Source organism: Theobroma cacao, chromosome 2 (assembly GCF_053813885.1).
Source record: "Theobroma cacao isolate CCN51 chromosome 2, ASM5381388v1, whole genome shotgun sequence".
In the NCBI taxonomy this organism is placed as follows: Eukaryota; Viridiplantae; Streptophyta; class Magnoliopsida; order Malvales; family Malvaceae; genus Theobroma; species Theobroma cacao.
The window spans coordinates 34,430,074-34,502,162 of NC_142640.1; the positions used below are offsets into that span (position 1 = coordinate 34,430,074).

At 33.2% G+C, this 72,089-nt stretch overlaps 3 protein-coding genes and 1 long non-coding RNA gene across 5 annotated transcripts; 3 read left to right on the top strand and 1 right to left on the bottom strand.

Moving 5' to 3' along the window:
- The first annotated feature begins 15,270 nt into the window (after window positions 1-15,270).
- On the top strand, window positions 15,271-17,068 carry LOC148764194 (chaperone protein dnaJ 15-like). Its single transcript, XM_088803205.1, has 5 exons — window positions 15,271-15,556; window positions 15,655-15,763; window positions 15,857-16,005; window positions 16,093-16,146; window positions 16,450-17,068. Exons 1-5 carry the CDS (start codon window positions 15,299-15,301, stop codon window positions 16,669-16,671), a joined length of 792 nt encoding a protein of 263 aa, XP_088659331.1. The 5' UTR covers window positions 15,271-15,298; the 3' UTR covers window positions 16,672-17,068.
- Window positions 17,069-32,096: 15,028 nt separating this feature from the next.
- LOC18609199 (C2H2 and C2HC zinc fingers superfamily protein) lies at window positions 32,097-33,075 on the top strand. Its single transcript, XM_007044217.3, has one exon. The coding sequence runs from the start codon at window positions 32,211-32,213 to the stop codon at window positions 32,922-32,924; it is 714 nt and encodes a 237-aa protein (XP_007044279.3). The 5' UTR covers window positions 32,097-32,210; the 3' UTR covers window positions 32,925-33,075.
- Window positions 33,076-43,480: 10,405 nt separating this feature from the next.
- On the bottom strand, window positions 43,481-44,264 carry LOC18609200 (cotton fiber protein). Its single transcript, XM_007044218.3, has one exon. It carries the CDS (start codon window positions 44,119-44,121, stop codon window positions 43,600-43,602), a length of 522 nt encoding a protein of 173 aa, XP_007044280.3. The 5' UTR covers window positions 44,122-44,264; the 3' UTR covers window positions 43,481-43,599.
- A 4,393-nt stretch (window positions 44,265-48,657) lies between these two features.
- LOC108660571 (uncharacterized) lies at window positions 48,658-51,045 on the top strand. 2 transcript variants are annotated; one of them, XR_001926333.2, is made up of 3 exons: window positions 48,658-48,860; window positions 48,962-49,154; window positions 50,871-51,045. It is a non-coding gene; the product is annotated as an uncharacterized LOC108660571 (long non-coding RNA). The 2 variants fall into 2 exon arrangements; XR_001926332.2 differs by having other exon boundaries at window positions 48,674-48,860; window positions 48,965-49,154.
- The last annotated feature ends 21,044 nt before the right edge of the window (window positions 51,046-72,089 follow it).

The following is a 72,089-nucleotide window of genomic DNA, read 5'->3' on the forward strand; positions in this document are numbered from 1 at the left end:
TTTGTAACCCTAAATACAACAGTTGTATTTTAATTTAATTAACTCTCTGTGAACTTAATTAATTTTTCACTTTATTTTGGTCTTTTCAATTAAGCCCAACTTAATTAATTATCCTTATTTAATCTTAATCATGTCACTTAATGTGTGTGTCCTATCAGGCTTCTAACATGTTGGTAATAAATATAAATCCTAATCAAAGATCAATTTGATAATTGATTTCTAATTATAGATTATGCGCGACATCTAGCAAAACATCATGACCACCTATATGGTAGAGAGTCGATTAAAAAATTTGACAAAGCTCTTCAATGATAAGCCTCTCAATGCAATACGGTCCTTTCATCAAATATCCCGAATATATCATTAAGCATGGCTCGGTGTCTACTTATGACATTCCATTTTAGTTCTCATAATTCATGACTAACCTTATGAATTTAGGAAACTAACTTTCCTCAAATTCATCATGCTTTTGCCAAAGACTTATACAAGTTAATCAAGAATTGAAAACAAGTGAGATACATCCCCTCATATCACTTGGGGTGATGAATCCTCTCTTGACCACTCATTCACCTTCTCATGCTTCATGGCATACCCAAAAACACCCTGTTTAGGCATTTGGTCGTCTCTAGACCTGTAAAGATGAAATCAAAGTATGTCATTCTCCATACAAGATGACCTAGTGTCTCAAGTCCAAGGACTAGTTGCACGACTATCACATGAGAACATTTTTCATAGACACTTGAGTGAAATACCAAATGGAGTTCTCATAGCAGGTCATGTTCAGTGAACTTGTTCTTTAACAAACGCCTATATGTTATCCTCAAGTATCCCACATACTTCAATATATGAGATCGATTACTTACTTCTCAAGTAAGGAGGCTTAACATGTACTAGTCTTTGAGCATTGTCAATGCCCTGTCTTGACAATGCAATGACCAGGAAAAATTTTAAAAACATGGCTTTGATGCATAGTAATCTCATAATTGTAACAACTTTACAATTCTCTTGCAAGGCCTTTATGTGCCATGGGCTTTATCCAATTAGTACTTGATAACTCTTTATTATTGCACTAACATAAAGGAAAACCTCTATCACATATAGTTATGCGATTAAATATGCATTAAATGACAATATATATTTCTTGACCAATCCAATTAGCTCAAGGGTATATACCAATAGTTATTTATTCAAAAATGAAATCGAGAAGGAAAGGGGAGGTGATTCCTTTGTAACTGAAGGTTTCACAGGTTGGAATAAGAAAGAAAGATTAGATACTCATGTTGGCAATTGCAATAGTGCACATAATAAAGCTTTAAAGAAATGCCAAGGCTTGATGAAGCAAAAACAACATATTGATGTAGCATTTTGTAGGCAAAGGAACAAGCTAAAAGAGGTTATAAAACTCACTTGATTGCATCTATGGATTGCATTAGGTTTCTCTTGCACTAAAGGCTAGCTTTCTGAGGACACAATGAATATGAAAACTTAAAGAATAGAGAAATTTTCTTGAGCTTTTGCAATTTTTAGTTGATCATAATGATGAAGTAAGCAAAGTTGTCTTGGAACATTCTCAAAGGAATCTCAAATTGGTGTCCCCTAAAATTCAAAAAGATATTGTGAACGCAACTTCAAGTGAGACCAAATTATCAATCATTAAAGATCTTGGAAATAAATTGTTTGGGATATTGGTTGATGAGGCTCGAGATGTATCAAGTCAAGAACAAATGGCTATCATCTTACGTTATGTTGATAAAAAAGGCTTGGTAACAGAACGATTTCTTGGTATTGCTCATGTTATGGATACAAGTGTTACATCACTTAAAGTAGCAAATGAAGCAATGTTTTCTAAGCATGGGCTAAGCTTGTCAAAAGTTTCTGGACAAGGCTTTGATGGAGCAAGTAATATGTGAGGTAAATTCAATGGCGTTGAAAACTTTAATTATGAGAGAAAATGAATCAACTTACTATATTGACTACTTTGCTCATCAACTTTAATTAGCACTTGTAATTGTTGCAAAAAAAAAAATGTTGACATTGCTTCACTTTTTAATATGGTTGGTAATTTGACCAATGTTGTTGAAGCTTCTTATAAGCGAAGAAATATTTTGTGAGAGCAACAAGCATCAAAGGTTAAAGAGGCATTAGATACTGGTGAGATTCAAAGCGGGCGAGGTCTAAATCAAGAAACAAGTCTTAAAAAGGCAAGTGATAAACATTGGGATTCTCACAATGGGATATTATTAAACTTGATTGTTATGTTTTTTTTTTTTTTGGCAATTGAAGTGCATGAGATCATTGAAGAAGATGGAAAAGAGACAAAGCAAAGAGCCACGACACATGTTCTTCTAGATTTTCTACATTCATTTGAATTTGTCTTTACACTTGATGAAAAATGTTTTAGGGATTAGTAATGAGCTATCTTTCTCTTTGTAAAGGAAAAATCACGACGTTATAAATGCTATGACACTTGTTAAAGTGTCTAAGCAATGCTTGCAAATGATGAGAAGTGAAAGATGGGAATCTCTATTAAGTGAAGTTTCTTCATTTTGCAATAAACATGACATGATGATTCCAAATATGGACACCACATTTATGCTTCAAGGAAGGTCAAGACAAAAGCTCCAAAAGTATCAAATTTTCATCATTATTATTTTGATATAATGAATGAAGTTCTAGATTAGCAACTTGAGGAGCTTAGTAATTATTTCACTGAATTGAACATGGAGCTACTTCAATGTATTGTGTGCTTACTTCCTAACAATTCATTTTTTGCCTTCAACAAAGAAAGATTGATTCGTATGGCTCAATTGTATCCTTTTGATTTTTCAACAGTGCATTTAGTGGCATTTGAAAATCAACTTGAAAACTATATTGCAGACTTGCGTTTGGATAAGGAATTTGTTGAAGTCAATGGACTTGGTGATCTTGCAAGGAAAATGGTTGAGACAAATAAAACTACTGTGTATCCTATGGTTTATTTGTTGGTAATATTTGCATTGATCTTACCAGTTGCAACAGTATCAGTTAAAAGAGCTTTTTTTACAACAAAAATTATAAAGCACAAGCTACGCAGTTGAATGAGTGATAAGTGGATGGATGATTTCTTGGTAACATATATTGAAAAAGATGTATATGATAGTTTTCTACTAATGCTATCATGCACTGTTCTTAAAATATGAAAAATTATCGTTGATAATTATAGTTATCTTAAATATTTTTACTTTGAAGTATTAAATGAATGTACTGAATTTATATTTTCTTTAAATGTTGAAAGTTATATTTTATGCATTTTAACATATTTATATATTTTTAATTATGACACCACTCAGAAAAATTCATCGGTTCTTTCCTACTCAATCGTCGTCGTGGAAAGGATCATCAACTATAGTTTTTGAAACAAATACCTTCTTGAAGAAGCTTTGACGTATTTTTCTTACTCCACTTCGATGTTGTATTAGTGTCAAACCCTGTTCTATAAAATAATTACGACGTCATTTACATGCTCAATAGAATGTTTGCAGATTTAGAAAGTTTAAGGAATCGTTAAAAGACGATATTGCCCCTAATGGTACCATTGAGTCGATTAAGCCTCGAACTAGTTCAAATAGGAATTTTAAGGTGAAATTGAGAGTTTCACAGTTCATGGATGACTCAAAATGGTAATTTGGAGTTTGAGGATCAATTTGGAGTCAAACTGAAATTTTCACTATCTAGGGGTAAAATGGTCATTTGCCACTTGGGGACAAAATGAAAATTTTTAGAAAAGATTTTTTTTGGTCCATTTGACTTATTGGAGTATGATTTAAGTATTGGAGTATGATTTGAAGTTTAGAAGTGAAAAATTTTAATTCCGGTATAATTTGGAGTATAGGGTGAAATGGTAATTTTGCCACCTTGGGGGCAAATCGATAAATTTTTACCCCCGACACTTGTCAACACCAAGGGATTTATTCATCATGGAAATGGATAAACATGAGAAATGTGTGGTGAAGAATTAAAGAATTAAAAGTCAAATATTTAAAATTTGAGCCAATAAGGAAATGTCATGTGTCATGTTTTTATTATTTTATTATTTCTTTATAAAAAGGCAAAAAATCAGCCCATTTCTCCCATAGTGATCAGCCAAACCAGAAGAGAAGAGAAACCAAGAAAGAACAAACCTTAGGTGGGAAAAATCAAAGAGAAAGTGTTGGAATTCAAGGATTTGATCAAGCAAAGGTAAAATTTCTTTGATTTTGCTAGTGATTTACCTTACCCATGCATTTTTCCTTAATTTCCATGGTTAAATTACATGTTTTCATGATGAAATTATGGCTGGTCAAAATGGGTATGGAGAGAGAAAGATGTTGGAATTGTTTGATTTTGAGTTATGTTGGTGTTTAGAGTTAGTTAAACATGTTTAGAAACAAAACAACAAGAAAAGAATCCCTTTTCCGCATGAACCTTCAATGGCCGAAAGTTCCAAGAAGAAAAGTGAAGATAAATTTGCCTAATTGTGTGTTAATTAGTTGTGCTTGGTGAATTGAGGGATGGAAAAGAAATGGAGAAAGTTGGAGTGAAATTGGACGCATTGGCCAATTTATTGGATGAAAAATCGACTTAGGTCAATACTGGGTCTAGATGGCTACCTGTGCATTTTTCATTTCATATCATGTATATATATCAAGCCTGAAATAGCTTATGACTGTTAGACACAATTTAATTGAAATATGTGCCATGGATTATGGCTAGGTGGTGAGCCATTAGATACAGGTAAAGGACTGTACCCGCGGACTGAAAATAGGAGTATATCGACTCCTAGAACAGTGAGTAAACTTATTATCGTCTTAATTATCTAGAGTAGATTTATTTAATTATGTGATTTTATGGAAAAATGGTTTAATTGGAAAATTATTGTGTTTTATGGGAAAATGAGATTTTATAAAATAATTTTATAAAGTTTTTACAAATTTAATAATGATTTCAAAAATAGAGTAATTGGAGACCTATACTATGATTGTGTTGTTTATCTATGATTTTACATTAAATGGCTTATGATAAATGTGGATATGACTGGTTATTTTTATGATTTTAAGAATATGTGAACTGTGTGTTAAGTGAGCCATGTCATACTATTGTGATTTTATTGGTTGGTGGATTATAAAGTGGGCACTGCAGTGACAGGGGTTTCGTGGGCCAGCCTAATTGAAGGGGCACGGTTCCCAATTATTGAGCTTACCTCGATTAGAGAGGCGCGTAGGATAACTCCTGGGGTAGGATTTGAGTACACTTCACGCTGGCCACCACGTGAAACTGGGACTCAGCCAACGCCGAGGAACGGCTATGTTGTCAGAGGTTAAATGTGTTTGTATGTGTGACAATAAACAGCCTTGGTGATCTCGGTAAGATGCTTCGCGGGGTATCCCCGAGAATGGATTTTTGGCAAGGGCCAAGTTTTTGAAAAGTGCATAAGCCATGTTGAGTAATTGGATGAAATCCAATTATTTATATGGGTTGGGATGAATTATTTTAATTGTCTCCTATTACTCGGCTTTAGATTATTTTGATGATGTTTGTCTACTCACTGGGATTTTATAATCTCACATCTTCTTCCTATCCATTTTTCAGGCTCAGGACAATTTGTTGATAGTTGATTAAGACGAGAATTAATCTCGAAGTTGCATATTAGAAAGTAAGGGTTCATAACCCTACATTTTCTTAATCAGTTGGGGGCCCACGTGTCATTGTAAAAGAAATTTTATTCTTCAGTTATTTAATTTAAAATATGTATGAATATATTTAGCTTTTACACCATGTTTTTGGCGAGTTTCGGTATTTTCGAAGAAAAATGACGAAAATGCCCTGTGAGCCAGAAAGTAATATTATATTGTTTTGATTTGGAAATGACTTATGATTTTTTTTGAAATGTGAGATTTAATAACTGTCGCTCACTGGGGAGATGCAGAAGCTGATGCTAAGCCTTGCGGGGTTTCGATCGACATTCGGGGTAATGAGTGCCTATCAAGACGCCGCGGCGGTTGTCACGGGCTCGATGGGAGTTCCGGGTCGTGACAATTAGCGACTCAAGTTTGTCAACGGCGTCGCACTAGCTAGGGCTAACCTTCATTAACCACATCTTCCTCCCTTACTCAAAACTTGTCCTTGGGCAACTTTTGTTGATTCGGACAATGAATATAAGTATTGAGAAACTCGCACACGTTACCATTAAGCATTGATTTTTCCAATTCATCTAGCATAATGCCACTAGTCTCAAGGACAAGGCAATTTCTCTTTTCTTGTCTTCAAAAATTGAAAATCAAATAAATAAATTTATATCGAATATGATTGATTTTATATTTATGTTTTCTTGCTTAACTAGTTTTCATTTTTTTATTTATGTAATATTCATTTTCTAAAAGAATGACAAAATTGTATATTCTATTGAAAAAGAAAGAATTTGATTAAAAGTAGAGTAATATTTCTCATGTACTTAATTCTTATTAAAATAATCTTGCCATGAATTAATTTATATAATTTTAATTGATTAGTGTTCTCAAAGTTTTTTCATTGTTTCTAAAAAAATCTATCTTGATTTTTTTTTTGAAAAGATGAAGATCTTTCCATATTCTTTTTCCTTCTATTCTGTGTTGTTCAATCAAAAATATGATCAATAATTCTTTCAAATTGGTTCTTTAGTGTAATTGGATTTTGTAATGTTATTATATAAGGTAACAGTGGATTAACACAAAATCTCAAGCAAAAAATAAAAGCAAGGAAGAAAGCAATGTAATCTCTATTTAGCTTGTTTGGATTCCAAGTTTGACATGCTAAATCTAACTTTGTTATTTCTTGATGCAGGAAGGGTAGAATGGAAAAAATTCATGCCATGTCATTAAGTAAATGGAAATTCAAATGGTGGAGTAATGGCAGGATTTATATGTCCGACTACATATATTATTTTGGACGGAGTGTCCATTTTCAATACTAATGGACTTAAAATGATTTAAGGTGAAACCCTAAGTGGGTAAGGGTAATTTATCCTTTCAAGAAATATATGCATTTATGATTAAGTAAATTATTTTTTTATTAGAAAAATAAAAAATATTATATAATATTTGTTTACACCATATTTTTACCTAATTTATTGATAGCTAATACATGGTGGAAAAAACTAATATCTTAAGAATCTTAGTTTTTAAGGGTTTTTAGAAGGAATATCAATTTTGCCAATACACGCATGACATGTGGCGAAAGACATCACCAATCATGAAGAGTCTTGGTTGAATAAGAATTTTGGGTAGGTTTTTTAGCTGATGAAGAGTCTAGGTTATGGAAGGATTCTGATCATTTTCAAATTAAATCAACTCAATCACTAAGCCCTTGGCTTCTCAAACACTTATATTTTCATAACCTTCTACTACTTTTGTTCAAACTCTTAAATTGCAATTTTTGTTTATTTTTGTCTACCTCAGACTTTTGATTATATGATGTAATTATAAGCTCATTCAGCATCTATTACTCAATAAAATCAAGCCTAGCACATTGGTTACTAGAATTGTACAACATTTAACATTTCAAGCTTCATTTATTTTAACAAATCATCCAATTTGATTCTATTTCTGTTTGTTAGATTTATTACCTTGTTTTTCTATCTCACATTGGAATGGTTTTGATGTTTCAAGTTTCATTGTAGATTCATAAAGACCCTTAGGCTAAATCACTTTCCAAGGCTAAAATCATTTGAACTAATCTACATAAAATGCCCTTTAATTAAGCCAATTTTACCAGCCTTCTCACTTTAAAAAGTGAAGGTCAACAGGGTCACACTTTATTATGTTTTTGTATAAAAATATTTGACACACTTGGTAGAAGTCAACGTGACAAAAGAGAAATCAACATTTTTTTTCTCACCTAATGAGACTAGATCGAAAATGCCACCAAAGAAAGAAGCATGAAAGAATCTGCAAGCATCTAAGAAGGAAACATCTTTGACTCACATTTCTTACAACTTTCTTCATTAGAGGCATTGGCCTAGTGATCTTCTTGTAGGTTTTATAGCTACGAGCATGACAAATTAATAGAAAAGATTAATGAAATGGTCTAATTTTTTTGAGAAAGCATGAAGGTCATGGGAGAATATCTGAATGGGAATATTGATATTCTTAAAAACGAGATGGTTATCACCAAAGAAATTCTTGGGAAATCCATTGACAAATTATCCGACAGCCATGCTAGGGGGAAATAGCAACCTCAAGGAAAAATGGATAAGACAAAAGTCAAAAACAACAATCGACTTGTGACCCAAATTAAGCCAAAACACTATTAGCCCATAAGGCTAGAAAGGCACAAAATCAAAGTCTACATTCTACCTTGATATGTCTAAGTTTGTTACAATGAAAACATGAACCACTTTTTCTTCTTCTTGATTTTCTTACCATTAGCATTAATATTGACAGAATGTTTGCTTTTGTTGTTTAAAACCAGCTTGTTTGATGGTTTATCTTCCATCACATGGACCTTTGAAAACTCAAAATTTTTTATGTTACGATTTTTATCTTTCTTATCTTATTGGGCTTTATCCTGGTTGTGATAATCTTCTTTTATTCGAAGATGATTACGAAGGTCCTTGAGAGACATCTCTTTTTTCTTATACTTTAGAGTTTTCTTAGTGTCTCTCTATGTATGGAAAAGTTTGTTAATTATAGAAGACACAACAATAACCTCATCCATGTTAAGATTATATTGCTTAAAGCTATTAAAAATGCATTCAATCTTATAAAATTGATCCATAACAGAATAATCATCTACCATTTTGTAATTATTAAAATGACTAACTAAAAATTTCTTATTGCTTGCATCTTCAGCCATGTATCTTGCCTCCAACTTGTCCCAAAGTTGTTTTGCATTAGCCTCATTTTGGTATGCATTGAACAATGCATCTAATATTCTATTAAGAATGTGATCCATGCAAATGTAATCATCATTATCTCATTTTTGCCTCAAATAAATCTAGTCCATAGATTCTTCTTGATTTTCTTTCAGTCTCAATGTAGTTAGAATATAGGCAACCTTGAAAGTTAAAAGGAGGAAATGCACCTTTTTAAGCTAATGGATAACATTCCCTTTTGTAATGTAGTCTAATTTGACAATGTTGGTAGCCATCTCTTTTAGGGAAACAATTTTTGTCAAATTCCAAGCACATGGAAAGAAGCCTTGAAATTGTTGGAACAATAAGGTGTTAGAATTCAAAGAGAACTGGCAAAATCGACTTCAAGGTGTGCTATAATAGTCACTATTTGTAAGGCTTATTTTACTCTTACCACTTGGTGTGCAAAAAAGAATATGTGAATAGCCTCGAAGATATGATGAAGCCAACATCTAACTATTGGTAATGTCCTTGAGCCAATTGGATTGGTCAAGGAATATATTGTCACGACCCGGTATTCTCCTCGAGCCCGTGACAACCGCTGCGATATCTCGATAGACATTCATTACCCTAAATGCCAATCGAAACCTCGCAAGGCTTAATATCAGTTTTTGCACCTCCCCTGTGAGCAATAATTACTAAATATCATATTTTAAAAGATTATAAGCTATTTTCAAATCAAAACAATAATAAAAAAAATATTTTCTGTCTCATAAGGGCATTTTGGTCATTTTTTCTAAAAATATTGAAACTTGCTGAAAATGTAATATATAGGGGAAAATACACATTTCATAACTAAAAACAAGTTTTTACGTCTAAAACGTTCATTTAGGGTGAAATTGTAGTTATTAGAATAAAATAAAAATATTAAATGAAATATTTCATTTTCTTATAAAACAATATTTATAGAACTCTGCGTAAATAATTTTTGTAGCGTAAAAGTAAAATAAATCCATGCATATAGTAACACAGATAACTAGAGTATGTAATTTAATTTACAATGACGTGTGGGCTCCCAAATGACGAAAGGTAACAAAGGTTGTGGACCTACAATTTCTGAGGAGGCGAGTCCAATAATAACCCTCGGCGTAATCAGCTATTTATGGACTGTCCTGATCCTGAAATGACTGGAAAGGAGGGTGGTGAGTTTATATAAACTCAATGACTAAACAAACATCATCTAAAATATCTAAAGTCGAGTAAATTGAGACAACTTAAAATAATTCATCGTACTATGATTCATAACGTTTCAAACTCATTTCAACTAAATAAAATAATTTCATTTCACTCAAATAATCAACATGGCTTATGAATTTTTTAAAAATTTAGCTCGTGCCAAAACTCATTCTCGGGGATACCTTAGTCAGGGCATCCAACCGAGTCTGCCAAGGCTATTAAAGAAAAGTTCATATACGCGTAAAATACATTTTTACGTTTAAAAGCATAGTTGTTCCTTGGCGTTGGCTGAGTTCACCCTCACGTGGTGGTTTAACGTGTAGTGAACTCTAAAACTTTACCTCAAGAGATACCCTCTACGCCTCTCGTACTGAGGTAAAATATAATCGGGTTATCGTGCCCCTCTCTAATAAGCTGGTCCACGGAAACCCCAACTGCAGTGACTAATCAATATCCCACCAAATCAATAAAAGTTTCGACAGCATGACATGGCAATTATATTACTACCTAGCCTGTAAGGCAAAACAAATAGTTCATACAATTTCAACACAATTTCCAATTCAACCATTTATGCCAATATCACCATAAGCCATTCAATTCAAACCATAAATTTACAATACAATCAAACATTCTCCAATTACTCAATTTCTAAAATCATCATTCAATTTCAAAATGATTTATAAAACTCATTTCATTTAATCACATTTTACTTATAAAACATAAGGATTTACCATTTAAACTCATTTTTCTATAAAATCACAAAAACGAATAAAAACTACTTTAGATAACTAAGACGATAATAAGGTTACTCACAATATTGGGAGTCGAAGTACTCCTAGGCCCGGTCTTCGAGTACAATCTCCTTACCGTTATCGGAAGTTTCACCACCTAAACATAATGCATAACAAGCAATTTATTATATTTGTATTAAACCGTTATAAAACTAATTTAGGTTCTATATAAATGCATGAAATGGGATACGAAATGTTCATATTATTATCTAAATATGGTGTTCTGTGTAGTTTCAATTATGTATCGAAATAAAATGGTATTGGCCTAATTCGATCTATACACCGGTTAATTGGCCAATACATCCAATTCAACTCCAATTAACTTGATTCCACTTCCAACACTCCAAGTCATCAATTACAAGTTAAATAATATGTAATATCACAAAAATCCATCATCAATATCTTCCTTGTAAAATTCGGCCATTGAAGGTTTAGTGTAGAATATGTAATTTTCATGCTTGATTTTTACACCTTACATCATAAAACAACTAAAAGCACCTAAATAGCATGAAATTCATCAAAGTCCATTATCCAATTTCTCTCTTGAAATTTCAGCCAAGGAGTGTGGGTGAAGGGCATGAAATTTCTTGCTTGTTTTTCATGCTAAACATTACCAAACAACTAAAAACACTAAGATACCTTGAAATCTAACCAAATAAATCATCAAATCTTCTCTCCCTAAAATCGGTCAGCCATGAATCCTTCATGAGATCTTGAATTTTAACCATGGTAATTGAAAAAGAATGCATAGGAAAGGTAGATCACAAGCTAGAATTAAGAAATTTTACCTTTACTTGCTTAATTCCTTGAAATCCAATAAATTTTCTCTTGATTTTCTTCTCTAGGGTTTGTTCTATGCTTTTTCCCTTTTGTTCTTAGCTTGGCCGGCCAAGAGAAATGAGATGGGAGAGTTTTAATTGTGTTTATAAAGGAAAATATAATAATGTTAAAGCTTGACGCTTGTCACCATGTGATTGGTCCATACATAAAACTTAATTATTAAGCATTTCTTCCCCACCACATTAAATCCCTCAATTATCCAAAGTATAAAATGAATTTCATGGGTTTGACAAGTGTCAAGGTGGTGTAAAATTCAAAAAATTCTAATTACGTCCTTGTGGACACGTGAAATGACCTTTTTACCTTTATGTTCGAAAAATTATCGAAATTAAAATTTTTCACTTCTCAAGCTCAAATTATGTTCCAAATAGTCAAACTTGATCAAAATTTCATCCACCATCCCAAATTTGCCCTGGGGTGAAAAAATGACCATTTTACCCCTACGTTATGAAAATTCTAATTTAACTCCAAATCAATTTTTGAACTCCAAATCACTATATTAAGTCATTCTAAGATTCAATAACTCTCAATTGCATCTTAAAATCTTTATTTGAACTAGTTCGAGGCTTAAATCAACTTAGTTGTACCACTAGGTACATTACTGACTTTTGACGATTTTTTCGAGGGATTCAAGTATGCAAGCATGTTGTCAAATATATGAATGACATGGCAAGTATATTATAGAGTAGGGCTTGACATATATATTACCATTTAATGCATACTTAATCGCATAACTATATGTGATAGAGGTTTTTCTTCATGTTAGTGCAATAATAAGGAGTTATTAAGTACCAATTGGATGAAGCCCATGGAACATAAAAGCTTTGTAAGAGAATTATAAAGTTGTTACAATTATGAGATCACTGTACATCAAAGCCATGTTCCTAAAATTTCTCTTAATCATTGTATTGTCAAAACAAGGCATTGACAATACTCAAAGACTAGTACATGTTAAGCCTCCTTACTTAGGAAGTAAGCAATAGATCTCATAGTTTGAAGTATATATACCTAAAGATAACATATGGGTGCTTGTTAAAAAACAAATTCACTGAATATGACCTGTTATGAGAACTCCATTAGGTATTTCACTAAAGTGTCTACGGAATATGTTCCCATGTGATTGTTGTGCAACCAGTCCTCAGACTTTAGACATCAGGTCATCTTGTATAGGGAATGACATACTTTGATTTCACCTTTAAGGGTCTGGAGGTGGCCAGATGCCTAAATAAGGTGTTTTTGGGTATGCCATGAAACATACGAAGGTGAATGAGTGGTCAAGAGAGGATTCATAACCCCAAGTGATATAAGGGGATATATCTCACTTGTTTTCAACTCTTGATTAACTTGTATAAAGTCTTTGGCCAAAGGATGACACTGAGCCATGCTTTATGACGTATTTGGGATATTTGATGAAAAGACCATATTGCATTGAGAGGCTTATCATTGAAGGGTTTTATCAAATTCTTTAATTGACTATCTAACATTTGGATGGTTATGATGTATTGCTAGATACCGCTCATGATCTATAAATATAAATCAATTATCAAATTGATATTTAATTAGATTTTATATTTCTTACCAACATGTTAGAAGCCTAATAGGTCACACACATTAAGTGACATGATTAAAATTAAATAAGGATAATTAATTAAGTTAGACTTAATTGAAATAGACCAAAATAAAGTGAAAAATTAATTAAGTTCACAAGGACTTAATTGAATTAAAATATAACTATTGTATTTAGGGTTACAATTTAGTTTAGCTATATAAACATGTTATGTTAGCAAACTAAAACTCTAAGCCTCCAGCCACTTCTCAGCCGTTTCATAAAATAACAAAAGAAAAATAGTTTTCTTTGTCTAACAAAAAAAAGATTCAACAAGAATTTTTGGCTTTTTTGTTTTAGAAACAAATCTTGCTAGCACAAGTAAAATCTTACCTTTGAGATGGTCTTGTTTAGTCATTGTGTGGATTATTGTTAGAAGCCAAATACTTGGGTGGCTAAAGATTTGACAAATCCTAAAGGTGAAGAAGCTAAGATTTTGGTTGCAGGATTTTAAACCATCTTATGCTCTTTTCGAGGTTTCTTGCTTCATCACAAGTATTTTTTATTTAATTGGCTCTTGATTATGATATCTAGAGCAAGGTATGTAACTCTTAAACTTATGAATGTTTATAATTAATTTAAAAATTACATGAAAAACACAAACATTGATATTGCAGGATTTGGCTGTTTCTCTAATTAAATACTAATTTATTATTCCATTGCGTTATATTTTTAATTTCTTGATTATTTTCATGTTTAAGCATGAGGTCAAATCCCAGTACTAACTTTATCTTATACTTATAAAATTAGACTGTTAGACACAGTTAGAGTATTGCAGAGTTGTCATGGTTTTACAATCTACCTTCTACAGCAAGTAGATTATAAAGAATTTGGATATTTTAGTAAACAACAAGAACTTAAAGTGCTTATATGCCTTTATTTGAATTTTTCATTCATTTCATTTCATGTCTCAAATTGGTTGTTAGTAAGTCCTTATATAGACTTGCAAGTGTCTCTTTGTCTTTAGGCACAACCTTTCAATTGAAGTGCCTCTTTGTCTTTAGACGCAACCATTGATCTTATAAGACATAACTTTTGGATTAGAGGTGTTTTTCCAATAGTTACATTATTAAGTGACACAATCTTTCATTTTGAAAATACACGAACGAGGTAAGAGTTGTTGCTACTTTGAAGGATTAGTTACTGATTTGTAGGAAGAAAAGCCTTCTAGCACCAAAATTCAAGCTATTAATTGATACAAAAGAGGAACTTACCATTAGCAAAATTGCCTATAAAATAAAAGAAGGTGCCATTCATTTCAAAATAGAGGCACAACACACAATTCAACAACACAAACCTTAGCTTAAATGAGCTCAATCACTATGTACTTGGCTTTTCGAGCACTCATAGTTTCATAGCATTTTTAACTTCTTTTATTTAAGCTCTTAGAGAGCAAGTCTTGTCCATTTCTATTTGCCTCAGGCTTTTGAAAATAAGAACTGTGGATGCTGTACTGGGCCTTTTGAAAATAAGTACAATTAAAGTAGCATACTCTGGATTGGAATGAGTGCATTCAGAGTTAATTTTTAGAGTCACTGTCTTTGTATGTGTATTTCTATTATGTCTGTGTATATGATGTTGGTGATGTTTTGTATTTGCTTGTATGCCATTCTTTCTCTCTATTCCAATGATTCACAATTTTAGATGTGAAAATTTATCTGACCAGCTGGTATCCTTGGCTGCTATATGGTACAAGTCATGCACAGCATACACCAAGATAAATCATGTAAAAAGAAAACACCTGCACACAACTATGTTATGGTGTGCGTGCACCTTTAATACTTAAAAACAGCAAGTCATTTCTGCAGTGACAAAAAACAGTTTTTTTTTTTTTTTTCAAGTACTTGAGATTTTTATTTTCCCTTTGGTACTTTCTGTAAGCTATTTTGTCTTTGTTCCTGACATGGTTCATTTAATGTTGTACTAGTGCTCTAGTCTTTCTTCAATGAAAGCTTGTGTTGATGTTATATTAGTGCTTCAATGTTCAATGAAAGCTCTTGTGGTCATCGCTATGATGCAATTTTCCTTTTTCTGTCATTGTCTTGGAAGTTCAAGGATATTGTTACTTTCAGTTGTGTTTCTGAAGTAATGAGCCATTTATTCATACATTTATTACTTTCTATTTATGATTTCATTGTCTGTGTACAGGAAGACAGCGAGAAGACAGGCAAAGTGACATCTGTTGGCATGTATTTCTTACATTTTCAAGTATACAGAATGGATTCCACTGTAAATGCGGTATGTAAGTTGTCATTTATACTTTATATTTTTTTTTCTGCTGGATGTTTGGCTTCTTGTTGTGGTAAGAAATGATGATTTATTCATGTGTTATGCAGTTAGCAATAGCTAAAGACCCTGAATCTGCCTTCTTTAAAAGGTTGGAAGGTCTTCAACCTTGTGAGGTTTCAGAACTAAAAGCTGGCACACATATATTCGCTGTTTATGGTTGGAGCAGTTTGTTTTGTCTGATAGTTTAGTTAAAAGTATGTTTTGGAGTATTTGTGTTATTGGCTGACTGGTTTGGCTGATTTTTCTCAGGAGATAATTTTTTCAAGACTGCTACTTACACAATTGAGGCACTTTGTGCTAAGTCATATGAGGATACCACCGAGAAGCTCAAGGATATTGAAGCTCAGATTTTAAGAAAGAGAAATGAGTTGCGGCAATTTGAAACAGAATACAGAAAAGTATAAGTCCAGCCATGTTCTATTTGGGGCTTGTTATAACTGAGTTGTACACATTTGATCTCATATTTCTGGTGGGATATTTTGTAGGCTTTGGCACGCTTTCAAGAAGTGACCAACCGGTACAGCCAAGAAAAGCAATCCGTATGTTTTGAAATCCCGGCTCTCTATAAATGTTTTTCATCTTGCAGTCATACTGTCTTTTCTACATTTATGCAAGTGACTGCATGTAGAAATGCATAAGGATATGTTTTTCTGTATATATGCACATGTCACGTAGTTACGCAGTCTAATAATTTCATAAATGGCTATAGAAAATGCTCCTTAGCTTCTTGATATTGCTAAAAGAGTAATTGCTCATTTGGATTTAGCTCATTTTTGAAGTGTAGTAAGAGTCATATAAATAAATTGCTGGTTTGACTTCAATTTTTGGCATCTAAAACACAGGTAGACGAGCTGCTGAAACAGCGTGATAGTATCCATGCTACATTCAGTGTAACAAGGACGCCCAACAGTATGAATGTTAACGTAAGTAATGGAAGTACAAGCAAAGTTCCTGGTGAGGCTGAGAGTCCACCGGAAGATGGAAACTCAGATGGGAAGGATAAATCAGGGAAAAAGAAATGGTTCAATTTGAATCTGAAGGGATCTGACAAAAAGCTTGGATGAAATGGTATTTAGATAGGGTTCATGAGAGGTTTAAATGCCCACCATGGTTTGAAATATTTGCCAGCACTCTGCTGCCTGCCAAAGCTTGCCTTGTATTATTTATTCAATTCTTTTCTCCACCAAGGTTGTCCAGTATGTCATGTTACAGTAATGGTCCTGTATGATGAGTTAATTTGGAAAGCAAGTGGATGCAAGTCTTTTGTATTCTTATTTGATCAAGTGAGCTCCCTCTTTTTAGCAGTCTCAAAGTTCCTAGTTGTCTGTGTAATAAGAAATTCATTTCTGTCTCTCTTGGCGTAACTATTCAATTGAGGCCTTCAACTGATGGATGGACGAGTAGATTTGCTCGGATATTATTGCTCAAAGCACATATTGGCCATGTGTGTTGTCTTTTTAATGATGGGTGATCGCAATTTCAACCATCTCTTTCTTGGATATTTTAATAATGCACCTACTCCAAAATTATTATCATTTCCTAAGCAACAATCTGTAGATTATGATTTATCAGCTGCATTTATTATCATTTCCAGTGCACAATTTACTTGTGTGACAAATATTTTGGGTACTACTATTAATCATTTACTTTTGATTATCTTTCAACTATTGTTGACTACTTGGCGAAACAAAAACCCAATGTTCTCTTTTTGTAAATCCCTTTTTTTAAAAAAAAAAAAAAAAAAAAAACCTAGAAACATTCTGGACATGAATTACAATATATCTTATCCAAAATAGAAATATAATAATCAAGGAGTAAGATTGAGTGTGCAGTAGTAGTCCTATTTTACACAAATATTTACTCCGCTCATACCAAATTTACCATACTATTTACTAATTGAACCATAGATGAGCATAAGAACTAATTAATAGGTGGTTATCAAAAAAATAAAAGAATTTATTTTTAATTATTTTTAGAGAAAGAAATACAAATATGATTTTTTAAGAAGGTTGTATTGTCTCTTTCTTTTAGGGCATGTTTGGTTGGGGAGAATAAAATAGTCATTCCTTTCCTATTCTCATTCTTGATATAAAACTGCATTTGGTTAAATAGAATGACTATTTTTCAAAATAACCATTCCAAGAGAAGCCTGAATAGCTGTTACCAAGACCCCTCTTGATAATAGCTATTCCAAATTGTTGGAAATAAGAAAAGAAGTTGATTAGGCAAATATACCCTTTTACAATTTAAAAAATTACCTTATAAAAAATACTAAACCTATTTTTTCTCTCTCTCTTCCTCACTCCTTTTATCTTTAATTTTAATAAAGAGTATTTATTTCTCATCATAGTTTTTTTGTTTTTTAATTAAAAAATCTTTAAATTTTAATAAAGGGTATTTTTATCATTTATCCATTATTCCTTAACCATTCTTAAAATTATTCCTGCCAACCAAATAATAGAATAAGTAATAATAGTAATTTCTATTCTATTCTATTCCCATGAACCAATCTACATAATAGCTATTCTTCCTCTATTTTATTCCCTTAGAATGATTATTCTATTCCCATTCTATTCTTTCCAATGAACCAAGCATGCTATTAAGGTTTCATCTTAATTCATTTTGGATCTATTAATATTCTGAATTGACTTTTCGCCTCGTAATTTCAAATGTTGTTAATGAGTGTTAAAAATAACTAAAATGCCCATAAAATTAAAAAAAAACAAAAAAAATGTGGAAAACCAGGCACTGTCAATCTCTTACAACCATGTCCCACCTTTTCCCCTTCCGAAAGCCTCGATCGCATGGGTGGACCTACATTAATAAAAGTAGTGTCACATGACACCATTTATTCAATGAAATGTCAATAATTTCTACATATTATACTATTTATGATAGACTGTTTATTTAGTTAATGATACTAATGAACTAACTAATATTTTTGAAATTTTGTAGGGAGTGGGGTCTAATATTATAAGTCAAAGTAGATTTATCAAAAAGTAATTTATATACTAGTATTTAAATACTATATGGAAAGACAAAAATTTCTTTCTATAATTTAAGATTTTATTAAAAAAGTTAAAACCTAAACTACTCTCCTTCCACTGCAAAAATTCAAGTCCTATTCTTGAGACCAGTAGTGACACTTCCTCTTCTCTGTCCCTAGCTGTGTTTTTCACTCTCTTAAAACAAACTCACCGAGGCTTCAATTATAAGTAATTTTCAACCTAAATTAAGTTTTTAAATACTTCATGTCTAAATATTTTTTGATTAATTTGATAGTTTAGGTTCATAATTATAATCTAGCTTAAAAAAAGTACTATTGCATGTCAAATAATATCTTGAAATTATGAGTTTTTCTTTTTTTATTTATTTTATAGATATATTGTTTGATTATGTGAATAGCCTCGAAGATATGATGAAGCCAACATCTAACTGTTGGTAATGTCCTTGAGCCAATTGGATTGGTCAAAGAATATATTGTCACGACCAGGTATTCTCCTCGAGCCCTTGACAATCGCCGCGATATCTCGATAGACATTCATTACCCTGAATACCAATCAAAACCTCGCAAGGCTTAATATCAGTTTTTGCACCTTCCCTGTGAGCAATAATTACTAAATATCATATTTTAAAAGATTATAAGCTATTTCCAAATCAAAACAATAATAAAAAAAATATTTTTCTGTCTCACGAGGGCATTTTGGTCATTTTTTCCAAAAATTTTGAAACCTGCTGAAAATATAATATATAGGGGAAAATACACATTTCATAACTAAAAACAAGTTTTTACTTCTAAAACGTTCATTTAGGGTGAAATTGTAGTTAATAGAATAAAATAAAAATATTAAATGAAATATTCTATTTTCTTATAAAATAATATTTATAGAATTTTGCGTAAATAATTTTTATAGCGTAAAAGCAAAATAAATCCATGCATATAGTAACACAGATAACTAGAGTATGTAATTTAATTTACAATAACGTGTGGGCTCCCAAATGACGAAAGGTAACAAAGGCTGTGGACCTACAATTTCTGAAGAGGCGAGTCCAATAATAACCCTCGAAGTAATAAGCTATTTATGGACTGTCCTGATCCTGGAATGACTGGAAACGAGGGTGGTGAGTTTATATAAACTCAGTGACTAAACAAACATCATCTAAAATATCTAAAGTCGAGTAAATGGAGACAACTTAAAATAATTCATCGTACTATGATTCATAACGTTTCAAACTCATTTCAACTAAATAAAATAATTTCATTTCACTCAAATAATCAACATGGCTTATGAATTTTTTAAAAATTTAGTTCGTGCCAAAACTCATTCTCGGGGATACCTTGGTCGGGGCATCCAACCGAGTCCGCCAAGGCTATTAAAGAAAAGTTCATATACGCATAAAATACATTTTTACGTTTAAAAGCATAACCGTTCATTGGCGTTGGCTGAGTTCACCCTCACGTGGTGGTTTAGCGTGTAGTGAATTCTAAAGCTTTACCTCAAGAGATACCCTCCGCGCCTCTCGTACTGAGGTAAAATATAATCGAGTTATCGTGCCCCTCTCTAATAGGCTGGTCCACGAAAACCCCAACTGCAGTGACTAATCAATATCCCACCAAATCAATAAAAGTTTCGACAGCATGACATGACAATTATATTACTACCTAGCCTGTTAAGGCAAAACAAATAGTTCATACAATTTCAACACAATTTCCAATTCAGCCATTTATACCAATATCACCATAAGCCATTCAATTCAAATCATAAATTTACAATACAATCAAACATTCTCCAATTACTCAATTTCTAAAATCATCATTCAATTTCAAAATGATTTATAAAACTCATTTCATTTAATCACATTTTACTTATAAAACATAAGGATTTACCATTTAAACTCATTTTTCTATAAAATCACAAAAACGAATAAAAACTACTTTAGATAACTAAGACGATAATAAGGTTACTCACAATATCGGGATTCGAAATACTCCTAGGCCCGATCTTTGGGTACAATCTCCTTACCCTTATCGAAAGTTTCACCACCTAAACATAATGCACAACAAGCAATTTATTATATTTGTATTAAACCGTTATAAAACTAATTTAGGCTCTATATAAATGCATGAAATGGGATGCGAAATGTTCATATTATTATCTAAATATGGTGTTCTATGTAGTTTCAATTATGTATCTAAATAAAATGGTATTGGCCTAATTCGATCTATACATCGGTTAATTGGCCAATACATCCAATTCAACTCCAATTAACTTGATTCCACTTCCAACACTCCAAGTCATCAATTACAAGTTAAATAATATGTAATATCACAAAAATCCATCATCAATATCTTCCTTGTAAAATTCGGCCATTGAAGGTTTAGTGTAGAACATGTAATTTTCATGTTTGATTTTTACACCTTACATCGTAAAACAACTAAAAGCACTTAAATAGCATGAAATTCATCAAAGTCCATTATCCAATCTCTCTCTTGAAAATTTCAGCCAAGGAGTGTGGGTGAAGGGCATGAAATTTCTTGCTTGTTTTTCATGCTAAACATTACCAAACAACTAAAAACACTAAGATACCTTGAAATCTAACCAAATAAATCATCAAATCTTCTCTCCCTAAAATTGGTCAGCCATGAATCCTTCATGAGATCTTGAATTTTAACCATGGTAATTGAAAAAGAATGCATAGGAAAGGTAAATCACAAGCTAGAATTAAGAAATTTTACCTTTACTTGCTTAATTCCTTGAAATCCAATAAATTTTCTCTTGATTTTCTTTTCTAGGGTTTGTTCTATCCTTTTTCCCTTTTGTTCTTAGCTTGGCTGGCCAAGAGAAATGAGATGGGAGAGTTTTAATTGTGTTTATAAAGGAAAATATAATAATGTTAAAGCTTGACGCTTGTCACCATGTGATTGGTCCATACATAAAACTTAATAATTAAGCATTTCTTCCCCACCACATTAAATCCCTCAATTATCCAAAGTATAAAATGAATTTCATGGGTTTGACAAGTGTCAAGGTGGTGTAAAATTCAAAAAATTCTAATTACGTCCTTGTGGACACGTGAAATGACCTTTTTGCCCTTATGTTCGAAAATTTATCGAAATTAAAATTTTTCACTTCTCAAGCTCAAATTATATTCCAAATAGTCAAACTTGATCAAAATTTCATCCACCATCCCAAATTTGCCTTGGGGTGAAAAAATGACCATTTTACCCCTACGTTATGAAAATTCCAATTTAACTCCAAATCAATTTCTGAACTCCGAATCATCATATTAAGTCATTCTAAGATTCAATAACTCTCAATTGCATCTTAAAATCTTTATTTGAACTAATTCGAGGCTTAAATCAACTTAGTTGTACCACTAGGTACATTACCGACTTTTGATGATTTTTTCGAGGGATTCAAGTATGCAAGCATGTTGTCAAATATATGAATGACATGGCAAGTATATTATAGGGTAGGGCTTGACATATATATTGCCATTTAATGCATACTTAATCGCATAACTATATGTGATAGAGGTTTTTCTTCATATTAGTGCAATAATAAGGAGTTATTAAGTACCAATTGGATGAAGCCCATGGAACATAAAAGCTTTGCAAGAGAATTATAAAGTTGTTACAATTATGAGATCATTGTACATCAAAGCCATGTTTCTAAAATTTCTCTTAATCATTGTATTGTCAAAACAAGGCATTGATAATACTCAAAGACTAATACATGTTAAGCCTCCTTATTTAAGAAGTAAGCAATAGATCTCATAGTTTGAAGTATATAGAATACCTAAAGATAACATATGGGTGCTTGTTAAAGAACAAATTCACTGAATATGACCTGTTATGAGAACTCTATTAGGTATTTCACTAAAGTGTCTATGGAATATGTTCTCATGTGATTGTTGTGTAACCAGTCCTCAGACTTTAGACATCAAGTCATCTTGTATAGGGAATGACATACTTTGATTTCACCTTTAAGGGTCTGGAGGTGGCCAGATGCCTAAATAAGGTGTTTTTGGGTATGCCATGAAACATGCGAAGGTGAATGAGTGGTCAAGAGAGGATTCATCACCCCAAGTGATATGAGGGAATATATCTCACTTGATTTCAACTCTTGATTAACTTGTATAAAGTATTTGGCCAAAGGATGACACTAAGCCATGCTTTATGACATATCTGGGATATTTGATGAAAAGATCATATTGCATTGAGAGGCTTATCATTGAAGGGTTTGTCAAATTCTTTAATTGACTATCTAACATTTGGATGGTCATGATGTATTGCTAGATACCGGTCATGATATATAAATATAAATCAATTATCAAATTGATATTTAATTAGATTTTATATTTCTTACCAACATGTTAGAAGCCTAATAAGTCACACACATTAAGTGACATGATTAAAATTAAATAAGGATAATTAATTAAGTTAGACTTAATTGAAATAGACCAAAATAAAGTGAAAAATTAATTAAGTTCACAAGGACTTAATTGAATTAAAATATAACTATTTTATTTAAGGTTACAATTTAGTTTAGCTATATAAACATGTTATGTTAGCAAATTAAAACTCTAAGCCTCCAGCCACTTCTCAGCCGTTTCATAAAATAACAAAAGAAAAATAGTTTTCTTTGTTTAAAAAAAATAAGATTCAACAAGAATTTTTGGCTTTTTTGTTTTAGAAATAAATCTTGCTAGCACAAGTAAAATCTTACCTTTGAGATGGTCTTGTTCAGTCATTGTGTGGATTATTGTTAGAAGCCAAATACTTGGGTGGCTAAAGATTTGACAAATCTTAAAGGTGAAGAAGCTAAGATTTTGGTTGCAGGATTTTAAACCATCTTATGCTCTTTTCAGGGTTTCTTGCTTCATCACAAGTGTTTTTTATTTAATTGGCTCTTGATTATGATATCTAGAGTAAGGTATGTAACTCTTAAACTTATGAATGTTCATAATTAATTTAAAAATTACATGAAAAACACAAACATTGATATTGTAGGATTTGGCTATTTCTCTAATTAAATACTAATTTATTATTTCGCTGCGTTATATTTTTAATTTCTTGATTATTTTCATGTTTAAGCATGAGGTCGAATCCCAGCACTAACTTTATCTTATACTTATAAAATTAGACTATTAGACACGGTTAGAGTATTGCAGAGTTGTCATGGTTTTACAATCTACCTTCTACAGCAAGTAGATTATAAGGAATTTGGATGTTTTTAGTAAACAACAAGAACTTTAATTGCTTATATGCCTTTATTTGAATTTTTCATTCATTTCATTTCATGTCTCAAATTGGTTGTTAGTAAGTCCTTATATAGACTTGCAAGTGTCTCTTCGTCTTTAGGCACAACCTTTCAATTGAAGTGCCTCTTTGTCTTTAGACGCAACCATTGATCTTATAAGACATAACTTTTGGATTAAAGGTGTTTTTCCAATAGTTACATTATTAAGTGACACAATCTTTCATTTTGAAAATACACCAACGAGGTGAGAGTTGTTGCTACTTTGAAGGATTAGTTACTGATTTGTAGGAAGAAAAGCCTTCTAGCACCAAAATTCAAGCTATTAATTGATACAAAAGAGGAACTTACCATTAGCAAAATTGCCTATAAAATAAAAGAAAGTGCCATTCATTTCAAAATAGAGGCACAACACACAAGTCAACAACACAAACCTTAGCTTAAATGAGCTCAATCACTATGTACTTGGCTTTTCGAGCACTCATAGTTTCATAGCATTTTTAACTTCTTTTATTTAAGCTCTTAGAGAGCAAGTCTTGTCCATTTCTATTTGCCTCAGGCTTTTGATTAATTATTTGATGTATTTGTAAGTTCCTTGAGTATTTGGTTACTTAATACAATTGTAGATACTTAATTTTGGTTAAGACATATTCTCTAAAGAATTATTTTATGGCATAATATAGAATAAAGAATAATGAGAACAACCATTAAGAGTGAAGTACCACTTTAAGCAAAACAACTAAAATAAGTGAAGCACAACTTTACACGAAACAATTAGAATAAGTGGAGTGCTATTCCATATGAAACAACTAATACAAGTAGAACAACTATTTCATATAGAATAACCAATTCACATGAATGGTAGTGAAAGCAACTTGAAATAAGTGGCAAGGTTCACGGGTTATTTTCATGTTAGGATGTTTTAAAGAGTTTGGCTTGATGGTTTAAATATATGAAGGTAGTTAAAAAGTTTTCTTCTTAAAGTACAAATGTTTCCCCCTCTTACCTTATTCTCATGTATTTGTTCACATACACCTTCTTTTCTTGTACTTGTTCATGTATAACTTCTTCTCTTATACCTATTCACATACAACTTCTGCTCTTATATCTTTTCACGTATATCTCTTCCCTATTACCTTATACTCAAACAAGTTTTATTACACTTAATTACTTCAACGGTCGTATAATGGTTTCTAGCTATTACTCGACATTAACTTTCAATAATAGTTACCCAACATTAAAACTCTTCTTAATAGTGTCATTCATTACATACATTAAAACCTTTTCTTGTAACTTCCAATTTTGATAAAAATATATATAAAGCCTTAACAATTCATTCGAGAGCTCTCTTCCTCCCGAAGCTAACACATTCTCCTCTAGAGCTTCTCTCTCTAAATTCTCTCTCTAATTCTCTTCTATTTCATAATTCTCTTTTTATTGTCTTCCATTTGCTACGACACTCAGTACTTCAAGAACTGTTCCGATCTTCCTCTCTGCCGCTTCTGACACATCTTTTACTTGTTTGCAACGCTTCTTTTTTCTATCACAAGAACCCCTTTTTCAACAATCAAGCACAGCATAATGGCTTTCAAAATCATGCAACATTCAACTTTTCAAGTCTCATTTATTTGAGCAATTCATCTGTTTTGGTTTTATTTTCATTTGTCAAAATTTATTACTTTAATTTTTTTTATCTAGTATTATGGTGTATTTTGATTATTTTGAAATTATAAACTTCATTTCAGCTTCAAAAATAGTCTAGACGGAATCATCCTCTTAAGGTCGAAATCACCTGATTAAATTCTACCATAGGTGTCTTTTAATCAAGTCACTTGTGGAGATTACCAAGATAATACTTCACTATTTTCTGTCAAAAAATAACTAGCAAGTCTAACAGAATTAATGGTGACAAAAGAGAAATCAACATTAGCAAAATATCGAAGACAGATAAACAGGGAATTGCCCTACCTAAATCCTACGGCTGTCAATGGTATAATAATACATTAACAAATGAGAGAAATTCTGGAACCGAGTTGAGCATAATAATAATAATACATTTTTGGCTTTCTTCCCAATTCCTCATCATGACTCAGTCTTGGAGGTGGAGATCCGAAGCCTAGTGATCTACCTATCTCTCCTCTTTTTAAGAGATTGAATACTTAAACAGCCATGCCAAAAGCCCTACAGTAAACTCATGGGTTCACTCACAATTGGAAAACATGTAAAAGTAACCGTATGAATATTTTTGAATGAATAATTGGAGACTTATCCTACTTAGTAGCGATGGCTAGCTTACGGTAAATAAATAGATTAACTTGTAATAATTGGTTTTTTGAGTAGACCAGAAAAGCACCATCTTAGGTTATCTGTCTGGAAGACTAAATAGTTTAAGCTGGAACAGACAAAGAAACCTCAAGTAGCCTATATTTAAAATTGAGGGATGACTTGTTGCACACTCGCAACTTACTTGAACTGTACTTGTTTAAATTTAAAATAGTGTGTCTTGATCTATGGTTGAATCCAAAACCCACTTGTAAGACCCTAATTTGCATCCATCTGCTTGGATTTTCCCTAGACAAATTCTTCCAGAACTCAAGGTCGCCTGTTTGTTTAAGGTTGTTTAAAATAATCACATTAGTTATATATGTAGATAGAAGAGGGGAATGCTGGAAATCCTTTCCTTAGACCAAGTCTCACATGCATAAATAATTAGCTAAATGGGGTTTACATTAGTATATTGCATTGAAGTAGATTCCACTCTTCAGTCAAGAATAGTTGCAAAAAAGAAACTATTGACAATGTTTGTTCACGTTGCACTGGCCACTGCACAATTGCTGCATGTGATGAGTTATTGTGTACAACAGCAAAAAGTGGACCATGTCTTTCACACACTATATATATCTTTAGATTGTTTCTTTGTCTTTAATTGTTAGATACGGCATTGTCAGTAAAGTCGACTATTGTGGTTGAAAATAAGTAAGTGCTTAGACAGAAAAGGTGAAATTAAAGAAGTAAGAAACAAAAACAAACGCATGTGACAAGGAAGAAAAGAAAAAGGATAAAAGGAAATAAATTCCCCTATGTGAGGCAGAAAACTTGGCATATACTATTGCATTTCTTTTGATTCAGAGAAGAGAAGATTTGAATTTAGTTTTTTTAAATATGAAATACAAACATTTATTATTCAAATAAATGTTCCTGTGCAAATTACTGCGATTTATGATTTATAATCAAATTGACAACATGTGCATATATATAGGCTGACTAGGAACCATGTGAATTTATTGTTGTGACAAACTCATAATCAATTAACATCCAAGCAAATAGAAGCATAATCATACACAACAAGAGACAAGAATTTAACATGGTTTAACACTTCACCAATGAGAGGAAAGCGTCACTAGTTGTAGAGAATTACAATCATATCAACACCAAACAAATAAATGTACTCCAAAACCGAACACTCAATCAGAAAACAATCCATAAATAGCCTCGCTCGATCTCACCAAACACAAACAGTCACAAATATGTACAAACTCACATGAGCATTCTTGCTCAGTTTTAGGTATCTACACACCCAACCCTGCAAACCCTACAACTATCCTACTTCTCTCATATCTCACGCTATTGAGACTACACCTATTTATAAGCTAGCCCACTAAGAATCCTGATCAACTCTTAGAATTCTTTCCAAACAAGTCGTTTTTTGTCTGTCAAGAAAACTTGACCATGCAGATATTTTTAACCAATAAAAGGATCTATCCAAATCTTTGTAGATTTGAATTACAATTTCTAGCAATTAAGTGAACATGAAGAACAGAGTGCTATTCTAAAATCCGAAGAAAAGATTTTTCCTTTACCAAAAAAAAAAAGAAAAAGAAAAAAGAATTAATTTTCAATTTATGTATTTGTCATGTCATGTGCACATGTCCCTTCCCAACTCTCATGTCTGCAGGTTAGATGTTATGTGGGTTGTGCTTGTGTAGCCGTCCAAGTGTCTCACTTTATTAGCAACCAAAGCACATTTATTTTGTCTCATTGATTGACCCAAAGTCCCCCCCAATGCCCTCACTCCCAAAACTCGTTTCACGGGAGACTTTAAATTGTGTTAGTATTTAAACTGAAAAAGATTGATGCAATTTGGCCATGCTTTTCTTGCTTTATATGTAGACAGTCTAGACTGTAATCTAGGCTTAGCTCCATGTTAGATTATTATTTTCTTTTAACACATAATAATGTGATTAATTAAGTCAATTATAGAGAGAGGGTCACTTCATCACATGACTTAAAGCTAACTCCACCCAACCTCCCACCTTTATATTTTAAAAGAGAAGTAGGTAGTGTCACTTAGAATACATGGAGGGGTTTTATTTTTGAGTCACACCCACATTGTTTGGGATTTGCTTAAAAGTGCTTTGAACATATCCATAAAAGGGATTTCAACTTCAAAACTAAGTCACATTTGGGGGTCATCTTTCTATCCTTTTTGGATCCTTCCAAAAGTAATGGTTGCAAAAGGAAACAAAAGATGATTAGAAAGTTAATGGAGTTTGTAATATGATAGGATGGTGCCTCAAATAATCTTTTGTTTTTTAATATTGTTTCAATTGGTTAATTTTCCTTGATAAGCACAAACTAAGTGGGCCACACTTGTTGATTCGGGCGATCTTAAATGATAATATCGGCATCCCTTCAATCAACAACAAAGAAAAGCATGATTAAGCCTTGTTAAAAAGTGTTTTTTATATGAGGATGGTGGAAGCCATTACAACAATGACAAACACCATACCATTGTTAAGAAGACAGTTGTTTATTAATCAACGGGATTGTGCATGTTTGATTGGACAATTCTTTCACCACCCTTAATTAATTCTCCCCCCTCCCAAGTATCAGATGTGGGCTCCATGCCACAAACACTTGCCCATGTGGTCCCAACATGCCCCAACGTGCGCGGGTCCTACCACGGTTTCCACCAATTGGATGCAACCTCACATGGTTTATCCCTCCATTAGTGGAGAAAACCTTGTGCCTATGTCTTGTCTACCTTCCTTGTTACGAATAAATGTCTAACTATATTGGCATACACCTCCCAAATTAAAGGCATTTCCCTCTCTTCTCATCTTCTACACATCATGTGTTTCGACTTGTATATATCTACAGCACTTCCTTTGTTAGAGTTTGGGTAATGGGTCCTATTCTGTTAGGTAATGTTGGAGAAACAGGGAACTTTCAATTAGGGCTCGCTCATATACGGTTCCTACTCTCATTTGACATATATCTTTGCTCAAAATTATGAACAAGTCCTCAAGAAAATCAACATATATACTGTTTGGGAGTGCAATTCATTGAAAGCCCCAATGCCACTCTCTCAACACCATGTGTCCATTGGGAAAAAATGCCTTGAATGAAAGACAATTCAAATATCAAGTGAAGCCAAGAACTAGTACAAACTTTACTTGGGCAACACTGGTCCCAACAACCCTATGTGAACTCTTTAACCTTTATGAGTATGACTACTCACATTTGTTTGTGGTCACTTCGCAGCACAATATTTACTTTTTAAGTGAGACCAACTTCCTTGAGCCCCATAGTGGGTGATGGTGGCCCAACCTTGGGTCTTTTTTATTTATATATATATTTTTCCCCCTAACCTCCCAAGGAGTGAGAAGGAAAGACCCAAAGGGAAAAATCATTGGATCCACGTAATAAAGCAAAAAGGTGGTTAGGTTTAATAAAGGCATGTTTTTAATGGAGATCCCAATCTAAGTCCTAAATCTATGTGCATGAATAATTTCAGGTCTCCTATATATAACTCGACGTTATAAATGGGGGACTTAAAATAAGTTTAGGTCCCCACATAAGTTAATGCATGAATGGGTCATTACAACCATCCCATCCTTCACCTGCTTATACGAATCCACAAGAAAATTGTCGTTCCTAAGGGAAGAAAAGAATCTAAGGACATCCTCTTATGCAACAAGCCAGTCTTGATATAGGTATAGGATGATGGTTTTTTTTTCTTCTTTTCTATCAATTTTTTTAATTTAAAGAAAGTAATTCAAACTCTATTTTTTTTATGTAAAAGCTATACGTATCTATTATTAAATAAAATGTTTAGATGTGTATAAATTTATATGCAAATAAATTATGGAGACAAGCATAAAAAGAATGGGCACATGTTGACCCTAGTAGTAATCATGATTAGTTATTAGATCAAACGGCTGGAAAAGAAGATGAGCTTTGGAGCTAAAGGTGATGATGAGATGATGGGGGGGTTGATAAGAATATTTAATTGTATGAAAAAATGGACAAAAGTGAGAGAGGCGTTTGAATGGAACACACATGAGAAAGAGGAGACAAGGTGGGTCATATTTGGAGTTGTGACCAAGACTTGGTAAGAGCTTTTGAATAATAATACACATATTAATTATGCTCTTTTTTAAGTGGGGAAGAGAATAGAAGGAAACCCAAAGCACACACACACACACACTCTCTCTCTCTCTCCCTCTATTCCCCTCTCGTAGTTAGTAAGATTCGGAGAGATCTGAGGCAAAGAAAGAAAAGTATATAGAAATATAGGTTTCAACGTCAATCACGCAAACATCCTAAACAATTATTCATCATCTACACGTAAACATGGGGGCCCTTCCATAGTTGTAAACACCTGAACAATCGGCCGTTATCATCCATCCATCCACACTTACATAGACTTAGACACCCCGAAACCCAATACATATATGCCCTTTCAAACAAGCTAACTAGACCTGAGCTTGCCATGTTGACTTTATTCACTGAACTGCCAATGCAACTCACCAAAGGAGGAAGAAAAAGAAAACACAGTTTTATCGGATGTGAAACATGCGTATCCCTTGCAAGATATGCACGATGAAGGCGATGTGGACACTTGGCCTAAGCCCCTAAATCTGTTCCAACTCGTGATCATTTTCGATATATTGTCTTCATTTCTTAGTCTTAATAATTACCTTAATCATTCAAACTGCAAATCAAAGAATCTTAAATAGCATTAGCCATATCTAAAACATAGGTTTTTTTTTTTTTTTTTTGCGGTAATTTTAGGATATATACTAGTACTAAGGACTGTCATGCATGCATGGATACACATGCTTTGACTTTTTATAGAGAGAGAGAGAGAGAAATGGGGGGTGGAGGGGGCAAGAGTGGTGGTGGTTGGCGGTGTCGGCTCCTGAGATTGAGCTGAACATAAGTGTGGGATAGAGAGAGACAGAAGCGAGGGCTAAAAATGGAAAGAAAAATAAAACAAAAGAAGAACAAGTGGTGAGAGGGAAATGGGAATTGGGCATTTTTTGGCAGAGATATGTCAGGGAACACAGAGATGGGCATCACGGCGTCACATTGGAGATCGTTCCACTACCGTTTCCCTACAAAAAAAAGAAAGTCCCCCAGTTTTCCAACATGTGTCATCATGTCAAATGGAATTCTTATTATTACAGTCAAATGTGATTTTGTTTGTTGCTTTGTTTGTTTGTTAGTAGTACCATTTTGTTAATTAAACACCATGCCATGCCACCACTCACAGGCGCCATCGACCTAGTTAAGCCTAGCTGAACATCAGTCATTAGATTACCAGCTCGCTCGCTCTAGGGTATTGCACGTGTCGAGTAAGCGTTGTTTGGGACCTGCCATTAACCCAACGTTGTTCAATCAACTTTGTTAGCTTCTGATTTGCCATTTTCACTTAAAAACTTTCATCTACAGGAATTCAAAGCAAGTGGTCCAGATCAGTACCCCTCCTGTCTGTTTTCTAACCTAATTGCATTATGTTCTCAAGAAAAAACGAAAGAAAGAAAACCTGCCCTCTGTCAATTGAACTTTTTGGTACCAATTTTGTCAAATGCTCCTCATTTCCCTGAAACCCATATATATCAAACAATATGGACCAACTCAATCATTTTATTCTTATACTAGCTAAACGACCCAAAAGAAAAAGGAAAATGAAAATCATATTCTAGAATTTTATATATGTCCAATCATGAATTATTTTATGGTAGCAGAGAAAAAGAGAATTTAGCTATAACCCGAGACAAAGTGCAATCCCCTTGGGTCCCCAAGAGCTATTGGGTCGTGTTCCCATGTACTCTCTCTCTCTCTCTCTTTCCCCTTGGGATATCCGAAATCTTTCTTTCCCCCTCTCTCTCTCTCTCTCTCTCTCATTTACTGTACACATTTTGGTAACCCTTTTTATTCTATATATATACCCCCACACATGCAACTCTGCTCTTACATTACATTACATACGCTTCTTCATTTCTCTTTCCTCATTTCTCTCTCTCTCTCTCTCTTTCTCTTTCCTTTCTTCTAATATGGCAGAGCTAGAGTACCAAGCTAATACTAAAACCAACAGCGCCACTGCACGATTAAAGCTCTTCGGCTTCAGCGTCTCAGAAGACGACGATGTTTCAGATTCAAGCACCACCACCAAAGCTCCATCTTCCGGGTCACCAGAGCCAGGTGGATTCCCTGCTCCTGGTGATCGCAAATACGAGTGTCAGTATTGTTGCCGTGAGTTTGCCAACTCTCAAGCCTTAGGTGGTCACCAGAACGCTCATAAAAAGGAAAGGCAACAACTAAAGCGTGCTCAGCTTCAAGCCACTCGAAGCGCGGCCGTTTCATTTTCTAGAAATCCTATGATCTCTGCTTTCGCTCCTCCGCCGCATCTCTTAGCGTCAACTACACCCGTTGTGCTGCCAGCTGCGGCGGGGCCATCGTGGGTTTACTTGCCACGAGGAGGGCCACCACCTTTCCACGTCTCACATGGGTGTGTGATTCCGACTGGAGGCGGCGGCGGCGGCGGCGGTGTAGTGGGGAGGGGGCCAGGGGCCTTACCTTATGGCGGGGGGGTTGTGGGGGATTCGGGCTTAGTCGTTGGCCCGCAAGTGATGCAAAGTAGGGCCCACCATGGACGGGACGTCGATGGGCCCTCGTTGAGTAGGTTCTCAAAGGGAGACGGTGGGCCCAGTTTTGACGATGCATTGGGCTTGGATTTGCATCTTAGTCTTGCTCCAGCCGGGCCATGACTTGGGCTTTGGGTGTTGGGGGATCTTCTTTGTACATTTTCAACTAATTTATTTATTTATTTATTTTTCTACAAGGAAATTATTTGTTTCACTTGCACATACTTTTTCCTTTATTTTCTTAACTTATAATTCAGTTAATTTTGCTCACCAATTCTCAATTTTTGTATTAATATCTAAATTTAGAATCAAAGGTTTAGTGTATGGAATTTTTTTTTTGGCACTATGACTTTTCTTTATGTATTAGCAAATTGAAAGTCGAAACTCCACAAGCGAGAAACGAGATCCTAGGCGAAAGGGGAGGGAACAAGTGATGGAGATTTGACAACCCTATGGAAAAACTGGGACCTTTCAGTACAATATGAAGTGAAATGTGATTTCATCTAATGAAACACACTCGACTGCCTTGTTACTTGCCTGGTGGCTGTGGAAAGGTAGGATTCTTACACGCTTATATCTCTTCATTTCTCATTACATGTCAAAACCTTCGAGCGAAACTGAGGTTCAAATATGCCTGAAAGCCATTCGATAGAGGTGGGGGAAAAGGGTACCCAAATATTGGACAGTTTATTACCAGGCAGCTGTTTCTGGTATTATTGGTCTGTTACCTTTCAGAAACCTTAATTTTCACCATCAGGAATGTCCCCGAAAACAAAATTAATTAGCCAGAATTCCTCCCCAATGTTCTGACCAGCTGGCTTGATGCTGGAGATTTAGACAATTGATGAAGCAAGCAGTCGGAGGTTTTTTTGGAAAGACTAGTTTAATGCTTTGTTTTCCCTCTTGTTCCCATAATTATGACCCTGTTGGTAAGCTATTGACGGATTGAAATGCAGAACCAATCAGCATAAAAATCTTCTTTTGGATTTAGATCAATCATGTAAAAAAAAAAAAAAACTCTGATAGGCTGTAACACAATGGTTTGCCAATAAGAAATAGAAATTGAGGTGGAGTCGAAGTTTGGATAATCAAATGTGCTCTTTGCTTTTTATTTATTCAGAAACAGAAGGGGTCATTAGCTTCGGGATTCTCTTTTTATGTAGAATTACGTAGCATATATCCAATAAATTAAGTGGGGTCGGAGACAATTCAAGCTGGATTGCAACTTGAAGCCAATTAGTATCTTTTCAAACGTTTCAAGTCGAAATCTGATAGGCGATTTGTGCCCATGTCTTAAATCATCTCTAACATGAAATCATTAACAGTAAGTTGTCAGTGTTAGTACAAACAAGACATGTCAAAGTGAAGAGAAAGTCTTAAAACCCAAAATTAGTCTTATCATGTTTAAAAAAGAGAAGGCATTGCTGTGATAACAGTGCATCCATCTGTATACACATGAATCATACAGCCAGTTTCTGCTATTCAAGCTGTTGCTTTTATTCTTTCTGAACTCCCCCTTTTTCCCTTTTCCAAAAGAGCAGTGTTTGTTTCTATCCAGTTAATTGCCATCTTTAACATTTAGTTTTGACATTAGGGCATCATTATTACTCTTTACTTTTCCTCCATACAATATTTTTACCAGATCCAGATTGGCTAGAGAAGAAGATTTTTCTAATTTCTTGAAGCAAGGACAAAGTAATCTTGTGGTTTTTTTTCTCTCGGAGGGTGAGATATTATTGCTGGAATTGTTGTGCTCTTCTGGTCCCAATAACTCCAACTAACCGTTTGATAGTTTGTTGGTGTTTCCCATCTTGTCACCCTCCAAGTTGACTAGACGATGATGGAAAATGTGGTCTGGGACCCAATACATGCAATCCTCCCCATGTTTTGAAATCAGCAGCTTTGATTGGATGATCTGCTGCAACCCTAGTTTGGAGTCAAAGAACACACTCTCTCATTGCCAGCAGGAATCATTAAGAAATTAATCTTAATGTCTCAAGATCTCGTGGGTTGGTTGCTGTCCAACTCTTAATCGTGAAATATGAATCACTAGATCAGCTTGAGACAGGAATAATGCATTTGGTTGAGAAAAAAATATGGGCTTGTTAATGGCTGCCAGAAATATTGTGGTTCTCACAAATCAGCAACTAGAAGCTTTGTGGGGAAAAAGAAGCTTACGTGTAGGCACTTAAACAAGATAATGTAGGGGAAAGCACCTAAATGCATCAGTCTAGGGTTTGTCCACTAACTTAAAACAGAATAAAATGGTCAAAAGGGAAGTTGGCAGTGGCAACCCCCAAAATCTTACATTTTTCGGTGCAAAGTGAAGCTCAGAATCTTAAAGCGTTCAACATATATAGCTAGCCATAAGGTCGATGTCAGGCCTTTCCTCATATTTTAATTGTAACTTCCACAAGGAAGATTTAGCCAAGTGCGAACACACACTAAATTTTCTGTCTTGAAGTGGATTCTCATAATAGGTTTTGGCCTTATATCCATGTATTATTTGGAGTTAGTTTTCTTGGATTTAGTGTTGAAATGACTAGATGAGCGCCGATAATTGGTTTGAAGAAGTTGATGGTAATGTGAATGGTAAAGGTATCGCAAGAGGGAAGCAGGGCTAGAAATCAGATTCCGCGAGAAGAACAGAATTCTAATATCAGATTGGATCGTAAGCTTTTGGTTTACCTTCCATCTTTCATCAGCTCAAGTTAAAGCTTTTGGTGGTATTTGGTTTGGGGAGAGAGAGAAGAAAGGTGGAAGAGCACAATCATAGGTTTGAAAACTGGTGCACTTGAAAAAGTTTCTTCTTCTCGTAAGAGCTTTTTGACATATGAGTACTACAAAATACGGTTCCTAGTGGTTGGTGAGGCGGAAACTGATGAGAAAATCAAACCTGTTCCCACATCCTAGCCTTGAACACAAAACCAGCTGCGGATTGGGCCCCAATATTTTGCTTCATCAATGCCATTGAAACCGATGTCAACACCCACGTCAGTCACCCTTTTTCCCTTTGTAATTGGTTTCTAGTGGGAGAGTCACCCTCCAATTAAGTTCAATCTGACTACTTAAATTAATTAAATCCAAAGTGAGGGATTAAATGTCTATCAATTCTTAGTCACCATGATCCAATCAAATTCACTAGTCACCATGATCCAATCAAATTTGATCACTAAAGTACTTCGCGTGTTCAAAATTATTGAGCATGATAACAAGCTCTCCCGGGGATAAGTTGGGACCAGGGAGTTTTGCTGTCAATGAGGCAGTCATTTCTGCTAAATGTTGTGCTTCTGCCAACTGGTTGGATCTTGATAGAGAAGATTACAAGATAAGCAATCAATTCAATTTTGTACAGTTTGCTTTAATATTTTCAAACCACATTCCGAGAGTAACCTCAAGATTGGGTGATCAAATTCATACTTTTTCACAGAAAACGACTTGAGACATTATGGTGGGCACATCATGATCTTTTTTTTTTTTTTTTTCACACAAATCAAATTTCTTCTTGGTGGGTGTGGCTAGTTGCTCCATTGCAAGGAAGTCTAATTATTTATTATTGATGCTTATATTGATTTCTTTCCCTTTTCCTACAATAACCAGAAATTTGTGTAATCCAACATGCAAAGATACTGTATGCCTAAGAAATAATTCTATCAAAAGAAATTCAGGTAGTTCACCAAAAATTAATGACATATCGGCGGTAATTAATATCTTTACAAGCTAACACGTAAATTATAAAGATGCCTTGGAAAGGTTGAGATACCAGGATATGCAGCCTCTCTACCTAGTTAAGTGAGCATACTTCATTGGATCAGCTTAATTTAACTTCATTTGCTTCATTTTCAACTCCTGAGAAAGCTAATAAATAAGCCTTTTAGCTCGACATATGTCACAATATCTTATTTTTTAATGTATATATGTCTGTGTGTGTGCACAAATGTGCATATATGCATGTGTGTTTGTGAGCTATCAAATTTGTTATAATTAACATGCATACTAGGAATACTTATTTAAGATTTTAAATTTGTAGACAGTTATTATTAGTTTTTTTCTTTACACATGTTATTAGTGGCTTTAGTTGTTAGTTTTAATTCCTTATTCAATTATGGTTTTTCTTTCTTGTACTTGAGCTTTAAGAAGCCAAGATATCCTAAATGAAGATACAACTCTATTAGCCTCTATTTTGCTAATATTCTTATCCTAAGCCTTTTCTCGAATTTTATCCTTTTCTTTCTTAATTTGTTTACACCATCAAAGCTCCCAAAGATCTCAAAGAATCTGTGAAAGTTCTTTTGCTTTTCCTTTGACCTTCAAAACAAAGAAAAAAACCAAGCTTGAACCTCTAAAACCCAAGACCATCAAGAAAAACTCAATGGCCTCCTCCAGCTTCAATTCACCTTCAACACCTGTTTTTCACAGGTAAAAACTTTCCTATATGGAGTGTTAAAAATGAAAGCTTACTTAAGAACTTTTGATTTGTGAGAAGTTGTAGAAACTAGGAGTGAGCTGCCAAAGTTAAGAAAAGATCCCATTGTTGCACAAATCAAGCAACATAGTGAGGAAATTACTAAAAGATACAAGGCATTATCTCGTATATACTTGGCAATTTCAGATTCTATCTTTATTCACATAATGGCCTGTGAGATAGCTAAGGAGGCATGGGACAAGTTTAAAGAGCAATACTAGGGAAGTCCTCGTACACAACAGATGAAATGCTTAATTTATGGAAGGAGTTTGAAGTATTAAGGATGAAAGAAAAGGAATCAATAATGGATTACAATGATAAGGTTATGAAGACGGTTAATCAGCCAAGGCTTTTTAGTGAAGAGTTGAATAAGATGAGAATAGTCAACAAAATATTAGTAAGTCTGTCTAAAAAATTTAAGTTCAAGATCTCATCATTGGAGGACTCCAAAGATCTTTCAACTCTCACCATGACCAAGCTTGTCAACGCTCTCCAAGGCTAAGAACATAGAAAAGCCATGAGAATTGATGACAAGAGTGAAAATACTTTACTAATAAAACACAAAAAAGGTGCTAATAGTGACAGCAAGAAGAAAAAAATGGAGAAAAGAAAACCAAATGGAAGATACTTTCCATGCCAACACTGCAAAAAATGAAATTGTCTTGAGAAATATTGATGTTTTAGGCCAAATGTGAAATGCATAACCTACAATCAGCTTGGCCATGTTGAGATGGTTTGCAAAACCAAGGTAAACAACTAAGATGAAAAAGCAATGGTGGTTAAACACAAAGAAGAGACAGAAGAAGTTTTATTCATGGCCAAGAAATATGAAGTTTAAAGAATGATGAAATATGGTTCATTAACAGTGCATGTTCGAATCACATCACTGGCAATGACAATATTTTTGCTAACCTAGAAAAAGATTTCACATCTCAAGTTGAAATTGGTAATGGGGACTATCTTATGTTTTGTGGAAAAGATACAGTTGAAGTGGAAACTCCTAAAAGTATGAAGAAAGTTCCTAATCTTTTCATTCACCGAAAGTAAGTTATAACTTGCTTTGTGTTGGGCAGTTACTTAAAGAATATTATTCACTTATGTTTGAGGACAAGTTGTGCAATGTATTTGATCCCAGCAATAAGAAGTTTTTCTCTATTGGCATGAAGAATAAGTGTTTTCCTTTAGATTGGAAGGAAACACATCATCAAGCTTACAATGCATTGATCAAACTAAATAATGGCATAAAAAGCTTGGTCATGTGAACCATGATTCTTTGAAGCACGTGGCATCAGCAAATCTGGTTGAAAGTCTCCCAAGCATGATCAAGACAGGACAATTGTGTGACATACGTAAGTATGGGAAACAAACCAAAGAAGCTTTTCGAAAACAGAGCACATGGAGAGTTGCTGTCAAGTTGGCGTAAGTGCACTCATATGTAGAAGGCCCTATCTTTGAACAATCATTCAACGATAATAAGCACTATCTTACCTTCACTGATGATAAATTTAGATTCAACTAGGTTTATTTTCTTAAGCAAAAGTCTAATGTGTTTAATTGCTTTATTAAGTTCAGAGTGTTTGTTGAAAATCAAGCTAGAAAATCAATTAAGGCACTTAAAACAGACAACAGAGGCAAATATGTCTCTAATGAGTTTGAAAGATACTTGGTTAAGTGTGGCATAAAGCACCAGCTCACAATTCCCTACAATCCATAACAAAATGGAATTGCTAAGAGAAAAAATAAAACTTTGCTTGAGATGGCTAGATGCTTAGTTTTTAAAAATAAAACTACCAAAAACATTATGGGCTGAGACAGTTAACACTACCAATGATTTGTTAAATATCATTTGCACCAAAGCTCTTGCAAATGAGACTCCACATGAGTCATGGTATGATGTTAAACCATCAGTGAATAGTTGCAAGGTATTTGGATGTATAACTTTTGCACAAATTCCAAAATGTAAAAGATCAAAGCTTAATGAAAAGTTCAAAGTCACCATCCATCTCAGACTTAGTGAATTAAGTAAGGGCTATTGACTTTTTGATGTAATGATAGGAAAAGTTTTTACTTGCAAAAATATGGATTCATTTGGATGATCCACGCGAATTTTTCACTTTTGCCTTTTTATAATGATACACGCGAATATTTCATGAGGCAAATCCAAAATAGTGAATTTTTATAGTGAATCCAAATCCAAAATAGTGGATACATGCGAATTTTTCACGTCTGACAGGGTGAGGGAGGTGCCTGGCAGGGTGCGACCGCACCCTGCCAGTCGTACCTTTCTCAACTCTTTTTTCATTTCTTCTTTATTTTATTATATTTTTTTTAATTCATTTTTTTTGTTTATGATTTTAGTGTCTACAGATATTCCACTAGTTGATTTGGCACTGGGTGTGATTTGCTTCTCCGCTGATTGGGCACCATGCGTGATTTGTTGATGTCTAGAGGAGAACCACTCTATGATATGATATGATAACTACGTAGCGACATGCCTTAGGTTTTGAAATGTGAATTATGTTGTATGATGTCATGATATGATGATTAATGCAAAGCTTGAGGTAAGGGCCATATGTAATTGATATATGATTATGATATGTTGCATGCTTGTGGAGCTATTATTTAGCGTCAAGGTGAGCTCTTTAAGGCATGTATGCTAAGCCATGTATGTAAATGACCATATGGTGAGTCGATTCATACGATAGATTATATTGATAAATGGTTATGTTGGTAATAATGTTGAACGGGTAAGGTGAGGATGATTATTCCACCTTAATATGTTAATAGCCAAAAATATTTAGCGTAGTACGACTGCCATGATATGACAAACTATGTTTGACAAGTGACGATGGACTTGTTTTATATGTATATGCCTTATGATGTATAAGATGCATGCATAATTAGAGGATATGTGTAGCACCTATCCCTGCACATTTACAACTATTTTATGCTCCCATTCACTGAGTACTAATGTGACTCACCCATTTCAGTTGTATTGTACAGATAAATAAACACCGAGAATTGGGTGACTTAACATTGTCGACGTTAGACATGCAATTTTGACAAGTGGAATGTTATCCGCTGACAATGAATCTCCACTACGTCACAATCTGAGTCATGGTTTGTGTACGCTTCCGCTATGTATATAAAGTATGTCATAAAGGAAACATGACGGCACAAAGTTGCCTTATGTTATGTAACGAGATGTTTAATGACTTAGTAAATTGACCAATGTATGACTATGTGTGTGCTATGTTTAAGTCCTGAACGTTATTACAAGCCGAGGGGCTAATGTTGAATGCCAAAAGATTTAAGTTTAATGAATTGATGTTGGCTATAAGGTCTTATGATTACGATCTATGTTTATCAAGACTTAACTATGAAGGCTTCCTTGAGTTTCTCGAGCTTACCTGATAGGCTTGTGCATGCCGGTCATGGATGCCCAGATTTGGGTTGTGAAACTAATTTAGGTGTCACCAAATTAAATCTCAAAGAGGTATGTTAGAATTAACATGCATATTAAGAATACTTATTTAGGATTTTAAATTTGTAGATAGTTATTGTTGGTTTTCTTTCTTTACCCATGTTATTAGTGGCATTAGTTGTTAATTTTAATTCTCTGTTCAATTATGATTTTTCTCTCTTATACTTGAGCTTTAAGAAGCGGAGATATCCTTAATAAAAAATACAACTTTATTAGTCTCTATTTTGTTGTTCTTTTCCTAAGCCTTTTCGACAGATCAAAAGAGAAAGAAGAAAAAGGCTAGCAAGAAAAACACTGTTTGAGTACAAATAGAAGTAAGGAAACAGTGTTTGACACAAATTCTCTCACATATAAATATATATATATATATATATATATATGTCAAGTTCATTTTCTTGCTCGTAAGGACATAAAAATATATAACTTTAGTCACTTCTACAATCATTCTTATTCCAAAGTATTGGTCTTCATTATAAAAATCGACTTTAATGATTAAATCTCTCTTATTGCTAGTATTATCTTCAATTAATAGTATAACTTTGAGAGTACAGTCAATACTGTCCAATAATATTTTTCTTTCAGTAATATGATTTGGCTTGCAAATTGGTTACTTCACTGCCTGTTGTTTACTCTTCAACTGTGGGCAGACCAAAAATAAGTGGGAGAAAGATTTAAGGTTTGGAACGCTCTTTAAAGTTCTTATTATATTTTCTCCGAATATATTGAAACTTGTCATAATAATGGTTAATTATTGTTTTTAATATACAACTATATCATATATATAAAATAATATTTTAACTAACCTCTTTAAAATATTTTTTAACAAAATTAAAAAAAATTAAGAAAAATCTTCGCCCTGTGAAAATAATTTCACTAAACGAATACGAGCATAGTTCAGGGAATACATAGCATTTTCTTACAAATATAGTTTTTTCAATATCTTGTTAATACGATAGTTGTTAAAGATCCTCCTAGAGACTGTGCTTCAATTTTATTAAATGATGTTATGGAAATTTCAGTCTCACCCACTATTTTAACATAAGTATATTATTTGTATTTTCTTATAAATATAAAAAAAAATTAATGGAATTATGATTTAATACACTGGTTTTCCTTCAGACTTGGACTTCATTTCCTGTTGGGCCATCAAAGTATATAAGTGCGTTTCTAAAAGTTAGAAGTGGAGATCGCATTGGGCTTAGGTTGTGGAACCAAGATAGATGGAATTGGATTTTGGAAATATTCCCATGGATGGTGACACATCCAGAATATATCTACAAAGAAAACAAACAGGATGAGACAAGAATCGGTCTCATGCCTGCTGCAAACATTGGCTCTCATTGTTCTTACAGCAGAATGTTAAATGAGAGAGACAAACAATGTTTCAATAACAGTCTAAGCGTTCAAATTTAGATAGATTTACCAATTAACAGCAAAACATTGTTCCCACAACAATATCAGGATTCAAATTTCTGTTATCAAAATACTTTGTTTCTTTGAGTGTATGATGTTATTAAAACACATAGGAGTACAAGTTTAGTCTTGGATGACATGGTTTATCTGCTCTGGTAGATAATATTTATGGCAGAAATGCTATAACATTAAAGCCCTTTAAAAAGTTTGAAGGATTAAACTTTTGTTAAGGAATTATTCATTAGCTTGGAAGCGAAAGTATTGTTTAGCTTCAGTCTGATTGTAAGACAACAAAAATACCTACAAACTGTTTGCTGTCATTGAGAAGGAGTCAATGTTGATACACGTACTTTTCTTGTAGTTTTATGTAAACAAATGTTTGTGTATATTATATATGGAAGAGCCAATTTCCATTAGATATATATGTACAAGGTTTATACAAACAAAACCTCGATCCTCTAAACTATACCCAATTCCATAAACAAAACCTTGGTCGTTTCACTTACTACTAAACCTGACTTCTGTTACTGCAAATCCAGTCATAAACACACAAAAACAAATAACTTTTGAGATTCAAATAAATTTAGGAAGATTTTTTGGTTGGACTTATGGTTTTTTCAGATATAATTTTTGAAAAATAGAAAATGATGTCCCAACTACTCGTAAGCTATACCATTCTATTAACAAGAATAAATTTACTGCTTATTCTTTACATTAATCAGAAAATAACATATAATCAGGTGTAAGAAACGCTTGCTGCAGCAACACTCAAGATTAGCAGCCTACAATGGAACCACTTGTGATTTTCACCAACTATTTCAAAGCAAACCAAAATCTGTCTCAATCCATCATGACACTTCATCACTTAACATCTGAATTTTTTTCGTTTGAAAGGTATATTAAAATTTGTTTTTACATACGTTATCTGTACATATTTGTTTTTTAATTATTTTTAAATAATATATAAAATACAAAATTTTTAAAGTGTAAAGTTAATTGTCCGTAAATAATAATTATAATTGAAACACAATTATATATAAAAGATAATAAATGTTTAATACATATAATTAGAATTTTATAATATTAATTTATAAATTATTCCATACTATCAAAATTTTAAAAATATCTTTTAATAAAAAAACATTCAATAAAATTAGAATACTTATATCTTTACAACTTAGATAATTCTTTCTAATATTAATAACAAAAAATTTAAAAATGATAATTTAAAAATACAATGAACAAATGGTTAATCAAAAAGTTTTTCAACATTCGTTCTTATATATAATAGGATAATAATTTAACTAAAAACATAAATAAAATAAAATAAGCTCCACACCATAGCATTGATAACAAAGAAAAATACGACTCCACAATTTCAAAAAGAGAAAAAAACCATGTGGAGAACAAACTAAAAAAGCAAATACAATAATAATTTAACAATGTTCATGGGTTCTTAAAAATGATTCCTGCCTCTGCAGCCTCATCTCTGCATAGAACCTTTCAATGAATTTCTCAGCCCTCTTATCCACTGAATCTTCCTGATCGTCTTCTATGTCCAATGCCTCTGAAATTAGTTCCCCTCCAATGGGAGCTGGCACAGCTTCCAATACCAATCTGCAATCTGCTTCTCCACTTGCTTGAGCTTTCGGCCAACCAAAACACTTACACGAAAACAGCATTGAGTAAATATCTTGGATGCTTCTTCTTTTGGGCTGTTTTCTGTTGTAGTAATGAATAAGAGGAGTACTTGAAGGAGAGTCAAACTGGTACTCTCCGAGGAACCCATAGTTGTAATGCTTAAGAAGCTTAAACCTCTTAAGCTTTCTTGATTTCCTGAGATAAATGAGCTTTGGAATCATGGGTTTCTTCATTTTAGTAAGTAAGATGGAGATTCTAACAGGATTATTGGGTACCAGATTGTGCAGAATGGGCAGTCTATTCTGGGGCATTTTCATGGCTGGTGAGTACTACTGCACAATTCTGGGGCTCAGCCAGGGAAAGGGATTGATGGGGCTTTTCGTGGTACAGGGGTTGAGTCATGATCAAAGGAGCAAAGTTGCTTTTATTGATACAAAAAGTTGAGGAAAAAGTATGGAGATCTGATAGGTGGGTTGGGAGCCAACCTGTAAAAAGGGTCATGGTCGGTTGCATTTTGTACTTGCGACATAAAGGATAAGCAAGTAGCCGTTGCAGCTCAAACAGGTTCTTTTCTTTCCCCTATGCCTTTGAATTTCTACGTTTGACCCTTCCTAACCAATTTCCAATATTCAGAAAATTGCTTTGACCTTTTCGCTCATCACTTTTGAGTAGAAATTGAGCACATGAAACATTGTAAAATCCTTCTAAGGAATCGTGTGATGGGACAAGATTATGCTAACTCAAAATTCCATTTTCAAGTCTTTGCTGCTTGCATCTTAAATTTTATTTTTCCTTTAAATTTAATCAAATAATAGAAACATTATCTCAATATTAATTTATGAGCTTTGGTTGAAAAGATACTTCAAAGGAAAAGAATATATATTTGCAACACACAGTAAGACAATGGAAGATAACTCATGTTTTATGAGAAGGTAATAGTGATGTTGAAATGCACACAAAGGAGGGTGTTCAAAGAGCTATTGAGTTGCTCCAAATGTTACATTAATTTACGAAGTGACAATTGTAGTAATTAATTGAATAATGATAATAGGTGGGTGAAACTTGAGAAGTCATGATCTTGGGTGCAGTTTTTAATGCATATAGTGCAAATAAGCTTTCGTTTGATGGGCTGAATAGTAGTGAGATTGATTACCAAGTAAATAAGCTGAAAAGGTGATATGACGATGCGATATACACCGTAAATTCTTGTAGATGCTTGAACGTGGTGTTTTAATTGACGTTGGGGTTGTAATTCAAAATTCGAATGGAGGAGGAGTCTTGAGCAATTCAATTTGATTAGATTGGTGTGGAATGATATATTTGGATGGGATTAAAAATCTCTGATTCAATTTTAGTGAGATTGAAAGTTAGTTTGCAACAGAGATAAAGTTGTATGGGAGTGAAACTCTCTTTACATTGAATGGTGGTGGAACGCTACGCCATTCACTAAGAAAATTGAGAGTCTAACAAGTTGGGACTTAACCGATAGTTCAAATTCAGACAACATGATTAACTAGTTAGATTTTATTGTGCATCAGTGAATGTATCTAGATATCCCAAGTTTAGATTCTTTACCTACCATAGGGTTATTTTCTCTCTCATGTTCTTTATTTACTTAATAAGCCTCTAAATTATGTCTTAGTTTATGGTTATGAGCTGCAATAAATGAATAGTTTTCAAAAAAATTTAAAGCTAATTTTTGAATGAATTTCAAATACCTAGACAAACTGAAAATGATAAATTATTGGAGAGGAAATTGTGAGAAATAACCTTACTCATAAGCCCAATTCAAAAATATCATTTTTTTATAATTTTAACTATTTTTGGTTAATTTTTTGTATGACTCGACAATAATACCATTTAAACAATTTCAAACAAATTAAAATGGTTTCAGTTTTCTCTCTCCCACCATCCAGATAAAAATTTCAAAATTAAATCTCGATTTTTCTCTCTGTTCAAATATATCTATCTCGTCATCCAATTCACAGATATGACATCAAACTCTTTCTTATTTTGTTTTATTTTTTTGGATGGTGGATCTTGGGGTTCTTAAGGGCGATGAACAACGATTTTACTCTTTGCTAGCAGCGATTTTGCTTAGGGAGAGAGAACAGCTAAAGCATGTTTGATGGGTTCTATGGTGGTTCACGGTTTTATTGTGTTTGGGATTGGGATGATTGTTAAGTATGTTTGCTAGGGATTTTGATTTTTTTTTATGAGATTTTGAGTTGAAATTGTTCAAAGAATATTTTGTAAATAGGGTATATTTTGTTTTTGTATAAGGGGAGTGAGCAAGACCTCTCGATATGGATATATTTTCTCTTGCTTTGGAGGGTTATGGAGTTTTGTAACTTATCTTTTATGAAATGCACAATTTCATGGCTTAGCAAAAAAAATAATAATATGTGTTTTAGATTCTTGAGTTATTGGTTTATTCATAGAACCCAAAAATTGAGTTTACTGGTTTTTAAGTATTGCATAACTTAATCACCGTGTGACTAGTTTTTAGTCATTACGTGATTAGTTTTAGGCATTACATGACTAGTTTTTATATATTACGTGACTGATTTTTAAGCAATGCCTAAGTTACACAATGCCTTACTAACTAGTAACGCAATGCCTTACTAACAAGTCACGTAATGCCTTACTAACAAGTCACGTAATGCCTTACTAACAAGTCACGCAATGCCTTACTAACAAGTCACGCAATGCCTTATCAGAAACTAGTCATGCAATGCCTTATCAAAAACTAGTCACGCAATGTCCAAAGTTAGTCACGCAATACCTATCAACTAGTCACGAAATATCTTATCAAAAACTAGTCACGCAATACCTTATCAAAAACTAGTCACGCAATACCTATTAACTAGTCATGCAATGCTTTATCAGAAACTAGTCACGTAATGCCTTATCAAAAATCAGTCACGTAATATCTAAATTCAGTCACGCAATATCCAAAGTCAATCACGCAATGCCTAAAAACTAGTCACATAATTCTCAAAAATCACTGAAACTACTGAATTCCATTTAACAAGATCAACAACTTCAAACGATACACCATATTCTATTTAACAACATAATTAACAAATATGAATGCTCAAAATGTTCAAAAGTTTTTCTTCATATATCAAAAATCACTCTAAAATGTTTAAAAATGCTCAAAACGCTCACAGATTTTCTTCGTGTATCAAAAACTACTCCATAATTCTCAAAATGCTTAAACGTTTTTCTTTTTGATAAAGAATACTCTAGAGATGAATATTCTGGTGAGAAAAACTTAAAAAATATGAGTCAGTTTGAGGCGCAAACCTAAACATACTTGACCGGTTAATAGGTTATGGGTTGAGGCGCGGAGCCTAGCGAATGGGTCGATTTCATTAAGGATAATTTTGTTCAATTTTTTTTTCTCTTAGCAAAAAACAGATAAAATTATAGAGAAGATCATTCTTAAAAACGCCTTATGTCTCAGGCCCATTTATGAAGAGTACTCATTATTGGAGGCTTTGAAAGTTGTAACCCAATTTTCATCTAGTATAGAAAATTCAAGAGAAAATTTTTATAAACCATAAGTTAAATCAGTATTTTAGAATATGTTTTCTCCTATAGTTTTGTTTTTTAGGAAAAAACATTATAACATGATATAATCTCTTGGCATTGAATATAAATGTAATTGACAAAACTCGTAAACTATAAGAATTCGAGTAATCCATTATTAATAATTTAAATTTAAATTTTTTAAAAATCGTGTAATTTTGATTCGAAAAAATTGCTTAAATCATTATATATATTATATCGGCAATCACTTGTCCAAGCTATTAATTTAATTATATTCAAACTAATCTGATACTTAGGTATTTGTTAGGATAAGGCTGCTAGTCATGAATTTTACTAAAGCAATGAGTTCAAGCAATTTATGATATTTTCCTTGCATCAATATTATGGAAAAGCTGTGCACAGAAAGGCATTGCTAATTGGATGCTTGCATGATTCAGAAGGTAGGTGCATTTCCAAAGATAATATAACGTCCACACATCTTAGTTCAAATTAAAAAGAATTTGTCAGATGTGGGTTTTTCTTTAGCTTTACACATTCTCACTTTATGTGTCTGTTTTAATTGATTTGCTTTAACGGTTTGTTCAAGAAATCACTTTCCTTGATTAATTTAATCATATATATATATATATATACACACACGTGTGTGTGTGTGTGCGTGCATCTTCCTAACATATATTAGGTCTCATCGTTTGCTGCAAGTAAACAGAATCTCATTCAGAAAATAAAATCTGCCATAAGATTATTCACCTTAACTTTCATTCTCTTACTAAGATGAATAATTCATATGTACTGTCTCATCCTAAGTCATCAAATTTGAACGGTCTGCTCTAAACTTTATTTCCAATTATTATACACTTCAAAAGAATAATACATAGACCATTAGATTTATCTATCAATCTCAATGATTAGATTTTGATATTTTAATTTAGATAATGAATGTGTGAGATGAGATTTATTATAAGGGTAAATGGCCGAGTCAGGATGAGGCTGGGTCGAGTCACTTCGGCTTGGATTGTTTTGGATCATTTGGGATTAGTATTTTGATTATTCGAATTCAGATCATTTTAAATTTAATTTTTTATTTTTTAAAATTATATCAAATTTTATTTTATTTTATTTGGATTCGAATAATTTCATATTAGTTTTTAAATAATTTGAGTTTAAGTCAATTCGATTGGTTGAATCAGGCAAATTTTTGGTGTTGGAATCAACTTTTCCAAGTCTATATAAAAATTTTCTGGCTTTTCCTTGTTACCAAACTGGTTTTCACTACGGAATCCCATTATCTAATCTAATCTAAACTATAATGAATCCTACCTACATATTCTTTCTATACTTGACATCTGTCTTTGGTATTTCAACATATTGGGAGGACATTTTTGACTTCACGGTTCTGTTTCCCCTTTCTTCCTCACTTAGCTTCTTCCGCCCATGCTTTTAATTGCAAAAAAATAGTTGAAACGAGAAAGGAGAGCTTGGATCAACGAGATTTTTTTCTTTGGTAGTTATTTCTCTTTATTTTAGTTTCTTTTGGGTTGGTATTTTTTTCGTGTTCTTTTTTTTAAACTGATTTTTTTTCTGCAATATCAACAACTGTAAAAGCAGGAAAGAGAACAATTAAGGGTGAATTTCAAACCAAAAAGCTTCATTCCAGCCCTCATACTTGGTTTCATATTTGGGTTGTCGCTGGATTTGTTAAAACTCACTAAGACTTTCCGAGAAGAAAAACTTCCTACCTGGAAAGCTTCAAGAACAAGACTTTGTTTCCATTAATGCTGAACAAGACCTTAAAATGGTTTGTTTTTGCTTCTTATTTTAAAAAATTTTACGATTGCGATTGTTGAGATTGTGCATGTGTGTTTCGTTGCTTCTATATTTTTTTCCTAAGGGTTAGGTATTCGATTTACGGTTTGTTGGTTCTTTTTCCATTCATTTTGTGCTCTGATTTCTCTTTTTCCTTGCTGGATTGTTGGTGTTTATTCTTTGCTTGATTCTCGATTTCATTATTTGGGTTTTTACATTTTTGCATGCTTGCTTTACTGGGTATCATAATAGTGTAGCTAGGTTATTGGTTTTCATTCTTTGCTTGATTCTTGATTTTCCAGCGTTCACTTTTTTTTAGCATGGTGCTGGTCTTTGTATTTTTTTTTTTTTTTGAATATGCCTTTCTTATGTATATTCCTTCTCTGTTTATAGATATATATTTTGTAAATAGGATTTCATTTTTAGGATTGCTATTCTCAGAAATTATGTATTTAGAGCAAGCTGGAAGACAGGCACGCAATCTGTGTTTGTGTGCAAGTGAAAATATATTTTTAATTGGATTTTCATATTTGATGAAAGCTAATATTTCCTTTTACATAAAATCAATTCTTATAATCTGACAGGGCAGCTTATTATAAAAAATCGATCTAATTCTAATATCTTTCTTTTCTTTATCTTTGTTTTTTCCCTTCATGACAAGCAAAGAGACCTTTGTGGGTTTTGCCCTTGGGCATATGGATGACTTTGTCTGTATGTTGCATTTTGTACATGCTTGTATCAATTGTTATTGTTGGCTTAGTTCCATACTTTTCATTGAATCCAGACACCCCTATCTCCTTAGCATTTTATGCCAACGAAATGCAGTGGACTGCGTAAGCATTATATTCTCTTGGTAGTTAGTGGTGTTTGTTCACTCATTAAGAACTTTTTTGTAAAACTAACTTTTGATCTCCATGTTTGATATCTATAATTGTAAATACATAGTCACAACTGGGGCAGTTACTACTTTCTATGCAAGTTTGATGGGTTCACTTTTTCCTTACGTATATGTGTTAGCATTGTTGGTTTGTAATTTAGAACAGTAATTAAATATTAACTACTTGACTAAGGTAAAGTATCAGAGTAGCTTTCAGCAAAAATGGTTTCTCTGAAGTTGACATTTGAGTGAACATTTGGTTCATTCTTTTATTGTTGCTTAACTGATTCTAAATTTAAATACAATTGAAACAGTAATCATTACCTGTTATTCAGTATTATAAATGTTTTAAGTTTCATGTTTGTATACGACTGATATGATTTACTACACATTGCTTTAATCTCATTAGATGCAAATAATGTTTTGTTTCTCTTTTCGAAAATATCTGCGTTTATAGGTAATGCAAATAGTGATTGTTATAGATTATTCCGTATTATGAGTGTTTTAATTTGTATGTCTCTACACAATTGTTACGTTTTCATATGTGTTGATCTAATGTCATTAGATGTGCATAGTATTTTACTTTACTTATTTGAAAATATGTTTCTATACATGTAACCTATCTTTTATGTTTTGTATTATGTTCACATTATTTGTCTTTATAAATGTTATGTTTTACTTATCTCTTCTTGCATTTATGATTTGTCTTCCATCTATTGATAGATACTGGTTTATTGAATATTTTTGTATTTCGTTCTCTGACTTTGGTTTTTCCATCATTCCTACCTGTGAATTGACTTTACGGTTGGATAAAAAAAAACAACCTGGCAGTCCAAGAATGGCCTCCCTCCTCACCAAAAAACCAGACACAGGAAGACCTCTTTCTTGAAGAATCTCCAAATAAAAAAGTCAAGATGAGGTAACAGACAAGTATTTTACATTTTCATTCTTTATTTTAGATTTCTGAATTTAATAATATACATTTAGGATATCTTTTCAGTGACAATGTTGTTGTTATGGTTATATTTTCCTTGCTATTTGATATTGATGCTTGGCAATTACAATTGTTTTTTTATTAAAACTATAACATACCTTTTTCATTTAATTTGCTTTGATGATTTGTGTTGGGTACTTTTCTGAGTTTGATAATATACATTTAAGATATTTTCTAAATCACAGTGTTGCTGTTTGTATTTCTGAAAGTTTGTTGTTAGTTTCTATATCAGATTATTTATCCACTGTTAGTCAAGATGAGGTAATAGACAAGTGCTTTACATTTTTATACTTTATTTTAGACTTTTGAATTTAATAATATACATTTAGGATATCTTCTTAGTGACAATGTTGCTGTTATGGTTATATTTTCCTTGCTATTAGATATTGATACTTGGCAATTACAATTGTTTTTTTACTAAAACTACAACATACCATTTTCATTTAATTTACTCTGGTGATTTGTGTTGGATACTTTTTTGAGTTTGATAATATACATTTAAGATATTTTCTCAATCACAATGTTGCTGTTTGTATTTCTGAAAGTTTGTTGTTGGTTTCTATATCAGATTATTTATTCACTCTTTCCTTTGAACTAACTAATTTTTTTTGGTTCTTTCCATCTTTTTAATTGGAGAAAATAATTACTTGATAGTGACAGACATGTACAAAAGTGTTGCAAAAAGTTCAAATATGTTATCCAAATTCATTTCCCTTTCTTTGTTCATCTTTTTTTTTTTACAAGATTTGAAAAGGTAAAAAAAATAATTTTCTATAGCAAAAGAAAGCCACCCACTCCCCCTTCTCTCCTATTCCAAAATCTAGACCAATTGGTGGTAATAACTACCAGCATTTTCTATTCAAATTTTGAACAAGGAAAAACAAAGAAAAAGCTAATGTGTATGCAAATAAGAGATAAAGATTTCATTGGCTGCATGTTTAGCACAATATTTAATTTAATGTTCAGATTCTTGATTAACTGTTTGATATATTGACTTACCCTCTTCTTCCAGCTTTGCTCAACTTTTTTTTTTTTATTTAGAAACTCACCTGCCATTATGTAAATGATTATAGTCAATTTTTTTTATGTGGGAAACTTTCACCTTTCTTTTTTATTGCAGCAAAGACATGAGAAAAAGGCACACACACACCTTATGTCTTATCTATTGCATTATAATTTGTTTATGTTATTCTTTCATTGCTGATTATTCATGAAAGATCAATAGTAAAATAATCTTTCTGCATATTCTTTTCATTTTTTTTATCTTAAACGGACCATCTCTTATTTAATATTTGTTGCTGCACTAAACATGGACAAGACAAACATGGCTGAAGATCTATAATCACTGGTGTAACATGACTCTTTGTTGCTTCATAAACATCATCTTAGTTGTCTGATGTTGTCCAAAAATTGACGTTGCATATTTTGAAACAATATGTACATATCAAAGTTTGTCTTTTTTTGACAACAAAGTGTTCAATTGTTCATCATTGAAAATAGAACAACTTTTATACATTTTGTAATGTAGGATATTATTATAGTAAACTTCTACCTAACTTATTCCATGGCTACTTCATAATCGAATGATTTTACTATTTCGAATAATTTACATACAAAATGATCTTCAAATTATACATCAACTAATAACTCTCGCAGCTTAGCACGGGTCGGTAACTAGTTTGATTGAATCTATGTTCAAAATTTCTATATCTTTTAAATTAATTTTGTTTTTTTTTTAATTCTTAGATATAAAGTTTAAAAATATGTTTACTATTAAGGGTGGAGTGAGGTTGGGATAGACATATATATTGTAAATTTAAACCATAGTTGTCTTTCTTATACAAAATAAAATAAATTTGAAGTAATTCTAAACCTCGATTTCTATGAAGAACTAAAAATGTTGCCTACACTTTGTTGGGGGTAAATTTTTTTATATATATTTGACTAAATTTTAATTTTTTTTAAAAAATTTATACGTTTTTCTTGATATTTTCAATATAGGATATGTCGTAAAATCATTTACAACATTTGTATATTAGTCATTAATGTTCTTTTTAATAGCAAAGCATTTATTATAAAAGGAGTCTCACAGAAAGGGTGCAAACTCCACCAAAAACACAAGTATTTAAATATACTTTTTTTTATATATATTAGTCAATAATGTTAATAAAATATTTTTACTTGTCATTCATATTAATCATATTATTGTTGCTATATATAACAAATTAAATCTCTGAAAAGTTTATTTTTTATATATAGTTAATAGAATAAAATGTAAAGTAAAAGATGAAATTAACACTTAAAATTTTTGTTTAATAATAACTATATGTATCTCATCAATAGTTTTGAATCCCCATCATTCAAAAATTATTACTTAAAAAGAATGAAGTTAAGCATGAATATGATTTTCATGCATGGTATCTAAAATAAGTACATTGCGTATAAAATAAATAAATAGGTTAAAATGTATTTATTTTATATTATTAAGTATATTATTTTATGTGACACATTTTTTGCATTCATTTGTTTTTTTATAATTATAAAAATAATTGTATGATATGAAATACTTTTAATTAATATATAATCTATTTAAATAAATGTATAAACATATTCGATTATAATATAAAAATAAAATAATGAAACGTATATTTGTATGCTACAACACTTTATTTTGCTTTTATTGAATAAGAATATTTTTATGTCATTTTATTATTTAAAGGCCTTGGGCCATTACCAGGCAGCCCATTCTTCCTGTTTTATTTTTCTTAATTTCCTTTAACCTCTCAAACCCCAAATGCAAGTCGCTTCTCTCTCCTCTAGAAGCTCCTTCATGTCGGCAGCATCCTCCTCCTTTCCGCTTTTCTTCCTCTCCATTTATTGTTTTGAAAACATCAAGGCCTTTTCTAGGAATATTTAAGAATAATGTTTTGATGCAGTAACGATTTCATAATTACAACAATTTATAATTTTTTTTACAAAATATTTATTCATTCTATAAATTTTATCTTTATAAATAAATAACAATGATTTTATAAAAACTCATAAATAAAAAAAGCCTTTATTAATTAAATGGAATACAAAATATAAATATCTTAATCTAACCGATCCACTATAGGACATACATCAATATTAGAAGCATATCCCTCAATTGAAAACTTTTTTGATATATATAAAGAAGAAGAATACAACCCGATTTTAAAACCTTTACTCAAATCCTATCCCAAACTCGTAAAAACTAGATAATGCGTGTAAGAGATCACTTGAACAAAGACATTTTTAGTAAGTGGCCGAAATTGCCAACTCAATATATAGCAACTGCCCTTGTTTCTCCCAAGCTGTGACGATTTTTATCTGTGGTGGAGGGAATGGATCTAGTAAGGGCTCCAAATTCATATATAATCGGTGGAGTCAAGATTTCATGTTAGGGGAAACAGGTGGGTCAATTGTGGAGTCTTGGGGTAATAAGACTTGGAGAATAATTCTATTAAAATTAGTTGTTGATTAATTGTTGTGGTGGCATCTCATCAAACAAAAAATTATTATAAGAACAAAACTATAAAATACTACAAAATTATGAAATTTTAAAACTTTCAAGAAGCGGAGCTTTTATTAGCCTTCATTCCCTCCACTAGAGGTGAGCAAATGTAAATCAAACCGAACTGAAATGAGTTTGGTTTTTTTCGTTTGGTTAGTTCAGTTCTTTGGATAGTTCGGTTAGGATAGTTTGGTTATTAAAATTAATTTGGTTCGGTTTTGGTTAGGAAAATTTCTAATCGAACTAATCGAACTTAAGTAAGGGTATGATGGGGATTTTGCATGAAAAATAAATCCTAAACCTAATCTCTTCTCCTCTTTAGTTCCTTTTTAATTATATGAGTATTCATCTTAATTATTATAATTTTTTATTATCATTTTTAATATTTTTATAGTATTGATTTATTAAAAAAATACAGCATAAATAAATATAAATAAATAAAAAAAATAAAAAATTTGTCAAGTTTGATTTTTGAAAATCGAACCGAATTAACCGAATTAGTTCGATTTCAATTAGTTCGGTTTTTGTATAGTTCGATTCGGTTTCAGTTATTTTTAAATATAAGTTCGGTTAGTTTGGTTATTAAATATCTAAAACTGAACTGACCGAAATAACTGTTTGCACACCCTTACCCTCTACCACGATATACAATGAAATATAACTATAAAATTTCAAAATTTTAAAGCTTTTTTTTATCATTAGGACAAGGAAAATTTTCGTTAATGCATAATGTCAAAATACACCGTTCAATTATCACAAAATTTATACCCTCATTCCCTTATGTAGAGCATTGAAACCTCATTCTAGTTTTTTTTCTTATTCTAAGTTTTTTTTTTCATGTAAGTATTAGCCCTATTTGGATGGATATAATCGATGTGACTAACGGCTCAATTAACTAGTTTGTACTGAAATCCACGTGACAAATTTGGATGATATGGTTACCCTTAATTAAACAAATTATATTTAACACTCAATTAAACTTAATTATAGTATCATTCTAACAATATAAATATAGATTAAAAATAACCTAGTTTTTATCTATTAAGCTAATTATACAAACTATGTAGTTAGAGTTATTATATTATATATATATATATATATGTATAGTAATATACATAGTTTAGATTTCTTAATACACAATTTAGATTTTTATATAACTTATATAGTTTTATGTAATACAAGATTTTTATATGATACAGTTTTATATAGTAACAACTAGGGGCAAATTCAAAAAAAATTTCTACGTGGTGTTGAATCTAAAATAATAATAATAATTAAAAATATAAATATGTTAAAATCCATAAACTTAAAATTTTAACATTAAATTAAAAAATATATAAATATTTAAACTTGAAGTATTTAAAAACTTAATTTAGTTTGAAAATTACTAATAATTGAAGTCTAGATGAGTTGTTTTGAGAGAGTGAAAAATGCAACAAAAAATCGAGAAGAGGAAGTTTGGGTCTCAAGAAAAGGAAGCGTGGGTTTCAAGAGTAGAGTTGAAATAGGTTCAGACTTTTATAATAAAATCTTAAATCATAGAAAGAAAGTTTTTTATCCTTTCATGTAAAATTTAAATATTAGTATATAAATTATTTTTTGATAAATCTATTTTGATTTGGAATTTTTGACTCCACTCCATACAAAATTACAAAAAAAAATTAGTAGGTCCATTAGTATCATTAACTATATAAAACTTTAGTATAACTAATATAACAAGTAGAAATTTTTGAGATAAGTGGTGTCATGGGACACCACTTGTTATAAGATAGGTTTGCCCCATGGGCTCCACCCTCCCAAAAAGGTTTTAAATTTTAATAATATACTTTTATTTTTAAAATTTTTTATAATTTTATCTCTACAAACATTGAAATTTTAATATAACTGTTTTATAAATATTATCTTTACCACAAACGTAAAGTTCTAACTCCACCATTAATTTTTATTGTGGATTAATGGTAGCTAAAGCCTAAAGCGATATTAGTTTGTACAGTTGCCTGGCTTGATGGACTAAGATAAGAATATGAAATTTATCTTATTAAACGATACGTCCTAAACTAGATAACAACGAGATTTTCATTATTTAACCACCCAAATTTTGTCGCACCTTTACTATATACTATTTTAAGTTAAACACAAAAAAGGGAAAAGATAAGATGCAATATGTTCAAGAGACTTTATCCCACTCACGCATATATAGTAGTTTTATATATATCCCATTGTTAAATAATCGACCAAATGCACACATTTAATTTAAGTGATGATCAAGTAAATGTCATGTCTGATAAATTTAGTGTATCCTTAGTCTCGGATACATAAATATAATAAATCTCTCCATTTATTATCAATCGAATTTAGGTTGAATACTAATCCTAAAATATTATATTCCATTTAAGCCTCAAATCTTTTCAAATATAAAATTATAATTACGAGCATTCTTCTACAAAAATTAAAATAAAATATATAGAAGCTTTTAGATGTAAAAAAGAAAAATGGAAAAAAGTGGTCATGTAGTCATTTTTAGTCCATCTTAACAAAATACTAGAAATTCAAGGGGATTTTTAGTTCACACCTTTAAAACTATAATGATCTAAAATTTTATTTGTCAAATTTTAAGATTATAGTAATTTTATATAAGCATAATTTTAAAATAGAAGGTACAGTGATTTTAAATAAATCGTTCCCTCCTTAAAATACATTTTCTTACATTTATTTAAAATATATATTTACATAAAATAAAATAAAATAAATATAAACATTTTAAAATCATAAAAAATAAAGAATAAATAAAATATAAAATATATTTTTTAATCATAAGAAAATAAATTTAAAAATGAATAAAATAAATATGTCTCGAAGCAATCTTCATCCTTAATCAAATTATCAAAATTGTAAGTAAAGGCCAACAAAAATACAAAACAAAAAAAATTAAGGAAAAATGCAATACACCAATAACCCAAAGAAAACCTAATCCCATTCCAAATCCACAGACAAAATAAACCACGGTGTTAACTTTTATTGACGGTATTGATTTTCTAACATAATAATTGGATTGTAATGCTTACCATTTTATCTCTATAAGTCCTTTTCGCAAATATATATACTTGAAGGGAAAACAAAAAACTATTGGATTCGATCAATTCAATGAGGATTTAGGGTATGGTTAATGAGTTCATTATTGGAGTCACATTCCAAGTATGCTTCTGGCTTTTTTTTACCATTTTTTTCCTTTTTATCAACAATGGAAAACTTTAATTTAAAATTCGACTTGAACTTATCGATTGAAGGAACCTTTAATTATTCAATGCTTGACACGGTTATTATAACATTGTATGATACACATTAAATTCGTGTTTTATTATAATGTACAATATATGTTTTTGTATGCTGAGGAAGTTCTAGGAGAAATAAAATTCTAATCATGCATCTTAAAGCACATTAAATAAAAAAAAAGACTTAATTGTTTTTTTTTTTTTTACTATATCAAGCCATAGTTGTTATAAAGCACATTAATTTTTATCTTTTCAACCTATTAGTTGTTGGGATGAGCCATGCAACTAATTGGGATTGGTTAAGGCTTGATTCCAATCATGCAACAATATTATTCATGTTGAATGATTAGAAGTTTTCCTTTATCAATAACACGTTAATTATAATGGTTATAAGTCTAATTGGATGAAATCCATGAGATTAATATGTCTTTGCTAGGGAACTGTAATGGGTTGTAGTTATGAGATCCCTATGCATTAAAGCATAATCTCTAAATGTTTTTGGTCGATGTATCACTGAGACTGGACATCAATGTTTCTTAAAGATTGGTACATTCTATGTTTCTTACTTGCGAAATAAGCAACTGATCTCATAAGCTAAAGGATAGAGATACTTAGAACTAGAATGTAGGTGCTTGCCTAAGAAAGCAAGTTCATTGAACATGACCCACCATGAGAAATGCATTTGGTATTTTACTCAAATGTCTATGCAATACTTCTCATGTATCAGTTGTATAAATACTCCCTAAACTTGAGACAACAAGTTATCTTAAGTGTGGGGTGCTATTCTTTGATTTTATCTCTACGGTACCTAACCAAGGATGCTAAACAAGATGTTTTTAGGTAAAACATGAAGCATGTGACGACAAATGAGTAGTCAAGAAAATAAAATCATGACCCCAATTGATTTAAAGGACATATCCTAACAGCTATTGGTTGATATTAACTTGTTGAAGTCCTTGGCTAAGGTGATTTGGAGATTGTGAAAAAAAGTTTCATAAGTCTCTATAAAGTTAATGATCTAACTGCAAGAATAAATATGGAGGTCAATAAGAGTAGACATTGCACCATGTTATTATAATCTTTGGGATATATGATGAGAGAATGAATTACACTGATAAACTGTACACTAAAAAGTTATCAAAGAAATCTTTGACTCTCTTAATAATTGAGTGGCCATGATGCATTACTAGATGTCAATCTTGGTCTATAGAATTGAATTAATTAATTTAATAAAAATTATAATTCAATTCTATTGCCAACATGTTAAGAACTTAATGAGTCACACACAATAAGTTGCATTATGAATTAAATTATGAGTGTGATGATTTAAGTTGGACTTATATCATACATTAAGTTTTTAACTTCTAAGGACTTAATTAAAATAATTTAATTAAGTATAAGGTCAATATTATAATTAGTTAAAATATTAAAGCCTTAATTGCAAACAAATAAAGTAAATTGAATTTTATTTTATTTTACAATGACTTAATTAAAAAGGTTCAATTAAGTGTTGGGCCAATATTATTGTCGTAACGTACGGATCCGGGAACCCGACCGCCAAACTTGATGTGAAAAACTCTAAAAAATTAAAAATTAGGAGTCACCACCAATCTTTTTTACTAGGTGCGATTGGCCACCTGTTGACTTGATTATAATCAATGAAGCCTTAAATTAATTTTAAGCCCACCGAAAAGAACCTTAAATTGGTCTACGTTTTTCTAGATCTAAGTTCGAGAGTACGGTTACGCCCGGGGAAGGATTAGCACCCCCAGAACGCCCGTTCCATGAATGGTATCATTTTTAGATTATCCTATTAGACTTTTATTATATTTTCTTAGTTATGATTCTCTTATTTTATCCCTTATTTATCCTAAAATGGAATGCAAATGTGAAGTAAGATAAAATGCATGGCGTGAGATAAAAATGCTGGACGAATAACCTTTTATTGAGGATATTTTCCCGAATCCGCCCATCATACTGGTGGGACGTGGGGTATTCTCTCACCTAGGGAATTATCTGAGAAACTCGCCTGCGCAAATTCGACGAATAATTCCCGTCATCAGGATCATCGTACGTTTTCTTTTTAAAATAATATTTTTGTGCATAATGAACCTAATTCGGGCAAAAGCCTTTTATTAAAGATGCTTCTCGAGCCTTCCCATCATACTGGTGGGACCCGAGGACATCTTTTCACCTAGAGAACCTTCGAGAAATACTTACCTTCTCAAGATCCTCGAAAAATCCCATCATCGGGGCTTAAACTCGGAAACATAAATATTTATATGCAACATATATATATGCTATGCTAATGCAATTATCTATTTTTTTGTCATTTTTTTATATTTAATTATTATTTTATTTTATTTATCATATTTTTTATTTTATTTCTAATTATTATGTTTTCATACTTTACATTTTTTATTCTAAGTTACTTTTATTTTCCTTTTATAATTAGATAAATTGTTTATGATTCCATGTTATTTTAGTGAATAACAATTTTATTTTTTTTATTATTTTATTATACTATTTTTTATCTTTTTTATATTTTTATATTTTTATTATTATTATATTTTTTCATAAGCAAACTTTTATTAAAGCCTAAAATCTTATTTTATATATCTATATTTTTTTTTCTTTCTTATCTTTGTCTTCACATTTTTTTATAATATTTATTAATTCATAGTTTATGCCACTTGAGATTTAATGCTTAATTTTAAATTAGTTGTTTTAGATTTTTTATTATTATTTATTTTATTTATTTATTTTAATGTCATATATATTGCATTTTCACAAATTAATTATTTACTATATATTCGAATTATTATTATTATTTTTATCATCATTTTTTTATCTATTGTTATTTACTTATTATTTTTATTGAATAATTTTTGTATAGTCGAATTCTTTATTTATTAAAATTTCGGGATCTTGAAATCGAGGCCCTCCCATCGTACTGGTGGAGTCTTGATTCATATTTCGAACCTAGGGAATATGGGCCCGGGATTGTGACTTCTCGCGTCCCGACCGATTATCCCATCATCGGTATTGTTTACTTATCTTATTTAATATTATGGTGTCTTAAAATTCAATTTTTCTAAGGTCAATTCTAATACCTATCCTATTATAATTATTTAACTAGTTCAACTATATATTTTTTTATTTAACATAAAATGTTTCTTCCTTATTTATTCTCATTCACTAAATATATTTTTTATAATCTAATGTATATACATATTTTACATGCTCCTTTATATGGTTTTACCCAAGGATACCCCACCAATATCTCAATAGTTTCCAATTTTCACTTAACTTAACCTTTATATATATATTTTTAGCCTATCATCTATTTCATTCATTTATATTTTTATATTTTATATTTAGCTCTCTAGATCTATCACTATAAACATATTTTATTTAGCAATCTATTTTTTTGGCTATATGCTTTATTTTCCTAAGTTTAAATACCTCTAATAAATATTTTCTTACATTTAAATCCTTTTCTTATGTAAAATTTTTTATATTATTTATATTTACATATCCCTCTATTTGTATTACTTTCTTAAATCTCAAAAATAAAACCTAAGGATTTTAGAACATTATATCGAAGTACTAATCCTAAATGATTAAACAGTAATCCTAGGAACAAATAAAATGAATCAGCTCAAGCCATAAAATTTTAAGAGAAATGATAAATGTTTTGCCTTTCTAAGCTCCTCCAAATCTACAGCCCACTCCAATCAACTTTTTACTCTGCAGCCAGTAAATTCTATTATTCCAAAGTATGCCATATGGGGTAGGAAAGGAAAGATCTACCCATACGACGCACTTTAAGAACCCCCACTATTTTTTGATCCTTTTTTCACTTTTTCCTTCCCTTTCTCTCTCTAGTGGCCAGCTACTTCTCTTTCTCTCTAGCAGTTTCTATTTTTTCTGCTCTCTCTCACCCAAGATCTCCCTCTCTTCACTCACCGTTCCTCTTTTTTTCGCCCTCTCACCAGATCTTCACTGTACCGGCGACGCAAAAGACCAAAGCTTTCCTACTTTGACTAGCAGCAACAGAATCCCTTCCCTAAAATTGCTTTCTATTTGGCAGCAGCAAAAACCCCCAAAAATCCAAAATCTATCCTAAAAAATTTCTTTCCTCTCCTTTCACCCAAAAAACAAAAATCCCTCAACTCAGTAACCCAACCGGTGGCATTTTGGATTTTGTTATTTTTTTTTTATTTTTTGGTTATGGATTGTGGTTATTTTTGGTTGCTAGAAAGCTTAGGATGTTTTTGATGCTGTGTTTTTGGGTTGATAGGAATTCCTAGGAATTTTTTTTTGGTTTTTAGATTTTGGCCCCTGAATGAGTGCTATAATGCACCCTTTATACTCGGTTGAAGGGGACACGCTCCCACTACCCCGCCAGACGTGAATTTTTCGCATCTGGCTGGGTGAGGGTGGTGGCTGGCAGGGTGCATCCGTACCCTGCCATTCGTACCTCTCTTTTTTTTTTTTGGTTTACTTTTAGTTAATTCAATTTTATTATAACTTTTTTTTTACAGTGTCTACAATTGCCCCTGTTTGCGCATTTCGAAAATCTGAAATAGTGCAAAGACGTATACACTGTATTTAACTACATTTTTTAATTCTATTACCAAGGTTTTTTTTTTTTAAATAAACTCCTCAAAATTGAGGCAATGAAACCTGAAAAATGAACTCCTCAAAGCTGAGGTAACGAAACTTTTAAAAATGAACTCCTCAAAGCTGAGGCAACGAAACTTTTAAAATGAACTTCTCAAAGTTGAGGCAACGAAACTTTTTAAAAATGAACTCCCCAAAGCTGAGGCAACGAAACTTTTTAAAAATGAATTCCTCAAAGCTGAGGCAACGAAACTTTTAAAAATGAACTCCTCAAAATTGAGGTAACGAGACCTTTTTCTTTTTTTGATGTGGTGAAAAATAAATCAATTCATCATCTAAGGCTCTACGACTTTAAAGATGAATTTCCCTCTTTTTCAATTGTTTTAAAACTTTGAACATGGTAATTTAAATATCCTAATCATCTTCATCAGTTTTTTTTGGGTGTTTTAGAGTCTTCTCTTTGATCACTGGGGGATGAACCGATCACGCTTCCGATCTCTCGTCTTCCCCGATTCATTGCTCACAATTGTTTTCTTCCTCTATCATATGCATGGTCCAATCATTCTTCACATTTTTTACTGTTCTCCATTATGTTGTTATTTCCATTTCTTTCTCTTTTTTCTTAGTCTTTTCTCTTTCCTTTTTTACATTACCAGACTCTATTTCATTCCCGGTCAATTATGATCCTTTTTCAAAATACTACAAACATTTCTTTACTTTACCATACTCTTTATTAAATATCATTCCAATTTTATGACAAATGCAATGCAATGTAATCATATCTCCTCTCTTGGCAGAATGGAAATGATGACCATGTAGGGAGCAGAAAGGCTATTTTTCATTAGAAAAAGGGAAGTTTCTACAATCAGGCATAATGACAAGGAACAGGAGAAAACCAATTAATACAAAAGGGATATAGTTCTTTCTTAATGACTGTTCCGATAGATATTGACATTAGTCTTGAAATTTTATCCCGAAACAGGCACAATCGTCAGCTCCCTTATCTTTTGTCTAAACATCTCGAATCATGATTTTCACCCCTTCTGTGTTAAGCCCTTGTAGTACTTGGACCTCCTTCGTGTCTAGACTGCCTTTTCGGGTTTTCACCTTAAACACATCTCCCAAATTCAAGCCGCATTTTCAGGTTTTCAACTTGAAATTTTTTTTTTTTACACAAAATATTTCTTGACAGCATCAACATTCACTGGGTTAGAAAGCTCCCTTCCGTCCATCTCTGCCAAAATTAATGCTCTTCCTGAAAAAGCTTTCCTCACCACAAATGGTCCTTCCCAATTCGGCGTCCATTTCCTACGAGGATCCTGCTGGTTCGAGAGAATTCTTTTCAATACTAACTCTCCTTATTGGAATTGTCGAGGATGTGCCTTCTTGCCATATGCCCTCATCATTCTCTTTTGATATAACTGCCCATGGCAAAGAGCTGTCAACCTTTTTTCTTCTATGAGATTCAATTGCTCATAACAAGCGTTAACCCATTCGGTTTCTTCCAACTGTACTTCTTTAAGGACCCTTAGGGAAGGGATTTCTACTTCAATTGGCAAAACTACTTCCATCCCATACACAAAAGAGAACGACGTAGCTCCCGTGGAAGTTCAGACTATTGTGCGATAAGCATGCAAAGCAAAGGGTAACTTCTCATGCCAGTCTTTGTATACATCTGTCATATTTTCAATTATCCTTTTGATGTTCTTGTTGGCTGCTTCTACCGCTCCATTCATCTTTGGGCGATAAGGCGTTGAATTGTGATGCTTGATTTTGAACTTGGCACAAACCTCTTTCATCATCGAACCATTGAGGTTACTAGCGTTATCTATGATGATCCTTTTTGGGAGACCATAGCGGCATATTATTTCTTTTTGGATGAACTTACATACCACTTTCTGGGTCACATTGGCATAAGATGCTGTTTCTACCCACTTAGTAAAGTAGTCAATCGCCACCAGAATAAACCGATACCCATTTGATGCCTTCGAGGTTATTAACCCAATCACATCTATGCCCCACATTGAGAATGGCCATGGTGATGTCAGTACATTCAGTGAATTTGCAGAAGTGTGGATTCTATTTGCGTATATCTGACACTTGTGACACTTTCGAGCGAAATCTATACAATCTGTTTCCAATGTGAGCCAGTAATATCCTACTCTCATGACCTGTCTTGCCAACATATGCCCACTTGCATGTGCCCCACAAATTCCTTCGTGAACTTCCTCAACTATTCTCCGAGCTTCGGCTGAATCCACACATCTCAAAAGCACTTGATCCCTATTTTTCTTGTACAAGATGTCCCTATCTAAGAAGAAATTTATTGCCAACCTTCTAATGGTTTTCTTATCATTTTTTGAGCTTTGTTCCGGATAGAGCTGGAACTTGAGATAATGCACAATATCATGGTACCATGGTTTCCCGTCTACTTCTCCCTCTACACTGGAGCAGTGTGCGGGGCACTCTCGAAGATTAATCATGATAGGTTGAATCTTGACATCGGTACCAACTTTGAACATTGCTGCCAGCGTGGCTAATGCATCAGCCATTTGGTTCTCCTCTCGGGGCAAATGGGTGAAGTGAATCTTATCAAAATTTTCAATCAACTTTGAAACATACTTATGATACCGGACTAACTTGGAGTCATGTGTCTCTCATTCTCCTTGAAACTGATAAATGACTAAAGCAGAATCCCCATATACTTCCAAAATGTGAATTTTCCTCTCGATTGTTGTCTGAAGACCCATGACACAAGCTTCATATTTGGCCACATTATTGGTGCAATAGAAGTTGAGTTTAGCTATGACGGGATAATGATCTCCTTCTGGTGACACTAACATGACCCCTATGCCATGCCCCAAGGCATTCGAAGCTCCGTCGAAAAACATCTTCCAATTCTCTTTCTCTTCTAATTCCTCCTCATTTGTTTGACAAACCGACATTAAGTCCTCATCTGGGAACTCAAACTCCATTGGTTCATAATCCTCCTCCACCCTTTTCGCCAGAAAATCTGAGATTGCACTTCCTTTGATAGCTTTTTGGGACACATATGCAATATCATATTCAGACAACAACACTTGCCATCTTGCCACTCTACCTGACAAGGATGGTTTCTCGAAGACGTATTTAATAAGATCCAACTTCGTAATGAGCCAAGTGGTATGATATAGCATGTACTGCTTGAGTCGATGCGTCATCCATGCTAAAGCACAGCATATTTTTTCCAACGAGGAATACTTGGACTCGTACTCAGTGAACTTTTTACTCAAGTAGTAAACTGCCATTTCTTTCTTACCAGTTTTATCATGCTGTCTCAACACACATCCCATGGATCCTTCATTTATTGTCAAGTACAAGAAGAGGGGTCTCCCGACCACAGGTGGTACCAATACTGGCGGACTTAATAGATATTCTTTAACCTTGTCAAAAGCAACTTGGCACTCCTCGTTCCATGCCCCAAGATTGTGTTTGCGAAAGAGCTTGAAGATCGAGTCACATTTGAGTGTGAGTTGTGATATGAACCGGGCTATATAATTCAAGCTTTCCAAGAATCCCCAAACCTCTTTATGCGTTTTGGGAGGAGGCAAATCACGGATTGCTTGAACCGTATTCGGGTCAACTTCTATTCTTCTTTTATTGACGACGAAACCAAGTAACTTTCCTGAAGTTACTCTAAAGGTGCATTTTGCCGGATTTAATCTGAGCTGAAATTTCTGTAACCTCTTAAACAACCTTTCAAGATTGATCACATGGTCCTCTATTTTGTGAGCTTTTACAATCATATCATCCACATACACCTCAACCTCTCTGTGTATCATGTCATGGAAAAGAGTCACCATGGCTCGTTGATAAGTTACCTCAGCATTCTTCAAATCAAATGGCATTACCTTATAATAAAAGGTTCCCCACATAGTTATGAAGGTAGTTTTTTCTCTATCCTCTGGTGCCATCTTAATTTGGTTATACCTTGAAAAATCATCCATAAAGGAAAACATGGAATGACGAACAGTATTGTCAACGAGGGTGTCGATGTGGGGCAAAGGAAAATTATCTTTTGGGCTAGCTCTATTCAAATCTCGATAGTCCACACACATTTTTACCTTCCCATCTTTTTTAGGCACTAGGACAATATTTACAACCCATTCGGGGTACTTAGCTACTTCCAAGAATCTTGCATCGAATTGCTTTTTCACCTCTTCCTTAATTTTCAACAGCATTTCAGATTTCATTCTTCTTAACTTTTGCTTAATTGGTTTGCATTCAGGTTTCAAAGACAGTTTATGGGCTACAATGTCTGTATTGAGTCCTGGCATATCTTGATAGGACCATGCAAACACATCTACATATTCATGAAGTAGCTTCATTAGTTTTTCTTTTTCAGTCAGCGCCAACATCGTACCAATTTTAACTTCTTTCTTATTATCTTCATTTTCCAAATTAATCGTTTCAAGTGTCTCTTGATGTGGGACAATTTGTCTCCCCTTCTGTTCTACTAGTCTTAACAAGTTTGGAGTTAAATCATAATCTTCCACGTTTTTTGTATTGTCAAGTTCACTAACACTTGTATCTTTTTCAAAATTAACCTCAAAACCACTGTCATTATCATCTTCACGTTCATTATTTGGAATCCTGGAAGGTCAAGGGAATTGAAAGATGTAAAGCTATTGTATAGATAAACAGTTAAAATAAAGGAATGAGATGACAAGAATGGAAATGGTGAACCATGAGGAGAGATATGAGAAATGCACTACGTATGTCAATTTATTAGAATGATAAATGATAAAAAGCCCGATAAATAAAATTTCCAATGCTCTTGGGCATAAGCATGGATGTTTAGTTTGCATTACTTTGAAATTGAATCACAAGTGACTGGTAAACTCATGGTGGTCCAGCTACTCAACTTCAAATTCGGTGGCTTGAGGTATGTAGTAGGAATCACATCCACATTTCCTGGCTGCTCTTCACCTTCCTCCGTTGCACATATTGATAAATCAGAAAAGGCTTCCCCTAAAGCTGACACTGATTCTCAGCTCCCAACGGTGAGTGATTCAGGAAAAATGCAGCCTCCAGATCGAAATGTCTCATAGAAATTAGGATATGTCATTCCATGGATTCCCAACTCATGCCCCTTAAAGCGAGCTAACCTTTCCTTTTTTCTTTCGGCTATCATTTCTTCTCTTTCCTTCTTAGTTGGCTTATACCCTAGGCTAAACTTTTCTTCATTTTTGGTAACACGTATGGGCTTTCTAATGCCTTGCAGTTCTCTTCCCAGTCCTGTCCCTGCTCGGCATCCTTTCCCTACTATCTGACTGACAGCCATCTTTGTGGTTTTGGAAAGCCTCAGAATAGGCGGTGTGGCTCCTTCTCCAACATATATGGTGTTAATGAACTCGAAGAATCGGAAGGAACATTCAAGTACTTCTTCCACCGCTTCCATGTAAGAAGTATCTGTTGGCTTGCTTATGAGTAAGTCCTTTTCCCCGTTAACACATACAATTTTTTCATTCACGATGAACTTAACCTTTTGGTGAAGCGATGAAGGTATGGCCCCAACCATGTGGATCCAAGGTCTTCCCAACAAATAATTGTATGAAGGAGCGATATCCATAACCTGGAATTCAATGGTAAAGGTGCACGGGCCGATTTCTACCGGTATCTCAATGTCCCATATTACTTCTCTCCTTGTCCCATCAAAGGTTCTCACAATCATCTGGCTCTTTCTCATATAAGACATGTCGATGGGTAAGTGGGCCAAGGTCCTCATGGGCATCACATTCAAGGACAATCCGTTATCAAGCAACACTTTTTGTGACTGTACAGCCTTTACACTTGGTAGTGATATGCAAGGCTTTGTAGTTTCCCCTACCTCTAGAAGGGATTTTTTTATCGCTAAAGGATATTATGTTACCCATTGAAATGTTCCCAATGATGTAGTCTAAATTTTCAACTGAAATGTCGTGATCCACATATGCTTGGTTCAGAATCTTCATCAAAGAGTTCCTATGTGGTTCCGAGCTAAGGAGCAAAGATAGTAGTGAAATACGAGTAGGCAACCTGTTCAATTGCTCGACCACATTGTACTCACTGTGTTTAATGAACTTGAGGACCTCGGTAGCTTTTTTTTTCGTCACCGACCCCTTTGAGCCATCTGTCGATTCTTGAGATTGCACTTTTTCTTCTCTCGAATTTTGCTTTTTTTCTTTTCCCTTCTCCTTCCTGAGATTCTCCAATGCCTCTAGTGTATAGCAACGTCCGCTGCAGGTAATCCCCCCAACACCAGTTATATTTGCAGCATTATCTTGAGATTCGGCCATCCATATCCCCGCATTTGAAACTTGTACATTGTAATTGTAGTTTCACAGGACAGCTTTGTCATCTTTGTAGGGGAAAGGTTTAGGGACTTCGATGGTCATCTTGGCTTGGGTTTTGTTTTCCACAGGCTCTCTTCTTGGTTCATAGAAAATGGTCAAAGGTTTTATCTTCATTGGGTGAGTGGAATCTTTGGCCATCATGTTTACTGCTGGCCCTGAGGCTTCCATGTAGAATTCAATCTTTGATTCGTCCATCATCCTTTGCACTTCCTTCCGGAAAGAACTACAATCTTGAATTAAATGCCCCACACATCCTTTGTGATATAATCAGTATGGTCCTTGGATATCTCTCGAGTCATTCATATCAGGACGTTTCGGCCAAACCTCGAGCATACAGGCCTTCACCAAGGCTTTAAACACTTTCTCCATGGGGGTTTCCACTTTTCGGATGTTCCTTTTAACATTCATCTCCCCTTCAATTGCATTTACCCCTGCCCTAGTATGATTTGGTAATGGGTTGTTGTTAACATTCTGTTCCGGCTTCTTTTCAAAATTCAAGATTCTTGCCTTGATCAACCCTTGCACCTTATGTTTGAATGTTGTATAATTCTCGATCGAGTGACCTTCGATTCTATAATGATAATCACAATGGGCGGAAGCGTCATACCATCTCGGGAATGGAGGTTTTAATGGCTCTATGTATAAGTGTGCTACTAGATGGTTTGCAACTAATTGAGTGAAGAGTTCAGCATATGAGATTGGGATTAGGTCAAACTGCACTTTCTCTTGCTTGTTTCGCCATCCTCTTGATTCACTGGTAGTATGGTTGTTTGAAGGTGTTGTTTGTTGTGTGGTTGAAGCTGTAACGGGTGTGGAAGTAGGTGGGTGGATATTTGTGGGGTAAGATGTCCGTTGGATGGGAGCATATGGGTATAGGTTAGAAAAGGCATTTGGCATGGGTGGATATAGGTATGGGCTTTGTGAAGTGTTATTCACAACTGGATAATAGGGGTATGGTGGATATGGCTGATAAGGGTTGTAGCTTCCTCCTTGGGGTTGTCCCGAAGTGATGGCTTGGGCTTCTCATTTCCTTTTCTTAAAAGCTCCCCATTTCTTCGTGTTTGCTGTATCACCTCCTTCTATCTTCCCTTGCTTAATGGCCGTCTCTATCATCTCTCTTGAAATCACCATATTAGCGAAGTTTTTTGTGGCACTACCGACCAACCGTTCATAGTAGGGGGCTCGCAGGGTGTTAACGAACATCACGGTGGTCTCTTTCTCAGTCAATGGTGGCTGAATTTGAGAAGCCATATTCCTTCATCTTTGAGCATATTCTTTGAAGCTTTCAGTGGGTTTCTTCTCCATGTTTTGTAAAGAAAGGCGATCCGGAGCCATATCTGTAACATGCTTATATTGAGCCACAAACGCCCGAGCAAGGTCTTTCCATGTGTGGATTCGATTGCGGTCCAGTTGGACGTACCATTTTACTGTAGCACCAGTGAGGCTATCTTAGAAGCAATGTATCAAGAGCTTGTCATCATGGGCATATGCGGCCATCTTTCTGCAATACATGGTGATGTGTGTGACCAGGCACTTAGTTCTGTCGTACTTTTCAAAGTCTGGAACTTTGAATTTTGGGGGTATAACCATATCTGGAACGAGACAGAGTTTTATTGCATCCATAGAGCAATACATTCCCATTCCTTCTATCATGCGTAGTCTTTCCTCAAAAATGTCAAATTTCTAGTGGGTATCAAGATTGTTCTTTGATTCAACGGATCCACACTTGAGCTTCTCTTGTTCCTTCGGATCGTTTAGGTCAGGTACAGAGATGGGGTCTGAAGGACTTGTCCCTTCAATTGGCCTCTATTGGGCATAAATCGGTGGTGGCCCTGTAGGCACTAGCGTCCCAAAGAACGGATATTGTCCTATCGACGGCATGGGGATAGACGTATTCCTTGCTAGTGGTGGTGTGAATCCTGGTGGATATACGGGGTCTGTATTGGCTTCTGTCTGTTGAATATCTTCTGACATACCAGAACTCCCAGCCACTCTCTTCCCTTTATCTGTCGATATCAACTCCAAAATCTTTGACAACTGACCCATGATCTCTTCTTGCTTTTTTTCGATCTTGTCCATTCTCTCCTAGTGTTTGTCCCCCATGATCTTAGAACGAGCTTTTGTGTTGTATCTGTGTAGAGTTTGTTTCTTTGGAATTTTGTTCTTTTATAGGCCAAATGGATAAGTTAGAATTTTATGTTGATGAATGCATTGTCATTTATTATTATTTATATGAATCATGCAACTATGATGCAAGTGAAATGTATTGAAAAGAAAAATAGGAAAGATATTAACCATCCAACATTTACCATAAGAAAATCCACATCCATAAAACTGAAATATCCGATTACATCTTTATCTAAAATCATTACATAACTACCAAAAGGAAAAACCAACTTTGTCATATTGGTCCCTAACCATCCTAAGGTGATCAATCAACCGCTCACTCAATTCATCCCTTGGAAGAATCTCTCACCTGAGTTTTTTGATCTTGTCTGCCATTACTCGTGCTTTAAATGCCACTTCTCTCATCTGTTTCAGTATCCATCCCATTTCAGCTTCTTTCCTTTGAAGGTTTTGTGTGCACGAATCATTTCTTTTTCTCATTTGGAAATACTCTTGCCTTACTGCGTCATACTATGCCTTATAGCCCTCCATGGCAGTTTCCAACAAGCCACAATCATTTCTCAACTCTTGGATAGTTTGTTTTTGTCTTCGTACCTCGTGTTGCAAAGCATTGTTGACACTTTGGAGTTCTTGCATTCTAGCTATCAGAGAAGAATTTGTCATGTTCACTTCCTCAAACTTGCTTTGCCACTCATCCCGCTCTTCCAAAGCCATTCGTACCTTTCTTGTAGTCTCTTTCTTCACTTCTTCTAGTTCATCCTCATGTCTCCGTTTCATATTCATCATCTCCTTTTCAAGTTTTTTTCTTGTCAACTCGCTTTCTAACAAGACATTTTAAAGTTTTGGGTTTATGGGATGTTTTGATGGATTTTTCGGGGGGCATACAACATCTTTCACCTTTTGGTCGTGCCAAGTATGATATCTTATGGTGACTTCATCGGTAACCCTCCCTTGATCCACTCGACACGTTTTCTTTCAGTCTTGTGCAATTTCCTCAATTTTTTTTACGTTTTCAGCTTTTCATATGTAAACTCTAACTGGTTGAGTTGGTGAGTCATGGGCACGAATTGCTTAGATCCGAACTGTCTCCGTACCATAATCGATGCATAGCTAATGGCTCCC

Excerpts from the sequence above, each read along its gene's own strand:
- LOC148764194 (XM_088803205.1), top strand. The coding sequence starts at position 15,299 with ATGTTCAATGAAAGCTCTTGTGGTCATCGCTATGATGCAATTTTCCTT. Across the intron at positions 15,764-15,856 it reads ACATATATTCGCTGTTTATG|GAGATAATTTTTTCAAGACT; the intron begins GTTGGAGCAGTT and ends GATTTTTCTCAG. Across the intron at positions 16,147-16,449 it reads ACAGCCAAGAAAAGCAATCC|GTAGACGAGCTGCTGAAACA; the intron begins GTATGTTTTGAA and ends TCTAAAACACAG.
- LOC18609199 (XM_007044217.3), top strand. The coding sequence starts at position 32,211 with ATGGCAGAGCTAGAGTACCAAGCTAATACTAAAACCAACAGCGCCACT.
- LOC18609200 (XM_007044218.3), bottom strand. The coding sequence starts at position 44,121 with ATGAAAATGCCCCAGAATAGACTGCCCATTCTGCACAATCTGGTACCC.